This window comes from Rhodamnia argentea, chromosome 8 (genome assembly GCF_020921035.1).
Source record: "Rhodamnia argentea isolate NSW1041297 chromosome 8, ASM2092103v1, whole genome shotgun sequence".
NCBI lineage: Eukaryota > Viridiplantae > Streptophyta > Magnoliopsida > Myrtales > Myrtaceae > Rhodamnia > Rhodamnia argentea.
This window is the reverse complement of record NC_063157.1, coordinates 2,306,726-2,357,616: the sequence shown is the minus strand read 5'-3', so window position 1 is coordinate 2,357,616 and position 50,891 is coordinate 2,306,726. Positions and strand designations below refer to the sequence as shown.

At 39.1% G+C, this 50,891-nt stretch overlaps 4 protein-coding genes across 5 annotated transcripts; 2 read left to right on the top strand and 2 right to left on the bottom strand.

Moving 5' to 3' along the window:
• Positions 1-11,447: 11,447 nt before the first annotated feature.
• LOC115737941 (beta-galactosidase 17) lies at positions 11,448-24,264 on the top strand. The gene is made up of 19 exons (XM_030670380.2): positions 11,448-11,693; positions 12,414-12,518; positions 12,979-13,174; positions 15,095-15,183; positions 17,138-17,218; positions 17,965-18,059; positions 18,301-18,371; positions 18,590-18,680; positions 18,776-18,893; positions 18,976-19,071; positions 19,165-19,213; positions 19,809-19,996; positions 20,096-20,167; positions 20,633-20,776; positions 21,551-21,601; positions 22,445-22,610; positions 22,774-22,919; positions 23,023-23,088; positions 23,635-24,264. The coding sequence occupies exons 1-19, from the start codon at positions 11,481-11,483 to the stop codon at positions 23,737-23,739; spliced, it is 2,142 nt and encodes a 713-aa protein (XP_030526240.1). The 5' UTR covers positions 11,448-11,480; the 3' UTR covers positions 23,740-24,264.
• A 494-nt stretch (positions 24,265-24,758) lies between these two features.
• LOC115737943 lies at positions 24,759-27,267 on the bottom strand. 2 transcript variants are annotated; one of them, XM_030670381.1, is made up of 2 exons: positions 27,163-27,267; positions 24,759-25,204 (listed from the first exon to the last, which is right to left on the bottom strand). In XM_030670381.1, the coding sequence occupies exon 2, from the start codon at positions 25,190-25,192 to the stop codon at positions 25,001-25,003; it is 192 nt and encodes a 63-aa protein (XP_030526241.1). In that variant the 5' UTR covers positions 25,193-25,204; positions 27,163-27,267; the 3' UTR covers positions 24,759-25,000. The 2 variants fall into 2 exon arrangements, with proteins under 2 accessions (XP_030526241.1, XP_030526242.1); XM_030670382.2 differs by lacking the exon at positions 27,163-27,267 and adding an exon at positions 26,993-27,143.
• Positions 27,268-31,072: 3,805 nt separating this feature from the next.
• Positions 31,073-32,797, top strand: LOC115738000 (LOB domain-containing protein 22-like). The gene is made up of 2 exons (XM_030670479.2): positions 31,073-31,993; positions 32,577-32,797. The coding sequence occupies exons 1-2, from the start codon at positions 31,152-31,154 to the stop codon at positions 32,707-32,709; spliced, it is 975 nt and encodes a 324-aa protein (XP_030526339.2). The 5' UTR covers positions 31,073-31,151; the 3' UTR covers positions 32,710-32,797.
• Positions 32,798-33,644: 847 nt separating this feature from the next.
• Positions 33,645-35,158, bottom strand: LOC125316228 (putative pentatricopeptide repeat-containing protein At1g17630). The gene is made up of 2 exons (XM_048283958.1): positions 34,820-35,158; positions 33,645-34,569 (listed from the first exon to the last, which is right to left on the bottom strand). Exon 2 carries the CDS (start codon positions 34,263-34,265, stop codon positions 33,693-33,695), a length of 573 nt encoding a protein of 190 aa, XP_048139915.1. The 5' UTR covers positions 34,266-34,569; positions 34,820-35,158; the 3' UTR covers positions 33,645-33,692.
• Between the last annotated feature and the right edge of the window lie 15,733 nt (positions 35,159-50,891).

Here is a 50,891-nt window from a genome sequence, read left to right as displayed (position 1 = left end):
ACCCGTATCACACTTGGAAGACAACGAACAAATGCCATTGGTGATTCTTCTTTCATTGTAAATTACTGGGAAAAGTGTCAAAAAAGCTCTAAACCTATTGCATTGCTGTCAATTCAGTCCTAAACCTTTTTTTTTTTTATGTCAATTTAATCCTAAACCTTTTATATCGATACCAATTTAGCCCTAAACCTTTTATTAGTGTCAATTGAATCTAAACCTTTTGGATTGATGTCAATTCAATCATAAACTTTTTGCATTTGTACAAATTGAGTCAACTTGATCGATTTGATCTAAAATCACTAACATGGACATTGATTGTCCTACATGAAATGGCCGGCGCCGACGTGAATTTTTTTTAATATTTTTAAATACCGTATATAATTTTTTTTTTTTTTTAAATGTTCACATCAACGCCGGCCGTTCCATGTAGGACAGTTGACGTCTACATTAGCGATTTTGGATCAAAATTGACCGGATTGACTATATTTGTATAAATGAAAAAAGTTTTAGGACTGAATTGGCACAAATCCAAAAGGTTTATGACTCAATTGGCACCAATAAAAGATTTAGGATTGGATTGGCACCAATGTAAAATGTTTAGGACTTAATTGGCATAAAAAAAAAGGTTTATGAGTGAATTGACACAAATACAATAGGTTTATGAGCTTTTTGACACTTTTCCCATAAATTACTGATTTGACTGTATAAAGGATTAAAGTAGCTGTTAGGGGAAGGTTAGGCTCTATTTAGCGGTGATTCTCTTCCCAAAAAATGATTCCGATCAAAATCATTTTTTTTAATTCTATTCCCTGGATGATTTTTTGAGAATCAGAATGCGTTTGGTAACTGTTTAAAATTTTTGTTCCCGGAACAGAAACGCTTTTGGTAGTTGCACAAAATTTTCGTTCCCAATTTGTCATTTAAATCAAATAATTATATAATCACATTTAATGGCAAAGAATAGGGAAAATAATCAAATAGTGAAAAAAAAAGCAACAAAATTTCCATTGCCAATTCGTTTGTCGATTTGTCATGAGTATGCGATCGTTTATATTGTTTGAAAAGTAATTCGTATTACATTTACAGAATTTGTCTAAATAATTTGTTTGTCATTATTTCTTGTGACTTTTAGATTGATTACCAAAAAAAAAAAATGAAAGAAAAGCTCCTCATTATGCAACCGCCTATAGTTGTGCACTCTTGTAATTACATATTGTACAAGCTTACAAGACCCGCAACTCAACTACATTGATTTTTTTTTTCACCCGACTCAACAAATTTTTTGTGCTGCTTGAAAAATGGAGAAAAAATGGAGATTTAGTTCGCGACGCGGAGGGTTGGGTCCAGTTTTTAATAATAATAAAAAAGATAAAATTTGAAAAAACATAATAGGAAATAAAAAAATACAAACTTAATTAGAATAAAAAATAAAATAGCTAAAAATTCAAAAAAAAACATGCGTATTAGAGGTTCCTTAATATAAAAAAGTAAATTAGATTTAAATTTTTTCTAAAAACTAATTTTTTAAATATAAATTTAAATTTAAATTGAATGATCAAAATAGGCTTAAAATTCTACAAAAAAAAATTTTAAAAAAGGGGGAGGGGAAGAATCTAGTGACGAGAATTTTTTTTCAAAATTTTAGCTTTTTTCAATCTTAATTTTTTTAATTTTTTTAAAATATTAAATTAAAAATATAAATATTTTTTACTTCCCACATTTCTTAAATTTTTAAGTTTTTATTAAATTTACCTTAAATACAATTTTTAATTTAAGAAAATTAGTTTTAGCAATTTTTAAAATTGAATTTTAATTTATGTAAAGTTGAAAATCCACGTGGACTTTTTTTTTTTTTAAATAATACCATTTTATATTAAAAATTTAATTATAAGTATGAGGGATAAGTCATAAGTTTATTGTGCAAAAAAGTGATCTGCAAAAGTGTTCCAAAACATTAGAATCATCTTTTTTTTGCTTTTGAAAAGTGGTCCAAAAGTGTTCCTGGGACCAGAATCAAAATCATTTTTTTTCATTACCAAACATGTTTCTGATCCTTTTTTGTTTACGGGAATAGAAACAGAGGATCAGAATCATTGTCAAATAGAGCCTTACATAACTCTTGAGCTTAGGAAGAAAGTGAAGACAATACGAATGGTTAATGCCCTGCGAGTGCTAGTGGACCCATGCAACCGATATACGAATGAAATTAAATTGTTGAGAAGAAACGGATGGTCATGGCCATTGGTCTTGAAAATAAAAAGAACAAAGAGGTAGGCTTTCTCTGTTTGAGGCCGTCCAAGGAGAGGCAAATTCTGCAATCCCGTGGGCTCATCATGGATATCCATACTTGCAGTGTCACACCCCGACTCGTGCAAGAATAATGACAATGACATGGCCGTTTCATCGAAGGACGCAACTTCAAACAAAAAAATATATATCTATCTACAACTGATGAAACAGGGAGTTAGCTATAGAATCGGAGTTCTAAAATTCATAGAATAAACATCATCAACTGAAGTAAACCCAAAAGATAGCATTTCAGATATATGTATGTTTGATCAAAGAGGAGGAGGAGCACGATGCTTAAGAACTGAGAGGGAGAGAGAGAAGAGACCAGCAAAGAAGAAAGAAGAAGACGGGCCAGACCTGTTAACTTTACTGTTTTGATTGTATGGGCTGAAAGTGGGTTTCATGACAACCCCATTTGGGCCCATTTATTTTAGACTTCTCTTTTCAAAATCCATTTTGGTCTATATGACAAATTTGAACTGACCCATTAATGATCTACTTTAATAAATGAATTAAAATATGGATTAGTTATCCATTTTAACAGCTCTATAATTTTCTGACTCGTGGATATAGGTTTAGAAAGAAACCATTGACCCATAGACATTATGAAGGCTGCCGAGTCTGAAGGAGCTAGGCAAGTTTCTTAGCTCATAACAAAGAATTTGATCGAATAACAGGAATGCTCATGGCAAGTATGAGGAGTGCAAGTGAAATAGGTATGGTAGGATTAAATATCATTGTTATGTAATAATATGGGTTGGGTGTGAGTTACTAAATTTGGATTACATATAAATGGGTCAAAACGAGTTAAATTGTTCAATTTGGGTCGGACCATTCAATCTACCCATTAGAAAGCCTAGGGTGTCATCTAGGCCAAAAAGTTTACTGCCTAGTTTTAAAAAATTTATCACTCAAAATTAAAAAGGGAAACCCAAGTGGAAATATTATTTTTCATATGCAGGTACACCGAGATATTCGTAGGGTACTAACTAATTTGAAAAGATGTAAGTGACTTTTAAGTCATAATTTTTTAAAAAGTACAGAAAAATTACTTAATTTTATATAGGAGGACCTAAGTTATTTTTCTTATACATCGAAGTGACTTCTAATATGTTCAATAACTTTTAGGGTTAATAATACCACGCAAAACTCTAAAGTGATATATTTATGACAAATTTACACCTATCAAATTTTGTGGGTTGCCTAAAATCTAAATTGGTATAAGCGCAAATAATTACCCTCCGCTAGCTTCCATCAAATTAGTCCATGAAATTACTTAGCTGGATTGACATATTATAATAACTCACGTGGCGAGTGAGCATGGAAATCCATAACTCTCTCTCTCTCTCTCTCTCTCTCTCTCTCAAAGCATGAAAAACCTAGATTGTCTTCTTCTTCATCGTGGCCTTCCTCTTTGTGATTAGGCATTGAAGCTCGTTGGAGCACACTTTTATCTATGATAATATTTTTGCCTTCAATTTTTTTCCAAATTGGTTTGGAAAACTCATCCAAATCACCAAATTAGGGTGCTCAATGGCTTCAATTGGAAAGTAGTTCGAAGAGACGCGAAATCCCAAAAAAAGTTGGAGGCGTTAAGATTATCAAAGATAAAAGTGTGCTTGAACGAGTTCTTATGCCTAATCACGAAAATAAATGTGATAATGAAAAGATAGACTTAGGGTTTTTCGTACTCAGAGAGAGAGAGAGAGAGAGCCCTAGTTGTTTTCAAAGTAGGGCAAATTGAAAAAACAAAGAGAAGTTATAGATTTCTATAAGCACTTATCACGCCATTTAAGTCATTGCTATGTATCATTCAGCTTAGCAATTTTATGGTAAATTTTGACGAAAGAAATGAGTCATGTGTGTCCTTTGTGATTTTTAGTGACCCATATATTAGATTAGGCTAAATTAAATACTAAACCACGCTTTCATTTATCGCCTTAAGTTTTTAGAATGGTTGATAGTGGCCTGTTAACATGTGTCTTGATGGGCCAGTGAAATTCATAAAATGTGTGATTAAGATGACACGTCATTAAACAGGGAAAGATATAGTTTAGCTGGAGCTAGGTAGTCAAGACATTTGATTCCCATTATCACTATTCAGGACAAACCATGCAATAGGGGAAGATATGATTTAGATAGAGCTAGGTTAGTCCTAAATATGGGAAGATATGGTTTAGCTAAAGCTAAGTTGGTCCTAAATAGGGGAAGACAAAGTTTAGCATATCGTTGGGGTGTGTGAGCGTTGACCATGTTTCGGTCGTGTGTTAGAATGAGTCGATAATGACACGAGGCCCCTAGAGAGTGACTGTGTTTCCTAGAATGCCATATCAATCAATCGAGCTTAGCTAATTTCACTAGGATTTGAAACCAAAACTAAGTCGTCCCCTATTTTTACTGAAGAAATGTGTTATGTGTGTGTTTTGAGATTTTTAGTGACCCATAATTAGTCTAGGCTAAATTAAAAACTAAACCACCCTTTCATTTATTAGCTTAAGTTTTTAGAATAGTTGGCGGTGGTATGTCAACATGTGTCTCAATGGGCCAGTAAAATTCATGAAATGTGTGACTAAGGTGTTACGTCATTAAATAGGGGAAGATATGGTTTAGTTAGAGTTGGGTAGTTAACACCTTTGATTTTCATTAATTACTATTCAGGATAAACCATCTAATAGGGGAAGATATGGTTTAGCTAGAGCTAAGTCGATCCAAAATAGGGGAAAATATGGTTTAGCATGTCGTTGGGACTGTCCGAAGCGTTAACCACGTGTCGATTATGTGTCAGAACGCATCAATAATGACATGAGGCCCCCGAAGAGTAACCTAGCTTCCTAGATTGTCATATCAATTGAGCTCAACTAACTTCACTAGGGTTTGAAATTCAAGCCATATCGTTCCTTTTTTTCGGAAGAAATGTGTCATGTCTGTACTTTGGAATTTTTAGTTACCTATAAATTAGTTTAGGCTAAATTGAATACTAAATCACGCTTTCATTTATCGGTTTAAGTTTTTAGAACAGTTGACGGTTGTATGTCAACATGTGCCTCGATAAGCCAGTGAAATTCATGAAATGTGTGACTAAGGTAACGCGTCATTAAATAGGGAAAGATATGATTTAGCTAAAGCTAGGTACTTAAGGCCTTTGATTCTCATTAATCACTATTTAGGACAAACCATGCAATAGGGGAAGATATAGTTTAGTTAGAGGTAGGTCGATCCTAAAAAGGGGAAGATATGGTTTAGTGCGTTGTTGGGGTATTAGGAGCGTCGGCCACATTTCGGTCGTGTGTTATAACGCATCCATAACGACACGAGGCCCCTAGAGAGTGACCGTACTTCCTAGATTGCCACATCAATCAAGCTCAGCTAAATTCACTAGGGTTTGAAATTAAAGTCATGTCGTCCCTTTTGTTATGGAAGAAATGTGTCATGCATATACTTTGGGATTTTTAGTGACCCACAAATCAATTTATGCTAAATTAAATGTTAGACCACATTTTCATTTATTAGCTTAAATTTTTAGAAATGTTAACAGTTACATGTCAACATGTACCTCGATGGGCTCGTGAAATTCATGAAATATGTGATTTAAGTGACACATCATTAAATAGGAGAAGATATGGTTTAGTTAGAGTTAGGTAGTTAAGACCTTTGATTCTCATTAATTACTATTTAGGACAAACCATGCAATAGGAGAAGACATGGTTCGGCTAGAGCTATGTAAGTCCTAAATTGGGGAAGATATGATTTATTGTGTTGTTGGGGTGTCCGAAGTGTTGACTACATTTCAGTAGTATGTCAAAATCCGTCGATAACGACACAAAGTCCTTAGAGAGTGACTGTGCTTCTTAGATTGCCAAATCAATCGATCTCAGCTAACTTCACTAGGGTTTGAAATTAAAGCCATATTGTCCCTTTCTAGACAGAAAAAATGCGTTAAGCATGTACTTTGGGATTTTAGTGACTCATAAATTAGTTTAGGCTAAATTAAATACTAAACCACACTTTCATTTACCAGCTTAAGTTTTTAGAATATTTACAATGACATGTCAACATATGCCTCGATGGGATAGTGAAATTCCTGAAATGTGTGACTAAGGCGACACGTCATTAAATAGGGGAAGACATGGTTTAGCTAGCGTTAGTTAGTAAAGACCTTTGATTATCATTAAAAAAATTATAATCGAGAAGCTTTCTCCTCTAGCTAGCAAATGTCAAATGAGTGAGCGCACACGCAACAATAACTCTTTTTTGCAACAAGGTTTCAAGAAAATATATTGACTTGCAAATTCAGTGCAGTTACTAGTTGGAGACAGAAGTTCTTAAAGAAGAAGAAGACAAAGGGGGAGACAGAGAGATGGGAAACGAAGGACAGTGGAATATATTTTGCACATAATTGCTCGAGAAATCAAACAAATCCCGGGCTATTACTGCACGGATATTCACTAAGAAGGGCCGACAATTTTTTTTTTTTCAAATTGGAATCAGCAAAAATGAATCAGATTGGGAGAAAAATGTGCTGGTATATCTCTCTCTCAAAAATTGATTTATTGTTCTTGCATCTTCTGTTCAAGAGGACACATTCGTTTGTGGCTTCTTCTGCATGCTCTTCGGCCTAATCTCTTTTCTTCATATATCATTAGTGTATACAACATTTTCCTCTTCCATACCAATATCAGATATTCGGACTTTATTTACTGATCCTTAGCATTATCGTGTTTCTCTCCCTTTTGCATCTTCTAGTGGAGAGGACACATTTATTTGTAGCTGCTTCTGCTTGCTCTTTGACCTTACATCTTTTCTTCACATAGCTGTAGTGTATGCAACCTTTTCCTCTTTTATGCTAATATCAGATATTCAAACTTTATTCAAACCGACCGCCTATGCTATAAATGTCTACATGACACAGAGAGCATAAATAATAAATCACCTATAAGCAAGTTCACTGCATGCTCAACTCTTCTTTTTTAAGGGTACAAAAAGCAACCCTCAAGATGATTTTTTGGTTTGTTATGAGTTTTAAGATGTTGGCAATTCAATGAAATTACTTGTAGTGATTATTTCTGTGGACATTTATAGCACATGCTGATCAGTTTTGAATGTTGATGGTGCAGGTGCATGAGCAGAGGTATCCGGAGAGATGTTTATGGAGACTGTAGTATTAAAGACATCTAACACTGTCTAAATGCATCCATCATCACCAATGGTATTTGTAGGGCACTTTCAACTGAAGCTTGGTCACATCCTTTCAAAGTAGAAGGGATATTCGGTGTTGTGGCAACTCTACAGAGAATAAATCCTTCATTGCAAGCAGTTTCTAATATCAGAAAAATGAAAAAGTTGGAGATGCCCGAAAATAGCCCAAGTATACTAATCTCTCCGGTGTTGACCCTACACCGAACATAATCCTTTATTTGTCAATTCATTTTGCCCGGTCAAATCTTCACTTATTATAATGTTATGCTTTTCACTAGATGCATGTTAAGTATTGCAACTTGGTTATCCTATGAAGGTGGAGCTTATACATTAGCATAGGATCTGTCAGTACAAGTATGTTGATTGTTGAGCACTGATTTCAGGTTCATTATTTAAGACAAACCAAGCAATAGGGAAAGATATGATTTAGCTAGAGTTAGGTTGATCCTAACTAGGGGAAGATATGGTTTAGCGTATCGTTGAAGTGTCCGGAACGTTGACCATGTTTCGATCGTGTGTCAAAACGTGTCGACAACGCCACGAGGCCCCTAGAGAGTGAACATGCTTCCTAGATTGCCATATCAATCGAGCTTAGCTAACTTCACTAGGGTATGAAATTAAGCTATGTCGTCCCTTTTTTATGGAAGAAATGTGTCGCGCATATATTTTAGGATTTTTAGTGACCCATAAATTAGTTTAGGCTAAATTAAATACTAAATAACGCTTTCATTTATCAGTTTAATTTTTTAAACAACTGATAGTGGTATGTTAACATATGCCTTAATGGGCCAGTGAAATTCATGAGATGTGTGACTAAGTTGACACGTCATTAAATAGGAAAAGAGTTGGTTTAGCTAGAGCAATGTAGTTAAGACATTTGATCCTCATTAAAAAATGAAAAATTAAAATCGGGAAGCTTTCTTCTCTAGATGGCAAATGGCAAATGAGTGAGTACACGCAACAATAACTCTATTTTGCAATAAGCCTTCAAGAAAAGAGATCAACTTGCAAACTCGGTGCAATTACTAATTGAGACGGAAGCCCTTGAAGAAGAAGAAGACAAATGAGGGTGACAGAGAGAGATGGAAGATGAAGGAGAGTGAAATATATTTTGCACATAATTGCTCAAGAAATCAAACAAATCATGGGTTATCATTGTGCGGATATTCACGAAGAAGGGCCGACAATTTTCAAATTGGGATCAGCAGAAATGAATCGGATTGGGAAAAAATTTTTGCAAGTAACTCCCTCTCAAAAATTGATTTATAGCTCTTGCATCTTCTGGTCGAGAGGACACATTCGTTTATGGCTGCTTCTGCTTGCTCTTCGGCCTCGACTATCTTCTTCACATATCCATAGTGAATGCAACCCTTTGCTCTTCCATGTCAATATCAGATATTTGGACTTTATTCAAACTAATCCTCAGCGTTGTCATGTTTCTCTCCCTCTCGCATCTTCTGGTGGAAAGGACACATTCGTTTGTTAGCTGCTTCTGCTTGCTCTTTGGCCTCACCTCTTTTCTTCACATATCCTTAGTGCATGCAACCTCTTCCTCTTCCATGCCAATATCAGATATCCGGACTTTATTCAAACTGATTCACCTATGCTATAAATGTCTACATGAACAGATAGCATAAATCATAAATCACCTATAAGCAAATTCATTGCTTAATCAATTCTTCTTTTTAAAGGGAACAAAAAGCAGCTCTCAAGATGATTTTTTGATTTGTTTTGAGTTTTGAGATGCTGACCATGCAATGAAATTACTTGTAATAATTGGTTCTGTGGACATTTATAGCACAAGCACTTCGGTTTTGAATACCCGATGGTGCAGGTGCATGAGGAGGGTATCCCGAGAGATGTTTATGGAGACCGTAGTATTAAAGACATCTCACACTATCTATATGCATCCATCGTCACCAAAGGTCTTTGTAGGGCATTTTCAACTGGATCTTGCTTGCATCCTTTCAAAGTAGAAAGGATATCCGGTGCTGTGGCAACTCTACGGCGAACAAATCCTCCATTGCAAGCAGTTTCTAATATTAGAAAAACGGGAAAGTTGGAGATGCCCGTAATTAGCCCAAGTATAGTAATCTCTACGGTGTTGACCTACACCGAATATACTCCTTTATTTGTCATTTCATTTTTCCCAATAAAATCATCACCTACTATAATATTATGCTTTCCACTATATGCATGTTAAGTACTGCAACTTGCTTGGAGCTTATACATTAGCATAGGATCTATCAGTAAAAATATGTTGATTGTTGAATACTGATTTCAAGTTCACTATTCAAGATAAACCACGCAATGGGGAAAGATATGATTTAACTAGAGCTAGGTTGATCATAAATAGGGAAATACATGGTTTAGAGTGTCTTTGGAATGTTTGGGATGTTGATCACGTTTCGATTGTGTGTCAAAACGCGTTGATAATGATACGAGGCTCCTAAAGAGTGACCGTACTTCCTAGATTGCTATATTAATCGAGCTCAACTTACTTTACTAGGGTTTGAAATTAAAGCCATGTCGTCCCTTTTGTTAAAGAAGAAATGTGTCATATGTGTACTTTGGGATTTTTAGGCATCCATAAATTAGTTTAGGCTAAATTAAATACTAAATGACTTTATCGCTTATTAGCTTAAGTTTTTAGAATAGTTGACAGTGGTATGTTAACATGTGCCTCGACGGCCTAGTGAAATTCATGAAATGTGTGACTAAGGTGGTGCGTCATTAAATACGAAAAGATATGGTTTAGCTAGAGCTAGGTAGTTAAGACCTTTGATTCTCATTAATTACTATTCAGGACAAACCATGCAATATTGGAAGATATGATTTATTTAGAGCTAGGTCGGTCATAAATAGGGGAAGATATGGTTTAGCGTGTCATTGGGATGTCTAGAGCATTGACCACGTTCCGGTCGTGTGTCAAAATGTGTCGATAAGGACATGAAACCCCTAGAGAGTGACCATGCTTTCTAGATTGCCACATCAATCGAGCTTAGCTCACTTCGCTAAGGTTTGAAATTAAAGCCATATCATTCCCTTTTTTTACGAAAGAAATGTGTTTTGCGTGTACTTTGGGATGTTTAGTGACCCATAAATTAGTTTAGGCTAAATTAAAGACTAAATTATGCTTTCATTTATCAACTTAAGTTTTTAGAACAGTTAACAATGGTATGTCAACATGTGCCTCTATGGGCCAGCGAAATTCATGAAATGTGTTACTAAGGTGACATGTCATTAAATAGAGGAAGATATGTTAGCTAGAGCTAGGTAGTTAAGACCTTGATTCTCATTAATCACTATTTAGGATAAACTATGTAATAGGGAAAGATATGGTTTAGCTAAAGCTAGGTCGATCCTAAATAGAAGAAGATATGGTTTAGCATGTTGTTAGGGTGTCCGGAATGTCGACCATGTTTTGGTCGTGTATCACCCAGGACCAACCCTCTCTTGGTTCTAGCAAGGACCTACCCGCCCTCGCTAAGGCGCTCGCGAACCCGCTGGCTTTCGCCGACGCCCCCATCGGCAGTGGGGCGGCAGCCAGCCCTCCGAGTGTGTTTGTTCCTTTATTTTTTCAAATTTTCAATTTCTTTTTTAATTTTAAAAAACTGAAAAAGGAAAAAACATAGAAAAAAAATCAAAAAGGGAAGTGATGAAAATACCCTTTAGGCCAGGTCCTTTTTTAGACTCCATGATCACTTCAAGCCTTTATTTAAAACTTTAATCTCGAATGAGAGCCATAATTTGAAATTTTCCCACTGTTTTATTTCAAATTAATATAATGTGGTCGACAGGCAAGTAAACGAATAAAACAAATAAGCAAACAAAATATTCGCTGTTCATCTACACCGTTGAATGCGGCGGACCAAACTCTCGAGCTTCAACGGTGCAAATGGGCTGAAAGTAACGGCGTTGACCGAAGGACAACCAACCAGCGCGCAGCCACGCCAGCTATAATTACGATCGGACCACAATCTGTCGGAACCACCATGAGTTCGACAGCTCGCACTCCTGCTTCCAACACTCTTCCTCTTCACACCGTAGAGTCAGCCTCCAGGGCCACCGCAATGGCGAGGAAGCGAAGCCTCCGCCGCACCACTGTCTTCGTCACTCTCCTCTCCCTCGCCGCCTTCGGAGCCTTCGTCCCCGCCTTCGCTCCGCTCCCTTCCCTCTCCTCTCCCCGCTCTTCTCTCCCCAGGACGGTGCGATTGCGCTGCGCTTCGAAAATGCATAGTTTTTCCGCAAGCGATAGCGACTTAGTCGTCGTATTTTGATCTGTTTGAGCTGCCTTCGTTGGAATTGATCGGTTTGAGCTGCCTTCTATGGATTTTGATTGGTTTGAACTGCCTTGAATTGGTCACGTTTTGAGTGTCGCGTGTTCAACGTTCGGCGAAAGATCGACTGTCTGGAATGATTTAACGGTCGGTTCTTGTCGCTTCGTTGTGTCTAGCCTGTCTGATTCTGTTTTGTCCGTTCGTCATTCAAGGCAATACTGACTTTAAACGCTGCTGATCACTATGTCGGCTGTAGAAATTTAGTTGTCACACTGCTGTTTTTCATCAATGCTAGCATAAATTGTTAGTTTCTGCATTATCGTTCAAAGTTCAATCCGAGATTGACCTGAGCTCCTTTCAAGTGTTGACTTCGTTTTAAGAGGACTTTCCCTAATGAGAGCTGCCTTAAGCTGCAAGGTTCCTGCTTCTTTGTGTCCACTTTTCCGGATTATGTCCAGCGATTGAAAAGTGATTTTTTAATGTTATTGTAGTTTAAGTTTTGATTTATTCTGCTCCTTCAAAATGTGCATCTCACTTTATGGAGACTAGTTACCTTTGATTGTGAATCTGCATAGTTGTGGGTTTGAAGTTCAGTTGTTTCTCGTGTTACTTCTATACCTGAGTCTGATTGCTATTTACTTTTGTCAGTCCAATGGTCAGAAGTTTGAGATCACCAGTGACAAGTTCTGGAAAGATGGGAATCCCTTTCAGATAATTGGTGGTGATGTTCACTATTTCCGGGTGGTTCCGGAGGTAATTTTTCTTCTTTCCACTTGCTTTTCTTCTTACTGATGTGATTTCATTGCAATGGTCTTTTCTGACAATTGTTATGTATAATTTTTCCCAAATTCTACTGACAAATAGCTGTTTCTTTCTATTTGGAGATGCATTATTTTAGAAGAGAAACTATGTTATATTGATCATGTTTGAAGCAGTATTACTGGATGTGGTAATGCGTCTTATTTAGGCTAGAAAGGGAACTTTGAACTTGAGATTGTTTTAGAAGATCACTTTGTGCTCCATCAGGAACCAATAGACTCTAGAGCTCCATGACCTGACAAATTCATGGAGCCGCTCACAGAAGGACTTGTTACTTCTTAATATAACTCAGCATCTTCTTTAATGTTGACTAGAACCACTCTTTGCTTGAAGTTACAATGCCCATTTTCCTTTAGTAAATTGATTTACACTTGGGCATTTATGGTACATTCAGTATTGGGAAGACAGATTGTTGAGAGCAAAAGCCTTGGGTTTGAACACTATCCAGACATATGTTCCATGGAATCTGCATGAACCAAAACCAGGCGAAGCAGTCTTTGAGGGAATTGCAGATATTATATCTTTTCTCAACTTGTGCAAGAAGCTTGATCTCCTGGTTATGCTTCGAGTGGGCCCTTATATATGTGCAGGTAAGGGCCAGACTCTTCTTGTAGGTGCTTTAAAACCTGTTAATCCACATGCAAGTGTTTGCTGCCCTTATCTTGACTCTGGAGTGGACATTGGACTGACATGGCCTCATTAAGCCCCTTCGGCATATTTAAACTGTCATTCCGTTTGGACCTAGGTTATTGGTGTCTCTTCCATTACAAGAGTGGGTCGTCAGTCACGCTTCTTTGATTTCGTGCACAAGTAAGTGGGGGTAGCATTTTGGCGCAAAATGGTGGAAGTAGGACACTTCTTCTCATGTCCTTTTCTTCTTTTGGTGGAGCTGTGAAAAGTTTGAATTGCTAACCTTAGACCGTTTGTTTGGACATAACTGAATTTTGTATTTTCTAAGTCTAGTGAGATATAAAATGTGAAATTGCTAATTCATGGTGAACTTGAAGACCTTCATTGTTCATTTGATTTTCCAAAGACATGATTTCGGAGAGTCACGTGAATTCTCAATTGTTTCCTTTTACAGATGAGATGAAGTTTATGCCTCCACGTAGGACTGACTTGCATCTGTGTTTTCTATTTTGTTGCAGCCAAATATATTTGGTGTATATTTCCTTGAATAATTTATAATCTGTTCCACTATTTAGGACTGTTAAGGATTAAACATCATTTGCATGATTGAGGCTGTGAAGTGCACTATCCATTATGTAACAACATCAGCCTCATTTCCATGTCATGTTTCTTTTATCCTCTCCACTTCTATTTTCTGTTCTCTTTGATAGGACATCTATGCAAATAGCAGATCTAGTTATTCTTTCGTGTCCGTGCTATTCCTTTATTTCTGTGTTGTCTGGAGCCATTGAATAGTTTGTTTCTCATGTCTTTCCACTTAATTAAAGCAATACTCTTAGTTGCTGTTCTCATTCTCACAAAGAAGTATTACTTGACTTCTAGCCCTTAATTAAGCATGCCTTGTAGGCTAATAGGTTGTCGTGTGCAATTTCACTTTTTAAGTGTTGGAAATGCTTTAAGACCATGACTTCATACATTTTGTTAGCCCGACACTGTTGGAATAAATAAATATTAAACCACGCTTTCATCTAATAACTTAAGCTTTTAGAACAGTTGGCCGTGGTACCATAAAATCTGTCATGGTATCAGAGTAGGAGGTCCCGAGTTCAAATCTTTCCAGGCCCCTATTTGCCTCCCCAATGAATATTTCCACGCTTAGTAATAGGCAAAAAGACTAGACTAAGCGTGAGGGGGAGTGTTGGAATATATAAATATTAAAACACGCTTTCATCTAATAGCTTAAACTTTTAGAACAGTTGGTTGTGGTCCCATAAAATCTTTCAGACACAATAAATTCAGGTAGCATTTGTGCTTTAATTTCCTTTTCTTTGTGAAGAGCCAATTCTAGAGAGCATAGTTGGTTCCACAGAGCAAAGTTAGTTTCTGACTCATTCATTTAATTTTAATGTGTGTGTAGTTAGATAGGTGTGATTACCAAGAAGGACATGCACTGGACTCCAAATGCTCTTGTTTTCTGCCTTCCTTACCAAAGCTTCTTTGCATGTTAAGTTTGTAATGGAGATTGCTAAATCTTGTCCTTTGTAATTCAATAAATGGCTCATCTTCAGATATGTTGTCATGTTTCAAGTTTTTATTTATGCAAGAACAACAAGTATGGTCCTCTTTTTACTGGCAATAGGATATGATTACATTCATTCAGTGTTGGACTTACCATTGGAGTGGAGACGTACAATTCTTCGAAATAAATATGATAAATATTGACACTGCTCGCTGTTTAAATTCTATAAGTTTGTGATAGGGACGCTAGTGTTTCTTTTGGTGCATCAATTCGCAATATCTGTGATATGATGCCATTCCAATTTTCCTTGTTTCCCCATTTATATGTTGAAAATGTTCCTGATGGGTACATATTGATGCAGAGTGGGATTTTGGGGGCTTCCCTTACTGGCTACTTGCCATAGAACCAGCACTTACGTTAAGATCATCTGACCCTGCATTTGTCAAGTTGGTATGTGTTCCTACTCTATCTGTCAGTAATCAAGAATTGCTGCGCCTCGTGATGCTGGAACATTGTGGGATTGAATAATTGTTCTAGAAAAGCTCTTTGATGTGTTTTGGATTCCTAAAGAGATTAGGGTCATTTTCAGGCTCCATTTGACTGATAGATATATGGATTCCTAAAGAGATTAGGGTCATCTTCAGAGATGTAAGAAAGGTGGCTAGCTTAACTTCCACTTTTATAGACACAAGAAAGGTGGATTTGATTTCTTTGCTTACCTCTTTATGTATGTTAACGCTCTCACATTTTTCTTTCTATCTCTCTAGAAATTTTGGTTATCTCCGTATTTTGATGTTACCGGTCCTTTTCAGCGCATCCATCTTTGTCCAGTGAAGTCCTGAATTTTTCTCATCTATACGGTTGCTCGCTTTAAATATGGACAAATTGTCTCATCTTAGTGGTCAGCCTATGTAAGTCAAGATTCTCTCCAAAGGAGCTAATAATTTGTGCTGTTGATTCATGTTTTGGAATGTTCCCATTTGTTTCTCTAGATGGAAATGTTTAGTTATACTGAAAAATTCAAAGTTTGGGAGTAGTTCTCAAATTGTAATGAAATGGAGAGAGGTCTTAATCATGGAAAAGCAAGTTAGTGGGACCCTCTTGCATGCATTTGTAGCCACAAAAAATAAGGACCAAGATCAAGTCCAAGCTTCCAAGGTGCTAAATCACTACTATTATAGGTATGGAATGGCGCTGCATGCAATAAGAATGTCAATTGAAGGATACTAGATGGAATGTTCCCATTTGTTTCTCTAGATGGAAATGTTTAGTTATACTGAAAAATTCAAAGTTTGGGAGTAGTTCTCAAATTGTAATGAAATGGAGAGAGGTCTTAATCATGGAAAAGCAAGTTAGTGGGACCCTCTTGCATGCATTTGTAGCCACAAAAAATAAGGACCATGATCAAGTCCAAGCTTCCAAGGTGCTAAATCACTACTATTATAGGTATGGAATGGCGCTGCATGCAATAAGAATGTCAATTGAAGGATAGTAATCAGATGGAAGCCCCATGAAAATCGAGTAAAATTTCAGCTGATGCCGCGTCAATTTCGGACTAGATTGTTGGAGTTTGAATGCTTTTCGTATCAATGAGGGAAAATTTGTACCTGTCAGTATTATTAAGTAGAAATTTTGTTGTGGACGCAATTATGGGTGAAGCAAGGGTGCTATATATGGCATCAAAGTGGCGGAAGGAAACTGGAATAGGCCGAGACGGGTAATAAGTGGTGTCTAGCAACCAATAAGCAGATTACTTAGCCATGGCAATGTTTCTCCAAAAATGGTCATTTTGGATGAGCTGAGAGGAGAGCTGCTGACCCAGGGGTTGGCTGAGGGGTTGGTTGACTGGTTTGGATGTGATAGATTTCATTTGCGTTCAACTCACAATGTTTCCGCTCAGAGTAACTAGGGGTCATGTTGCTGCGCTTTGGGTGATCTTATCTGAATAAATGTGGATATGGCGGTTTGCGTGCCTCCTTAAGAGTTAGTCAAGCTGCAAGGTTCGGATATCCCATGTATTTAAGAGAAAAAAAGGGAGTGGAGAGCTACAGAATGAATCGACCGATATAATAATGTAGTTACCCATTAGAATGTAGACTTGGTGGTGGTATTGGAGGGAGCTAGGGAACAAGGTGGGCATGTGGAATTTAATGAATTGAAGTTCTAACAGTTTCCTAGGTCCTACTTGTGGTGAAGAAATGACATCGAAATTAGAGGGTGATATTAATTATTTGTTTGGTTTGGCTATATGAACTCTGTAATGGTAAGGAGTTTTTGGTGTAAACATATTGTCATTGGCTTTCTTGAATATTGTACCATATCTCAGTCAAAATGCACTGCAGACCACATGTTTAACAGCATGGCAATGCTCAAGTGATAGTCGATAAATTTCTAACTCTAACAGGTTGAAAGGTGGTGGAGCATCCTACTTCCGAAGGTTTCTTCTCTTCTTTATGCAAATGGTGGCCCTATAATAATGGTTCAGGTATAAAATCAAATATTGTTCTTGTTTATCTTTGCTAGCTGCTCTTTTATGTTTCTTCTAATATTGTTCTTGTTTATTTTTGCTAACTACTATGTTATGTTTCTTCTTAGGAAATAGGAGATTGCCAATGTAGGAGAGAGACTAGCATTGCTTCTTGTTATTTATTCTAAAAAGAAGTAGAAGGGGTCTTATTATTTACTTTTAACAGAGGAGAACTTTTTCTGTTTGTTTAAAGATTACTCACAATGACTGTCTTAGGGTCACATTGTCCTTCCACCATCAGTGGATTCACTAAGATTTCTAAATTCGCTTCTTTTTTTTTCCTTGCGTATGCCTGTCTGCATGACTGTAAGTGCACATGCAAAGGGCGACAGTAGTTCTGATGCATTTCAAAATTCCTTTGAACTTGAAGGGCTGTACTACATGTTTTCACTGTTCAGTTTATTTGAGTATGAATATTGTGCTGGATCTTGCAAGCATGATATTTCTCCAATTTTCCAATGTACTTTTGACGCTTCAGAGCATTTTATGGTTAGTGAGAAAAATTTGTGTCGTATTTGTTGTCAAGAATATCTGGTCTGAGATTTTAGACCCACGTAGTCTCAGGGCTATACTTACTTTCGAAGCATTTTGGCTTGTCAGATATAATCGCACCTGTTCTTTTAGGTGGGGTATTTTTATTTTTATTTTTGACTGAATGTGGGTGGGTGGGGTACTGACTTGGTGGTAAATGATTGTTTTGACAGATTGAAAATGAATATGGCTCATATGGAGACGATAAAACTTATCTTCATCACCTTGCGAAATTGGCTCGAGGATACCTAGGCGATGAAGTAATCCTGTAAGAAGTTCTCTGTTTGGCAAATTCAATTTCACCGTAGGATTAGATGTATGCTCGATCTCCTTATTTTGGCAAAATGATACAAATTGCGCATGCATCCGTTAAGGAGACTATTTTTTTTCCCCTTATTGCCTAATACTCATGTCTTGCATTTGTGGAACATGGAAGCACTTAAGAATGACACTAGGCATGACATCCTTTTATTCTCTGATCTTCTGAAATTGTTATTCTAATGCTGCAGCTACACTACAGATGGAGGTTCTAAGGAAGCTCTTCAGAAAGGAACAGTTGGAGACGAAGATGTTTTCTCAGGTTAACTCATTGTTCATGTGTGTTTTATGGATTTAGAGAGTCATTGTACTTCTCAGTTTTGGATTGTTTCCTCATGTTCTAAGAGACGTTTATCAATAGTTGTTCCTATTGATGCTCTCTAGAATTAAGCTACTATTCAGTTTCCATGGCACATCTTTTCGAGCAACTTTTAGATCTAAGTCCCATACAATCTCCTCACTTCAATTTTCTGATATTAGCTGTGGATTTTGAAACTGGTGCCGAGCCTTGGCCTATATTCAAATTGCAGAAGCAGTTCAATGCCCCAGGAAAATCGCCACCACTTGTTGCGTGGGTCTCTAAGCATATTTAAGTACAAATCTTCAATTTAGGCTAAGCGATCGTTCTTGATCACTGGTTCAGTTGTTGAAAATTTATTGTTTCAGGGAGTTTTACACTGGTTGGCTCACACACTGGGGTGAGAATATTGCTCAGACAGATGCTGAATTTACTGCGGCTGCACTGGAAAAGATTTTATCAAGAAATGGGTCTGCTGTGCTCTATGTATGCCAATATTATTTTTTGTTGTCCTTCATATTTGAAGATCGGAATTAACTGTCTTCATTTCATCTCTTTGAGCTTCTAGATGGCACATGGTGGGACAAATTTTGGGTTCTACAATGGAGCAAATACTGGCGGGAGTGAGTCCGAGTATAAACCTGACCTTACTTCTTATGACTATGTGAGGAAGAATTGATCTTCTTTTTTTTCCCTTTTTTCATCTGTCACAGCCGATGGTTAATGTTGTAAATATAAAATTGATTTTCTTTTCCAGGATGCCCCTATTAAAGAATCCGGTGATGTGGAGAATCCAAAATATAAAGGTAACATAATTGGGCTACCTCTCTTGAAGCTTTTGCCTATCATATTATCCTAGGAACTGCTTCCTGTTTTTTGAGCCAATGTGTTTCAATGCTTCAAAAGTGACTGTAGAAGGTTTGACTTTTGAGATGCTGCTCATGTAGTGTTATCCTGCTAATTTGAAGTCATGATATTCGGCCAAAAAACAGTAGTGGTGGTGTGAATTTGCATTGAGAAATAGTTCTGCTATAGTTGTGGCGTTTGTCATGATCTTTGGCACCTTGATACAGCTACTACGATTTCGGTGTTAAGTGGTGCATGCAGGTGGTTTTAAGAATTATGTGAAGAGATTAACTTGTTGTCTCTGGCCTTTTCGGTCTAGAGCCCTTCAATCATTTCTCTCCCTTTTTTTGGCAATGAACTGCAGTCAAACTACAATTGGGAATTTGGATGGCTTCTACTTGTTACTCTCTTTTTTTTTTTATATCTTGTGGCTCACCTCAACTTTTATTAACCGAAAAAAGTACTTTTTGCCTCTAAAATGTTTAAAAAACGTGTGGTTCTGTACTTGTGATTGTAAAACATCGTGTGCAAAATTTCATTCTGGATTTGTTTCAGCTATTAGGAAAATTGTCAAGCAGTATTCTACAGTGCCTCTTCCTTCGGTACCTTACAACAATGCAAAGACAGGCTATGGAAGGATTCAGCTACAAAGAACCTCTTTTCTTTTTGATTTACTAAATGTTCTAGGTCCTCATGATGTTGTGGAGTCTGAAAACCCCTTGTCAATGGAGTTAGTTGGCCAGGTTCGTATATATTGCGTAGTCTTGGAGGTTAATATGAGCAGTTGAAATACAGAAGTTTGCTTAATAATGAAAGTAGCTAAATATGCCTTTTCTGTTCAGATGTTTGGATTCTTATTATATGCATCTGAATTTGCTGCAATGGACGATGGGAGTATGCTTACCATACCCAAGGTAACCTTTTACATTATACTTTGAAAGCATGGGGAAAACTATTTCATTGGTTCTAATGCATTATTAGACACTGAAGAACATTTGTCTTGTGAATAATCTCTTTTTGGGCTCTGAGCTTCTGTATATATGATTGCCCTTCTCTTTATCTTATATTTATATCTAATGGTTCACCGATGGAAGAGAAGATGTTTGATAGATGTCCATTGACAATATCTGATGTTCTCTCACTACAGCAGTTTTAATGTGCAATATTGCAATGTCAACCCTGTTCCAATTTTGTGGGCTCCCCTTAATATCTGATGTTCTCTCAGTACCCCAGCTTTAATTTGCAATATTGCAATGTCAACCCGTTCCAATTTTGTAGGCTCCCCTTAATCATGGGGTTTAAGAAAGAGTCTAAATAAATATTGTGCTAAGTGATATAGATTCATTGAGATAAAACAAACACATAAGTTCTGATTGCAGGTGCACGATAGAGGCCAGGTGTTTGTGTCATGCACTTCGCTAGAGGACAGACCACTATATGCTGGTGCTATTGAAAGATGGTCAAATAAACCACTTCGTCTTCCAGTTACCAAATGTGCGTCAAGAATCACCTTATATGTCTTGGTATGTGATCCTAGCTCCTCTTTGGTATGCCATAACTTCTGGGATAGCTCATCAAATTCCTCAAGCAAACACAATCTAATTTTGTTGAATAGTGCTTTGTCTTCTTTGAGGTGAAATTTTCGCAGTAGCTCGTAAGTTGCGTGCTTTGCTTGTCAAAGTGATCATTGATTTGAGCGCAAAAAATCTTTTGCAGTAGTTGGCAGCGTACTTGAATTTTTACATGACACTGTACTGGTTTCTGGTTATTCCAAGTCCCCTCGTGGTTTGTTCTCTCATTACTTTGTTTGAATTGACTGTGGAGATAGAATTAATATGGGGCTAAATGGTTGAAATGCATTTTAAAATGCAGACAAAGTTTACCATAGCTGTTTGAGAAAATAGGTCATCCAACATTGTATACATATGCAAATATGCTTGTTTTAGGCAGATTACCTCATACATGTATCCAAAGGAACGTCACTTAGTTGTTCAGGGATGCCATTTTAGCTGCACGTAACATTTGTATTTGATTCTACTTGCTTCACTTTGAAATTTCAACGTCATCCCTGCACTTAACATCTGCTGGGTATCCCCTTGTTTAGAGTGGTAGTTGAGAGTGATGGTTTTAATGAACGTGGTAACCGAACTTATTGAAACAAGACAATTGTGACGTGAAGTTCTCAAGTATTTTGTTTGTTTCACTTTTCAATTGAGTTCTGCCGTAATAGGTGCAATGTGTTGGAAATATTCTTGTTCACCTCCATTCCAAAACTAATGCAGTTGTTCTTCCTATAGGTTGAGAACATGGGTCGAGTAAATTATGGATCCTACATGTTTGACATGAAGGTAAGTATTTTTGAAAATTGAGACGGTTGTTTGTTATGTTTTCCCTTTTTTGGCATAGTTGAACATGATTTGAAACAAAGTCAGTGTGTTTTAATGCTCAAGTGTAAATCTAGAATTAGTCAAGATACAAAAATACTTACCTTGAGTATACTTGAATTCCAAAGTGATTAAATTGTTGCTGAAGGTTGTTAATTCGATCTTTGCTATAATCCCTCAATTATGTATGAAACTTTGAAAAGCTATAGTACTCAAATTGAATATCCAACTTGGTAATAGGAGGAACATTGTTCAGTGTGCTGAAACACTCTTGTAGAATCTCAGTCAGTTTTGCTGATGCTAGTTGGTAGTTATTGCTTAAAGTTTTGAGATAGAACCACCTTCTTTGCAGGCTTTTGCAATTTCAGTAAAATTCCTGCATTTCCTAAAATCATGCATTTTTCTACTACATTCTATATAGGGCATCTGTGGAGTGTGCCGACAATTGCAATAATTGTTGGAGATACTTTAAGGGTAAATTCTCAAAATCTACACTTTTGCGAAACCTCTCAAACTCTTGACAGCACCTGGATTTTGCCTTCCTGGTCTCTTTTTCTGGTGTTTGTGGTTACAAGATTCTTAACAAGGATGATAATTATGTTCTAACATTTGTCTTAAGGCTTGCACGATTATCTCCGATGATCCTCACCAAAGCTTCCTTGTGACAGCTAACTGCACAATTGCTTTTAATGGAAAGTACTTGATTTCATAGAATGTGTTACTTCATTCACACATGGAAGACTTAATTGCCCTTTCCCCCATGCTTTTATGAAAGGTTCATCTCTCTGTCCGTCTTTACCTTGACAGGGTATTCTGACTTCTGTTTACCTAAATGGAAGAGTTCTGCTTGGGTGGAAAATGTTCTCAATTCCTTTGCACAACCTGAATGAGGCAACAAAACTCAATCCTATTGTTCAGGTCGGACATTCAGGAGTCACGAAAGTTCTATCTAACAAAAGTATCAATAGATCTGGTACGTTCTCGTAAAATCTTCCAAGTAATGTCATGCCTGTTACTATCGATTTTATGGTTTTTGCACCTGTTATTTGTGGTTTTAGACCATGTTTCCCCGCATTGTACATCATTCTACTGATGTAATATAAGAGAACATTTTTGGTTCTGTTTCTTTTCAGTAGATGGTGCAACAAGAGAACCTGCCTTTTATGCTGGCAGTTTCCGTGTCAATAAAGTCGCCCAAATTAAGGACACATTTGTTTCTTTCCGAGGATGGGGTAAAGGAGTTGCATATGTTAATGACTTCAATATAGGAAGATTTTGGCCGGTAAAGAAATCTTTTATTTTTGTTCTCAGTTCGATTGAACCTTGTCAAACATGTTCATCCCCCTCTACTATAGTACTGATATTTGCATGGATTCTTCCTGCAGTCTTTTGGTCCGCAATGTAACCTTTATGTTCCTGCACCTGTCCTTCGAGTTGGGGTAAATTCACTGGTATGACATCCTTCTCGATTTCATGGCACCTTGGGTAGTGCCATTTCTATTTAATTTTAATGTTTCAGGGAAATTACAAGTCATTGCTGCTGAAACACGCGTAACGAGATACTTCTCTTATGGGAAACCCTAACAACTGAACCCCCATAGGTCCTTTTTATTTCCTTTTTTTTAATCACTCCACTTGAAGCTTTGATGAAGATTTTGAAAAGTGAACATGCATTAAATTGTCCAAGCCATTTTTACGAGAATATTTTCCAAATCGTTGTTAATGAAAACATTTCTCGTCGGCTAGTTATTTTAAGTGATATAAGCGATCATTTTTAGGAAAATATTTTCCAAATCATTTATCTTACACGAAATAAATGGAGCCTAAATTTGAATGAGATGAAAAACATTGTCCGCTTTAGGTCTTTGATCCATATAAGCTTGGGCTTTCACAAAAATCAAATCTTCTTTTCTGTTGAATGCTATGATTATTGTTAGCAGTTAATGCTGTCTCTCTCTCTCTCACATATGAAGAACTGTTTTGCTACCTCTGGGCAGGTGGTTCTGGAATTAGAATCCCCAAAGCCCGATCTTGTCTTGCACTCAGTTGATGAGCCAGATTTCTCTTGTGGTAAATCCAAATCGAGCGTGCATCAGCTTTGATCCGCAACTGCATTGACTGGAGTTGACCTTTCTGGAGACATGGCAATATCAGAAGCTTAGAGCTTCATAGTTGAAACGTATGACGGTGTGCCAAAATTGGCAAAATGCTCTCATTGTCAACCATTAACAATTCGCCAAAACCCTGCAAGTGATGTTTATGATGGAGACGTCTTGGGCTTGGAATAGAGGGGAAGCACTTTCCAGAGGCGGGAAAAGTAGCTGCAGCTAATTGGCTTATAACTTAGATTGAAAGCAGAGAAGTTCGATTGCTCTAACAGGTCGCATCTGCAAGGTTCACATCAACTGCTCTATCCACATCTGAACGAAATTCGGCAACACATTCAGCAGTTTCGTTAAGCAGAAGCAGAGGATGGAGACTTTGCCATCCCAGTTCCGATGGTCGCTTAAATAAAGACCATTCATGTGTTTTTATGGGCTGTAAACCATCTGAATATATAGTGCCCAACTTTTGTGAGAGTCTTGAGGTTGGGGATTCACCTTAAAAAATGTACTCAAGTTTGCTTTTGCTTTTGACTCGTTCATGCTCACCATTCGCTCTTTTGTCAGGCCATGTCTATTGTACTTACACATGCTCAACACAGCTAGTCGGAGTTGCAGGAAAGTTGATCTTGGACTTAGAAATGGTATTTTGCCATGGTCTGGTGATCCATATACTCCCTGTTCGAAGATATATATACTTGAGATGGTGACTGTGGTACAGGCTTCAACGACTTGATTAGGAGCTTCAGTTTTTTTTTTTTTTTAAAAACACACAGCGGGATTGTTGAAATAAGACATAGAGAGTATTGTCGACTGATCTTTTCCTGCAGAACGGGACCAACTTTTACCTCAAAAAATGAAAACCGATCAACCTTTGGCAATTAAGTCTTTGCATAGGCACATTTAACCGTTAGATTATCCAAACGGCATTAGACCCAAAAGGACCAGAAGATGCTAGATCGGCCACCCTTCTGAAATTACATTCACATGACCTTGATGCCATGAACGTTCCTCCAACATCAAAGAAGAAAAATAATTGCTTTCTATTTCAATGACCTACCTGGAGTACAAGTCAGAGCAAATCTTATTTCAAGACCTTTCTCACCATCTAAGTACAAATTTGGCTTGATCCTGGACAAGAACAGCTTTTCTAACAGCTCACAGGAGCAACCTCAAAAACAGAACAAAAAGAAAAAACCTCTATGCCAAGGACAATTATGCTACAAAGATCTCCTCCCGGCTGCAGAAGCAAAAGAAGGCTTCAGGATTGACGGGGAGCATCTTTCTGATCCGGCTTAGAGCTCACGGCAGCAGTTGCAGCAGCCGTCACTGCAGCTGCGGCTGCCCCCAACTTGACACCACCTGCTGCCTTCATAGCGCCACCTATTTTTGCAAATGCAGCTATACCCCCAACAAGGATAGCCCTCAATGCAACTGTGGGTTTAACTGCCATGTCTTGGTGCACCTGTCATTCCAACGTTGTTGCACACAGGCAAGAAGTACAAGTACAAATTAAAGAACAATTTCATTTTCAAAAAAGACCGGTGTGGATGATAACACTAGTAAAAGAACTGCAATTTCAAAAGATAATGAGTCTATGATAACAATAGTAAATAGTGCATTTCCAAAACTGAGAAGAGAACAAGTCTCTGATAACAGTGGTACACTTGCAAGAATAAATATGCAATTACTCCTACAGTCGAAGCTTAGAAGTTGCAGGGCCTGAAATACACATAAGTTAAGAGCAATCTTTCATGGTCTTCAATCCTCGACCGCCTATTTAATCAATTTTGAAATCACACGATCCAAATCACTGCCCTATGTAATATGAGACACCTTAAGATACTAACGCTGCAATGCACAGAAGAGTGCAAATCCCTCTTAATTTTGGCTACCAACTGCTTTATGACTGCTTGTCAGTAGGCAAAAAAAAGTACTTTGATCTTGTCGGTTATTTCTTTCTAGAGCATCCAACCTGACCACCAGCACCTCCTACTCTGCTAATCCCAGGGTCGCTCTCCATTTCTTTTGCATAGTCAGGTATAGAGGAGCTTCGGTTAAGTTCTATGCAATACAGAATAGATAGTGCTGTATAAAATGCCAACAATGTAATGTACTACAGATCACATTAAAGAAGAAGGGGCAATGCTAGTAAGTTTGGATGTTGGCTTGAGGTGAAAAGCACTAGGCATAGCTTATGATCTCAAGAGAACGGATTTAGGGCAAGTACTATTTCATTCCAAGTTCCCTGTAGCATGGGCTGACATTGAAATGGTTGAACTAGAAGAGGATCTATGGTGAATCAGTTGCGGTAGTGTAATCGCTACCGCTATCATAGGATACATAAAGAGGTTTTTATAAGGATCTAGATGGTTTGCCAGAGAGCAGATGGAAGATGTGGTCAGCCAGTAATCGAAAATAGAGTGGTCCAAGGATCTTAAAAGGCTTGAGACAAAGAAAATCATGATGCAGCAGAAATGCAGATGCCTCCAGAAACTTTGCTTGGGAACTTGCAACATGAAAGGTAAATAAGAATCGATCATGCCAGCAAGGGCAATACTTTTTTATGTGTATCGCAACCTTTAGAACTATGATAGCAGTACAACGAAAAGCTGCAGTACCTCAGCATTTTGAGATTGAGGCAACTCAAGTCACTAATACAGAGCTACCCAACATATTCTAGGAAGTCTCTCCAACCACTACTTTAAAGGTGGAAGCGAAGGAACAGCGACATGAGAACTTTCTCCATCGAATGAACGCGAAACGAAGAGCACGACCACGAACCTTCCAAATTTATAATAACTAGAATCATCAAAGGCAACCCGAGATAAGGATTATTAAGATTAACTTCGCCTGCACCTTCATAAACCCATCCCCGAAAACTATGAAAATAACAAGCATTGTCTTTTTCATGTTTTTTTCCAAAGTAGCCTCGCCCCATTTACCATATAGAAACAAAGAGTACCGGGTTCCTCCGTTTTTTAATTCCCTCAACATGATTTCATTCATTATAACAACGAATTCCATCTTCAAATGCAGTGCCAATCACCCCTTTCCTCAACAAATGTCGCAAATAAAAAGGACAAAAAATCAAAAAAAGCTCGCTTCTTTTACTTATCTCCTACCCTAATCCACAGCCCAAACATATGCAACAATAATAATAACCCAACTAAAGCAAAGACAAAACCATGCGCACAGTTTTATCCATTTGAATAAAAATCCAGATTCTGATCTCCGGAATGAACCATTTCATCTCTAATCAACGGAAACATGAAAGAACGACAAATGTCAGAGCCATCAATCCCGCGAACTGATTATCATCGTCGAACCGAAGATTCTTCAGCTGGCCAACATACCGCGCAGAACAATCCGAAGAAGAAACGAAGCATCGAATAGAAAAAAGTGAAGCGAGCGAGATCAAACCTGAAGTCTCGAGAAGAAGAAGAATAAATCGAAGTCGACACGAAGGAATTCGATGCGGAGTGACAGGAGGCCTGCTTGTGGTTTTTTGCTCTTGATTCTTCCCCAAATTTTTACCTTTTTGGTTTTTTTTACTTTGTTTGCAATGTTTTTTTAGTTGTTTATATTTAATATTTTTTTCTATATTTTTGCTTCTTGGCATATTCGACAAAAGAAAAAAAAAGGGTACATTATCGAAAACTCGCTCCAAAAGCGCCTAACTGAATTATTATTGGAATATAATGTAATCCGATATCTAATGTCATAATTTTAAAAAATGCCATTAATCGCATTTTCAAAACCTTTAAAGAATGATCGTGCCGTGTTCGACCCAAAAAAAAAAAGTGACCCTATTTGATAGTAAAAGAGTAATTACATCGCATCTTTAGTAGCTTGTGAAGAATGGCACTATTCGATAAAAGGAAATTGACTCTGCTTCGTAGCAACAGAGTAATAACTTTAAGGGAAAAAGTCACTAAAAATCCTAAACTATGCCCATTGTGACACATTTACCCCAAACTTTTATTTGTGACATAAAAAATCCTAAACTTATACGCATGTGACACATTTACCTCAAACTTGTGTTTGTGTGACACATTTACCCCAAACTTTTTGTTGTGATACTAAAAACTCCAAATTTATATTCGTGTGACACATTTACCTCAAATTTTTGAAGTAAATGTGTCGCACGAATATAAGTTTAGAATTTTTGATGTCATAAAAAAATATTTTGGGTAAATATGTCACACGGGTATAAGTTTAGGGTTTTCAATGTCACAAGAAAAAGTTTGGGGTAAATGTGTCACATGAATAAAAATTTGAGATTTTTGGTGTCACAAAAAAAAGTTTAGGATAAATGTGTCACAATTGACATAGTTCGGGGTTTTTGGTGGTTTTTTCCCTAACTTTAAAGCACACAAATTTTAGACTTAAAACATGTTAGGTGTGTCTTATTGATCCTCAGGTTAGGCAATTCCACTGATTTCGAGAAAATCAAGACAAGCGTGGAGGATTTGTAACGGTGTCGGGGCGGGCACTTTGGAAAGAGAAATTAATTGCGCACGTGCATAGCGTGGCGTCCCTCCCCCGGTATGGCCCGGGCCAAAGTCAAGCCCAATTGGCCCAAGCCCAACCGTGTGAGTTGGGTTCACCAAGTTCATAAACAGACAAGAAAAGTAAAGGTAAGAAACGTGCATGGGATGGAACGCGCGCGAATGCTGGTGGATTACTTTTTACTTTTGGTCCGTTTGTTTCGCGTATAACTTGACCTTTTTGGGGAAAAAAAAAATCAGAGAAATGACAATGCTTTTCAACTTAAGATTGAAAATGATTTTGAAATTAATTTGCGTCATTTGAAAAGAAAAAAATATGTATGTTTTTGTTTTCCTAAATTGACATCCACAATTCGGGTACGAATGACTTCAGCACGGACAACTAGGAAATGGGTACGGGTTACGGGGTCCCAATCCCGGCCTCAATGGATCTGGTATCAGCCGCCAAGGAGCCGGGTACGAGCACCGGTCCCAGATCTGGCCTCTATGAACCTCGACCCCGCCTTGATGGACTCGATACCGAGCACCGATCCCCAAGCCCACAAAAGCCGAGCCCAAGAACCTAGCGATGTGCCCGGCTTCCTAGCGCCTCGGCCCGGGACCCTAGCAGATGTGCTCGAATTCCCGGCACTCGAGGCCCGGTCCATGGTGGCCAGGCTTAGGAATGCATGTGCTTAGATCCCGGTGCTCGAGCTCAGATCCACCAATTACAAGCTCGAGACGCTCTTGTCGTGCTCGAATCCCCGGGCGCCGGCTGTTGGCAACAAGCTAGAGGAAGAAAAAGATAGGAAAAAATTAAAAATTTTAAAAAAAATCTAAAAAATAAAATACTATTAAAAATTGCCACATCGGCGCCATCGGTGCCACGTCAAGAATTTTGGCCAAAAGTCAATGGATGAACCAAATTGACACAAATGCAAAACGTTTAAGACTGAATTTGCACGGTTATAATATATTTAAGACTTTTTTAGTAATTCTCCTATTAGATAACATAAGAGTCGGGGCATTGTTTGGGTTTGTCATCCTCTTCAACTTTGGGTATTTCATGGCTATTGCTCTTCTCAACGGCAAGCGGCTCATGCTCTATCTTCTTGATGATGCAACCTTTGGCTAATCCAGGCAGTAAAATCAAGAGTTAACACCACAAAAATCCCTAAACTATTACACTTGCGATAAATTTACTTTAAATTATTTTTTTGACTATAAAAAATCCTAAACTAGTACGTTTGTGACAAATTTATTCTAAACCGATACACTTGTGACAAATTTACCCTTCGTTAATTTTTATTAAATTTAACCGTCAAATTGTTGAGTTAGATAGCACATAGCAATTCATGGGTATATCGGTTTGGGGTTTTTACCTTCTGTTTGTTACATGTGTGTTAATTTGAGATTTTTTATGATATCAATCTAATTTAACGAAAAGTAAATTTGTCACGGGTGTACTAGTTTAGGATTTTTCGTGGTCAAAAAAATAATTTTAGATAAATTTGTCACAAGTGTATCACTTTTGGATTTTTCGTGGTATTAATCCTAAAATCAAATGCTTCTAAAAGCAAGGAGGATGTTAATAGAATGGGTGGATCAATTCAGCTGCAATCCCAAGGCTCTAGTCACAAAAAGGGTTTAGGAATAAAGTTTGTACAGTTAGTTTCTTTTCATTGTCTAGCATTGAGCAGTAGTTAAGACCTCAAAGGGGTGAATAAAAGAGGAATGTTGCTCCCATTTGAGCGGCACTCAAATTACTTTCGACAGAATGAGTCGTTCAGTTGACATGCCACAGGTCGCTATCTCAAGCTATAGAAACTTTAAAACTAATACTTTCATAAGAATTGTCGAAAATATCATAAACCTATTATAATTATGTCAATTTAGTCTTTAAATCTTTTTTTGATAGAGTCATAAATCTTTTGTATTTGTGTCAATTCAGTCCATCCAACCAACTTTAACTTGAAATTACTGATTGGATGCTGGCCATCCTATGTAGCATGGTCGGCGTTGACGTAGATAATTTTTAATAATATTTTTTCGAGTTTTTTTAATTGTTTATGTATTTTTCTTTTCTTTATCTTTCTCTATCTTTTCCCCCATTCCTTCTTCCTCCAACCGGTCATCGATCCTCGACGACTGGCCAATGGCGAGGGTGAGCCTTGCCCGCAAGCTCGCCTCGCTACTGCAAGCCTCGCCCTCATTTGCCCCTAGCGAGGTCAACCTTAGTGGACACAGGCAAGGGTACCAAGGTCTTAGGCTTGGGTTAGCTCGACCTCCGTGGACCAGTGCTGGGGCGCACACGAAGTATTTTCATTAGCGTACTTATGCAAAGAAGTTTCACTAGATTTAACCTCCCGAACTACGTCTCAAGCTTCAATTGCATATTATGAGCAAGCTAAATGGACTGACAAAATGCTTGGCATCCAACGAAATCATCCCCCTACGATTACCATATATAATTCCAAGAAGTGGGCGTTCGATCATCGGTTACACTTTCTACTTTCCTAAGTATAAAAAAAAGGAAAGGAAAGAACCACCCCCCCCAAAAAAAAAAAAAAAAAACAGAAAAGTGGTTATAAGAGACAATGACCAACTCACCCAAATTTAGGAATTTTTACGTATTCAATTCCAAATTGATTATCCAAGAATGTCGTGTGCCAACCTTTTCAATCCCCCACCACCTTGACAGATTCATCTTCCTTAAAACCCCCCCCAAAAATAGGGGTCTCTCTCTCTCTCTCTTCTTTCTCTCTCTTCTGTGTTAAAAGTGTTTTGTCTTTCTTGTCTCTCCTCCCATATATTTCTCTCCATCTCCCGTTCCTTCCACACACGCCGGGCGCGCAGAATCCTCGGCAATCAAGAGAAGAGCCCAACGCAACGATCGTAAACAGAAAGCAAGGATAACTGCACATGCATTCCCGCCGGAGACGCGCCCGATCTCTCTCTAACCCTACAATAACCATGAACTTCTCCAACCCACGACCCACCTCAGCATTAACAACAGCACCATCCACTTCCACCATTACCACCACCACCACCACCACCTCCTCCTCCTCCTCCAAGACCAGCTCCACCACCCCCGCCTGCGCTGCCTGCAAGTACCAGCGCCGCAAATGCGAGCCCAACTGCCTCCTCGCCCCTTACTTCCCCTATGACCGCCAGCACCAGTTCCTCAACGCCCACAAGCTCTTCGGCGTCAGCAACATCACCAAGGTCATCAAGAACCTCACCCCCCACGAGAAGGACGAGGCCATGCGCACCATCATCTACCAGTCTGACGCCCGCGCCCACGACCCCGTCCTTGGCTGCTACCGTATCATTCGCGACCTCCACCGCCAGATCGAGTTCTGCCAGGCCGAGCTCGAGTTTGTCCTCCGCCAGCTCGAGATCTGCCGTGCCCAGGCTCAGGCCCAGGCCCATCAGGAGGCCGCCATGCAGCAGAGCATCGATCCCGCGGCGGTTGGCTGTGACCGCGGGGATCTGCTGGGGCCGGGTTATGGCTATGTTCAGCCGACCGGTGGCCATCCGGGCCAAGAAGTGGAAGGTTATATGGGTAATGGCCAGGAGGGGCATGAGCAGGCATCTTTGCATGATTTTGGTGCATGGGCCATGCAGGACTCCACGTTCCCGTCAGACTTTCAGATCAAGCAAGGGTTTGAGGGTGGATGTGACGATATGAGGCCCATTCTGGACATTGCAGACGATAGGAATGATGGGATCAATTTGGAAAGCGAAATTATCGACGAAAGAAGGTAGGTATCATTTAAATTCTCCGTCGTGTCTTGATAAGATATACTTTCATTACGCCGATAGACATACGATCTACCAATTCGATGGAATTACGAACTTCGCAAGCAATATTGCCTCGACGAATTCCAATAGATTACACATCAAATCGGATCCATATTAAACCATTTCGTGAGAGTAGTCGCACATCTTTCTGCAAATAATCATATTGGTAGGATGAACATAGAAAATGAGCATATACCTACACAAAATAAAATTTATGAGCAAATGGATCACCAAATAAACACGAAATAGTCTCGTCATAAAGATGAGAGTGAATTTCTTTATTTAGTCATTTAAAATATGTTGCTATCTGTTGATATTTCCATAAGCCAAGAGGAGGAAAGGAGCATACATGACTGTTGGCCGAGAAAGACGATGAATGGAAGAACGAAATTAAGTTATGGCGATGAATTCGTCAATACTGTCAACACTGTCTAGACTTTCATTGATAGATCTTTAAATTCCTTCCACGTGACATTTTAATAATGGATTTGAACTTACTTTGGTTTGATTCTAACGGTATATTCTGCATGAAATACTGTGCAGTGATCATCAAGTCATCTTGGAAGATCACAAAGCGGAGATGACAGAAGAAGAAGATGATACCGGCCAACAGGTCCTCGATCATGATCTGAAAGGCGCAGCTACTTTATTCACCCTCACAAATTGTACAAGCTAGACTTTTGCTAAGAACACGACCTACCCTGCTCATCCCACGCAACGTGTATCGGCGATCCAGCCTTCCCGTCGTTTTAGTTTCGGTTAAGTGAAACTGAGAAGAACATCTTTCTTTTCCATCTTCAACTGTCAATGGGCGCAAAGAAAGCATCTTTGTTAGTGTCTTACTGTCGAAACATCGGACAAAAATGGAATTATGAAAGATGCGTGAGCAATTGCTCGGCCTTTAGCATATAACTCTCATGCAATGGCTGAACTGATTCACAGGACATATGGCAAAGACAGGTAATTTATGATTGCTACCATCCATGTATCAACCCAACCTAGATGACGATCCCACATGCTATTCAGATGTATCCAGCATGCATGATCCACAAGAGAGTTTCAAAGGGAGAACAGCAACAAATTGGGACAAATTGCAGAGCACGAAGAAGATAAACACGAGAAAACAAGAACACCCAGACAAGCATGGCTGGCCAAAATGTGAGGCAGCAATATGGATGAAACTTTCAATTGGATTTGAAGGGTCAATAACAGTGATATCCCACCTGATTAAAACACTATGTACAGCTAGCTCGGTACAGAGAAACCTTTTCCACAGACCAATTACTGCTAGTCATGAGAAGCATCTAAATGATGAGTAGAATTCTGAGTTTTGTTACTGCAACCTTTCTTGTCATCTTCAAGCTAAATCTGTTAAGACTCCAGAGAATTCCAATAATCTATTGGCCATATGGGTGAAGAACTTAGCAATTCCATGAACAGAGGCTAATTAAGCACGATCAGCTTTGTACCACTGCATGTCTCTTTAATGCAGGTATAACGTCTTCAGTTCCCATTTGAAGAGTCAATCCTTCGAGAATGCCATAAACATCCTCCATACCCAACTGCGAGGCGCTCCTGGACAAAGCATAGAGACCGCTCATGGACAAAACATAGAGACCTTCTTATTCAACTCAATCCAACTCTGGCCTGGGACTTTCTTCAAACCCTTCTACTTGGCAGAAATCCCCGCACTTGCAGAATCATCTCACCGGCCATTTGCAGCAAGAGTGATAGGGAGAAGCATATAGCTTGCCATAGTTTCCGAATTCTGGCTGAAAATGTGGGAGGCTGTTGCCTCCACAAAACCGGTAGTTTATACACCCTACAAGCATTAAGAAGAGCTCCCAAAACACATGCATTAGGTGTCAATGGCATGGGTTTTGCTATCTCTCTAGCTTCCTGCAAGGAGCCAGATCGGCTCAACAGATTAACAACACAAGCATAGTGTTCCATCCGCGGCTCAATTGCACACTCTTCAGTCATTTGATCATAAATCTTACGACCCTTGACAACAAGCCCTGCACGACTACAAGCAGAAAGAACAGCAACGAAAGTTACCTTATCTGGCTTAAATCCAGTTTCAACCATTCCATAAAAATATCTCCCTGCATCTTTTCCTAAACTGTGCATTCCACACCCTGCAATCATTGGGTCCTGCGAGATTAAGTTCTTGACATCAAGTTTCTCACACACCAGGCTCCCCTCATTAAGGCTTCCACATTTCATGTACATTGTGATCAAGCTGCTCGACACTAGGAGGTTATGATTCAATGAATCATCAAAGCCCGAACCACAAGGTTTAGTGCCGCCAACTCTTCACAAACTGATAGGGCACTAGAGATGGTCACAGCATTCCCCGCTATGTTGGCAGGCTGCATTTGTTTGTAGAGTTCCAAAGGCTTGCTCCCTCTCCGCGCAGAAGCAAATGCATCGATGATGGTGCTCCAACTAATCACAGTAGGCCTCACCAATGAACAGCCTTCTGATTACTTGAGCTAGGAGAATGATTCACAAGCCTCGTTGCATAATCCAGACTCTGCATAAAATGTAATTAGAGCTCCAACTGACTATGTTCTCGTATTCCATTTCTAAGAACAATTGACTAGCATCTTTCAATTGTCTTTGCTTCCCATGTACAAATGCTAATGAATTCTTCAAAATCAAATAAGCTAAAAACCAACTTTTAGAACAAGACATCATCATGTTCCATGAAATACAGCTACTTGCACCAATTCTATCTAACAGCTGAAGCGCAATGCCTATTTGCCCAATCTTCGCTTACATACCCGTCAATACATTCAGCACATGCAAATTATGGTGCAAGCCCATTTGCAAAGCGTGACGATGAACGCTCCGGCACCAGTTTGAGCTACCCATTTCGAACCAACCTTTCATCACCAAAGGGAAAGCGAACACATCACCCAAAACCCCGAGTTTTCTCAGCTCAACATGTATCTTCCAAAGCTTCTACGTGATACCCACTAGAGATATAAGCTCTCAAGATCGAGTTCCACACAGGAAAATTTGACTTACCCTTGGCAGGCGTTTCATCAAACCCATTGCGGAGTCCGAAGCGCCAGCGACGATGATGCGTGCGTGGACGTGTCCTCGTTGTTCAACTAAGCAGCATTTGTTCGCGACGGGGGGCAGAGTAAACCACGAAGCACGATGATGGTGCTTACTCCACGCACGAAAAAGGGTCACTTTCTCGGGCTTTTTTCCAAAGCAGAAGTAAAACAAAAGTAATTATCAAACCAGGTACAAAAAAAAATATTTACCGGACCAGGTGTCACTCGGCAGTCTTACCGCCGGGCACCTGCCTCGGCAGTCTTATCGCAGGGGTGCGCGGGTGGCCCGCCCGAGCAACTGCTGAGCAACGAACTAAATTTTTTTATTGTTGCTCGGCACTTTGAGTGCTGAGCAAAAACCTTCTTTTTTTTTTTTGGGGTAATTCTTTTATTATTTTATTTTAATCATTTTAATTTCTTTTTCTTGTTTTATTTTAATCTTTTTTTTATTATTCAATTTGTTTTCATTTAATTATTTTTTTAATTTCTTTTTCTCGTCGCTCCATGTAGAGGGGGCCGTTTGGGCCCGTGGGCCCGGAACCGGCCCGTTGACCGGGCCCACGGTTCCCGAATCGTGGGAACCGGCCCGGAACCGGCGGTTCCGAGCCGGTTCGGAACCGCGAAAATTTTAAAAAAAAATTTTATAAAAAAATAAAGGGCTCGGGGGTAGAGAGCCGTTGGGCTCTCTGCCCCCGGGTCCGCCAGTACCCCCCCTCTCTCTTCTTTGGGCCGTTGGCAACGGCCCAAAGAGCCGTTGCCAAATAATTAAAAAATATATATATATAATTCTTGTCTATAAATACATATGCTTCCCCTTTCATTTTTGTCACAAATTCTCCGAACAATCTCTCCAATTCTCTCCGAAATCCTCTCAAATCGCTCAAATTCTCACAATTCTCACAATCCCGACTCAATTCTCTCAATCGGATTTCCGATCAATTCTCTCAAAAATGGCAAATGGAAGCAGAAATGCCGACAAGGGCAAGATGACTATGGGAGATTCCGAGTATCCCATTCCCGAATATGATCCTCGTGAGTATGCAAGTTGGGAAGACGACGACGATAATATCAACTATGTCCCGATTCCGAACGTCGAGCACATCCCAACACAAGAAAGTCTTCATCCTCCCACTGGTGTCGAAGAAACGTCAACGGCAAATGAGCCGGAACGGAAGGGCCGAGATAATACATCGGACTTGTGGCTACACTTCGACAAGGTACGTGATGAAGTCGAAGGTAAGTATAATGTAAAATGTAAATATTGTTCGCAAACATATAAATTTACGAAATGAGACGGCTACGGAACATTCCGTCGGCATTTGACGAAAAAACATCCAACGCAAGCGGGGATCGACAATACGCAACAAGAAATTTCCGGGTACGCCACTTCTAATCCTCATCCTTTATTTCGTTTCACCGAAGCACTTTATAAACAAACATTAGGTGAATATGTTGCCCTTGATCATGCTCCGTTTAATACTGGTGAAAATTTTAATGTGAAATATTTGATAAATACTGCGTTGGTTCCGCAAGCGCCAACTATTCCAAAAATACTCTTAAACGCAAGTTTTTCATCTTTATAAAAAAGGAAAAAAATCTTTAGCAAAATTTTTTGCGGAATTCAATGGACGTGTGCATATAGGTAGCGATATTTGGAGTGATCCTTGGCAAATTCATTCTTATATGGGTGTCACGTGTCATTGGATAGATGACAATTGGATGATTCAAAAAAGACTTATTGCATTCCGAGTTTTTGATGAAAGCCATTCGGCTCATAATATTTATAGAATAATTAGGTAAGTTTTAGAAGAATATAATTTAATAAATAAAGTATTTTCAATTGGTTTTGATAATGCCGCCGCAAATACCACTTCTATTCCCGAATTAGAAAATATTTGCAAACCCACTTTTGGCGGACAATTTTTTCACATTAGATGTGCTTGTCATGTTTTAAATTTATGTGTACAAGATGGTTTACGAACTCTTGACACTTCTCTCGCCCCAATAAAAAGTGCAATTAAATTTTTATGGAGTCGTCCCCAATGTATGAAATCATGGGGAAAATTTTGTAAACAAAATGGGAGAAGGGCAAGAAAATTTCCAAAAGATATTCCGACTCGTTGGAATTCTACGTGCGAGTTGCTTCGGCAAACTTTTGAATATAAAGATTTATTATGTATGTTTATTTCACAAAATATTCCCGAAATTACTTTACTTCCTCAACATTGGGACGTTTGCAAGAAAATTTTAGATATTTTGAAAATTTTTAATGATGCTACTAAGACTTTATCTGGTATTTATTATCCTACAACGCATTTATTTTTAATAGAGTGTGTTAATATTGGTAGTGTTTTTAGTGAATATGAAAATGATACCGAATTAGGTCGAACTATTTTAGTAATGCGAGAAAAATGGTTGCATTATTATTTGCAAATTCCTCTTGTCTATTTAGTTGGTATTGTTTTTGATCCATGTATTAAATTAGAAGGTTTACAAGATTATTTGAATGTGTATTATCATGATTGTTTACATTTGGAAGATTCAATAGATATTTTAAATATATTAGGACATGTTAAAGAATCTATAGTAGCATTATATGGAGAATTTTGTAGTAGATATGGTTTAAGTGATTCCGGATCTTTACAATCTACTGCCTCACGTAGCGAAGGTGGTAGTTCACTTAGTAGAGGGTATAATATGCTTAAGAGTAGGCAAAAAAAACAAAAAAGGGGCAACGGGTAGTATTTCTGAATTAGAAAAATATTTAACCACTCAATTTGAGTTTCGTGATGCAGAACATAGTACAGATTTCGAAATCCCGAAGTGGTGGAAGAGTCACCAAATCGAGTATCCAGTTCTCGCCCTCATCGCTCGTCAAATATTAGCAACCCATTCTTCAACGGTTGCGGTTGAACAAGCATTTAGTGCTGGAGGATTAATTTTAGACGCTCGCCGTTCAAGATTAAGTCCGGACTCTGTGGAAGCTCAAGCTTGTGTCGGCGATTGGACGAGGGCGAAATATCGACACCAAGAGTTACATCGTGAACACGAATTTTTTAGCGATGATGTTGGAGATACCACCGCCACGGGTACCACAACGGGTAGCGACGATTGACGATGAGGTAAGTTGGGGTTCTCAAAGGTAAAAGAACTACATGGGCTTTGATTCTTCTATCCCCAAGAAGATATGTTGGCGCTTAATGATAATTCATTAAGTTCAAGCCCATTCCTTTTTTTTTTTTTTGCCCATATTTTATTACAATGTACAATTTAATTGTATTTTATAATTTATAATTTATTATATTTATTTTATTATTTATTATTTTAAAAATTATTATTAAAAAGGATCGGAATGAACCGGCGGTTCCGAAGCGGAACCGGAACCGGCCCGGAACCGCCAGTTTTGGTTCGGAACCGGAACCGGGATTATACACGGCCGGTTCCGGTTCCACCTTTTCGTGGAACCGGAACCGGCGGTTCCACCGAATCGGCCGTGTCCGGCTCCATGGTCCCGTCGTCTCGCTCGCTAGTGCACCACGATGACGCGCCTCGACTCTGCGGCCCTGTCGCCTTGCTCGTTCTTCTTTTTCTCGTTTTCTTTTAATCATTTTTTATTATTCAATTTGCTTTCATTTAATCATTTTTTTACTTTCTTTTTCTCATCGCTTCGTCCACAGCCCCATCGCCTCGCTTGTTCGTTCGATCGATGACGCGCCTTGACTCCGCGGCCCCATCACCTCGCTTGCTTGTGCACCACGAACAAGCGAGGCGACAGGGCCGCAAAGTCAAGGCGTCTTCGAGCAAATGAACAAGCGGAGGCGACGGAGCCATGGAGTCGAGGCGCGTCATCGAGCGAACGAACATCCGAGGCGACGGGGCCGCGGAGTGACAAGAAAAAGAAATTGAAAAATGATTAAATAAAAAAATTGAATAATAAAAAAATGATTAAAAGAAAACAAGAAAAAGAAGAACGAGCAAGCAAACAAACAAGCGAGGCGACGGGGCCACGGAGTCGAGGCGCATAATCGTGGTGCACGAGCGAGCAAGACGATGGGGCCGCGGACGGAGCGACAAGAAAAAGAAATTAAAAAATGATTAAATGAAAACAAATTGAATAATAAAAAAAGATTAAAAGAAAACAAGAAAAAGAAATTAAAAAATGATTAAAAGAAAAAAATAAAAAATTTACAAAAAAAAAGTGCCGAGCAACAATAAAAAAATTAAAAAAAAAGGGTGCTAGTTGCTCGGCAGTTTAATTGCCGAGCAACCCACGTTGCTCGGCAATTTAAGTGCCGAGCAGGCCTCCCAAGCCTCGTTCGGCCATCCAACTGCAGAGCCAGGTGCCGCTCGGTAGCAAGAATGCCGAGTGGCACCTGATCTGGTAAATTTTTTTTTTTTACATTTAATTTGATAATTACTTTAATTTTTACTCCTGCTTTGGAAAAAACCCCACTTTCTCCCCCCTGCTCTGCTCTTCACACCGACCACCGCGAGCAACAAGATGGGTGGCCCCAGCAGAATGCGGTTCGCTTCCAAATCAGCATTTGCATTCTCCCTTGACTCTTCCAGAACGATGATGTTGCACTCACCCCCCCCCAAAAAAATCATTCTCACCAATCTGATCTTTTCCGATCTGAAATCTTGCGTTCCAACGCGAGGGACTCTGAGCTAAAATTAAGACACGATCTCGGCCACAAATTTTAAAAAAATGGATCCACAATAATTTGTATTTTATTTTATTTTTTTGTGTAGAATAGGGATAGGCTAACAATTTCCCAGTGGAATTATTGCATAATCGTTGCTCTTAAAAATTAATATTCACTAGAGTAGAAGTCGTCTTCTCTTCCTTTTCGTGCGTGCTAACACTAATTGGGTCTTTCTGCTTTAACCTTAATTCTCGTCTAAAAATTATAGATAAACAAAACTAGTAAGAACTTTTAACAAGGCCTTGTTAATTTTTTTTCAGGAAAGAAAACAAATTGCAGAATATTATCCGATTTTCAAAATGAAAGGAAAAACTATATTGAATTTACACGCCGCTATTAATAAGTTGCCAATGTTTTTGGTTTAAATTTATGTGAAAAATACTTCATCTAAACACATTTCAAAGAGTAAATGCTTTAAATGCGCAAGTGGATTGGAAAGTTCTGAGCACACTTTCAGAAAGACTAGATGCATTTAAATACTGGGTCGGGCTTCTTCTGTCGTAGTTTATACTCTTCTTTACTGACTCGCACAACCTACAAGAACCCCACCAGCATCCTCTGACTTCTCCATCTGGGCGACGGGGAAGCAACAATGCCTGAAGCTTCAATCCGAAAGGTATTTCACCGTTTGGACCAACATACTCATAACTTGCATCGTTCGACATTAAGGCTACGTTTTGGAAAAGTCTTGGAGGAAATGCAACGACTTTAGGTTAAACGATTTCTTTGAAATAGAAATAGTGTTTGGTATAGTGTAATTTTTTTTTTATCAAATGGTATAGTGTAATTGAAAAGTGCATTAGTAATCAATTTTATTGTAAATGATTTTTGAAAAAAAAAATATAGACTTGTAAAAGATTTTGGATATATATTTTGAATAAACAAATAAGAAAATTTACTTGTAACCACGAGACTTTGGAAAGTCAGATGCAGCGGTGCTGGCTGTCGCTGAGGTAGCACACCTCAGCCTAGGCGATGCTCACAGCGGCAGCATGAGAGGATAAACTGAAATTTTGAAAATTTAGCGTGGGTGAGATAGCATTTCAAACGGAGGACAAAATCGAAGGTTGCACGTTTGAAAGCGACGATCCATTCTGAAAAAAAAATTCTTCAATCATGCTTATGATTAGTGGGTTTGTAATATACTTAATCCACGTGCAAACTCAACTGAATTTAGAGGCGGGTGATGGCCGCATTGATGACTTGCCAATTAGGCGCATGAAAAATTGGAGGACACCACGTCTAGGAAGATCGAGAGAAAAAGATATCCATTGATTTATGAAAAGAGAGAGAATCGAGAAAGAGATGAACGAAAAATCAAGGAAAACTGTGAAGAACTAGAACAGAAATAATTAAGAATATATTGCGAGTCAAATATCAAATTTAGAAGAGAATTTACATATAGCATTATCTGTTTTGTCAACCATTTGAAACGTGCTAGATTGAAAGCGAAATCAACATTTTCCATTAGCTTGAATTAATGGGAGGATGATGTTGATACTTATATTTTGGCGGCTCGATTAGTTATACATCGCAAGGAAAATTAGGAGCGACCGTAGCCCCTGGCAAAAATAATTTTCATTAATATGCATAAAGTTTTAGGAATGTTGTTTAAATTCATTTGGATTTTAATAAGACCGGGGACGGAGGGTTCTGAACTTAAATTTGATTGGGTTGAGCCTAGAGGTGGCCAAATGGACCCGTGGGCCCGGAACCGGCCCGTTGACCGGGCCCACGGTTCCAACCCGGTTTTATAAAATAAAATAAAAAAGGAAGTAAGTTGAGTGAAAAGAGCAATTGGGCCTTGGAACCGGCGATTCCGAACCGGAACCGGCGGTTCCGAACCGGAACCGGCGGTTCCAAACCGGAACCGGAACCGGCCCGAAACCGGCGGTTCCAAACCTGGAACCGGAACCGGCTCTTCAAGGGCCGGTTCCGGTTCCACCTTTTTTTGGAACCGGAACCGCCGGTTCCTGAACCGGAACCGGCGGTTCCGTCGAACCGGCCACCAATAGTTGAGCCCATAAGGACAAAGGAAATTCGATTGAACCCACAGGGCTTGCACCTTGAGCTTTAATTGAACTAATGTAGCCCATGAGAGCTGAAATTGATGAAAGGCCTTGAAGCTAAATAAGTCCAAAATCAAGCCCGTAGAATCTAGATTTCAGGATTTTTTCGAAAATGGGCTAAAAGAATTACCAAATTAGGATTATATGTTTTTCATTTATGGATTTGGAGAAATTATTCAGTGGTTAGAGATGACCAGGTCAGCATCTCATGTGGTATGCGTGACTCCATTAAAATATCGACACGTGTCTAGGGAGTGACATGGAAGCGCGTTTTCTCTCTCTCTCTCTTTCATTTGGACACTGCACATTAATGAAAGGACACCGACACAAGCAACATTAAATGCCCCTCTTCCCTCTCTCCTCTTTTACGTTTGAAAGATGAACTTGGAGCCATCTTTTCCCTTCCATCTTCTCTTCCGTTTCTCCATACCTGCTCACCTCAAACACGCTTTTCCTCCTCCTTCTTCGCCCTCGTCGCCTTCATTCCCACCTCCTATTGGCCTCCCGCTTTCTGGTTCTTGAGTTTTTTTTTTCTCCCAAATAGCTCGTTTTGGAACCGGAGCTCTGGGTCCAACCATGTCTTCGTCGCCTCCCATGATTTCGGAGCTTGCTTCCGCACCATGGAGATGATCGCCCCAAACAAACCAATATACTGAGCTATTAGCCAATGTGCGCAAGAACCCAGCATGGATTGAGGTTGGTGACCACTAAAGTTTTGATTTTTTTTCCTTTCCCTGTTTTTGCCTCGGGAGTCGTTAATGTTGATGCAACCTATATTTTTGTTTCCTGCAGAGTTGAGGGGCTTGAAGATATACGCACAAAAGCTTTGAGGTTTGGGTGAGAACCCATCGGTTCGTCCCCACCGCCTCCCCTCTCCCAAGAGCCACGCCGGTTGCTCCGACCTCGAATTTGTCTCTGGCACGTTGTCTCCCTCTAGAGTCCCGCCGGTCGCAGCAACCTCCGAGTCCAGTCCTCTCCTCTTCTCTTCGTGGCGCATCCTTCTCCTCTCTTTCCTCAGAGGATCCCTTAGCTTGCGATTTCGTGCTCGATCTGTTGCTTCATTGCTGATTCCGTTGGAGCTCGTCGAGTCTTGAACTGTTTCTACTAAAGTGTTTACGCATTGACGTTGTTTTGCATTCACCGTATGCGTGCTTTGGACTGTTGGGTGTTAGTTTCATCTCAACCATTCCGTAGCATAAGTTGTTTATGCTAAAGTAGCGAATTTTTTCCAGTTAAATGGCATTTTCTATCAGATTCTTGTCTTCTTTTTTTTTTTTTTTTTCAGCTGGGTGTGTTGATTTTGGTGTTTTGGATATGGTTAGGCATTGTTCCGGTTCGGACTATAGCGACTTTAAGATATGGTTCTTTGAAAGTATGAATCAATTTGTTTAGCTATTTCACTTCATACAAAGCTTCCTAGCCCTATTGTTTTGTTAAGTGGATCTATTCAAGTTCTCTTTTTGCAAAAGGTCTTATTTCAATTATCTTGAGGTGTTGATTGGCCAAGATGATTTTAAAGTTGAAAGGTCCGATTGATTGTGAAAGAGCAGCTACTTCGCAAGTAGATCTATTTTCAAAGCGGTGCAGGAAAGAATTTATCAATTTCAGCTTATGATCCCCATTTGAGAAGGTTAAAAGGTGCACCAAATACTCGGTTGAAGGACGCATGAGAAGCAAAAGAAACGAAGACAGCAACAGGCCTTAATGGTGTTATATGACATCAACAAAAAGAAGAATTCTTAGTTCTTCTCTTTGCATGATGGGTCCGTGCTCAATTTTGCCCATTAAAAAGCAGATTTGTAACAACTATTTATCTTTGGAAAAGCTCAATTCTGTAATACGTGCCCTCTTGTAACCAAGTAGCTTGCTAATTGCTAGCAACTTGACAATGTCAATTTTTGTGAATACTGAACTTATATATTGCTTTCTTTTTGGATAGTGTGTTGTTTCCACTCCATTTTGAGTGTTCTACATTTCATTATCCTTTGATAGAAACAATTACAACCGGATAGAAGTGGTACGGATGCACTGTCCCCATTCTTATGAGCATAGTCATGTTTTGATGGCCTGTGAACTTATCTCGTCAAGCGTTTCTTCGCCTAGCTCTCTTTTATTTCAAATCCTCTTATTGTTGTGCATTTCAAATGAGGACAACAAATATGGACTACCATCTCTCCTGCAGCTCGGTCAAATTGGTCAGAAAGAGAGGTAATTGGAGTAATTTTAGTTAGCCAAACAAAAGAACTTATTTTTCCTTGACCCGAGCTCAACTCCAATTCCACTTCTTCGGAGAGTGGGAGAGAGTAGGTTCATTGAGGCACATTTAAACACACAATATACAATTGTAATAGAGAAATGAATATGGTAACATATTTTCATAAATCAAAATGGACGGCATCTTAGGCAAAAATTCTCTAAAACATATACAAAAGAAGAGAGAACTTAAAACCTGAAGTACCTTTCCAAGCAAAAAAAAAAAAAAAAAGGCTTAACAGAAATAATTTCCTCCATGGCTTAGCAGCGCAAACTTCCAATTCCAATTCGACCACAAAAGAAAAAAAACTACTAGTTACAGCATCCAAAACCCTATTCTTGAAGTCCTTGCTGCTTGAGACTTCACTTTGATCAACCCCAATAGCAAGATAATAATTTTCTGAATCTTTCGTGTTTCCATTGGACTTCTCTTCATGTAGAACCTTTTGGGGAGATGAAGGAAGCATATTTAAAGGGCAACTATATATGCCAAAAGTTCCTTGCGAAAACTAAATCCTTCAAAATTACATCATTATGTCTCAAAACAATCATAACAATGAAGCATAAGCTGGTGCTGCGTGCTGCCTTGGTGCAACTTCAATACCTACATCACCATCAACTCCATAAATCAGCAAATAATTTAGCAACCTCATCACTCACTCATAACATCAATGGTGCAAAGAGAAGGCAAAGGCAGGGGCATAGAGCAAACAACAAAACATAATCCCACATTGAAGTATTTGTACACAACGCATTTCTATATTCATAAGCTAAATAAACTGAAAAAAAAGATGGAATCACTCTATTAAATTAAACAACCTATCATATCTTGGGTGAGATACTCCTGCACATTAAGAGGCATTTCTCTTTCGTTTCTCCTCGATGCTCTTCATTCTAGTATTTGGTACACCTTTAGGTCTTCTTTGAAGGGGATCACGTACTCGAATTCCAGAATTCTTTGCATCTTCAGATTCGTCACTTTCCACCAATAAATCAACATAGTCATTACATGTTAAACATTGCATTTTCTTTGTAATTTGGGAGCGAAGACGCAACAAAGTTGTAGTTGCAAGCTCCTCTGTAACATCATGATTCGCACTAGAGTTCATTACACTAAAAGCCAACCGCATCAACCTCTTCAAACGCAACGTCTTTGATTTAACTACACCATGAGAGCTTTGTCCTACCTCATCACAAGGAGTCTCTTGCTTTGCGGCTTTTATCCACCTCTTCAAAATGTATTGTGATGGAATACTTGTGACATTCACAACATGAGTCAAGATGCACAAAATATGCCTACACAGCTATCCTTGCATTTCAAATAACTTGCAACTACATGTAATGATAGAATCGCTTGGATTAAAATGAACAATATGCTTCCTTTCGCTACTTTCAGTTCCCAAGATATAACTATGCAATAGCCCATCAACTTCCGAACTAAGAACATGTTCAAACAAAGCTTGCAAGAACTCAGCCTGGAAATTCTTGTATATGACATGAGTGTATACATTTGCAGCATGTTTCAAAATTCCACTACTCTCAACCATAATACGTGGCTTTCCTCGAGCACACTCAAAATCATCAACAACTTCGGTGTTGCGCATTTTTTCTGCTTGCTTTTCATAATGATGGACAAACTTCGACTAAGTCATAGTCTTACATGCAATATACTGAAAAACATTGTTTGTGCTCTCACTTCTTTGTGTGGATCTAATTCCTGCAGAAAAAATATCGCGCCCAAATGCGGGACACCACTTATGCTTTAAGCGATATACATTATCCAACCACTTGTTATCCCCCAAACTCCATTCTTCACACATGGCTTTCCATGTGTTCTCCATTTCAAGTACAGATTCACAATAATATAGAAGCTTTCGCCAATATTTATTGCGAAAATCCTTCTTTCCAAGAATATGTGCGATATGATGCGTCGCATTTTTTCCAATATGCCATATACACAAACGATGATCGGTATTAGGAAGGACACTTTTAATGGCATTTGCCATGGCATGATCTTGATCGGTGAAAATAGTCTTTAGTGCTTTATTGCCCATTACCTTTAAAAAGGATCGAAATGCCCAAACAAATGAACCAATAGTCTCATCCAATAAAAATGCACAACCAAAGAGAACATTCTTCCAATGATGATTCAAACCAACAAAAGGTGAGCATATCATATTGTACTTGTTTGTACGGTAAGTGGTATCAAACACCACCACATCTCCAAAACTTTCATAATCCAACTTGGACACACCATCGGACCAAAAAAAAATTGGCCAATCTCTGTTCATTATCCAGCTGAAATGTATACAAAAAATTGCTTCCATTTGATTGTAAGCAATTAAAATGGTCAATGAGACTTTGACAATCACCAGCACTAATCATGTTCCTTTTGTTTGCTTGCGCAAAATTATGACAATCAAGTAAAGTAAACCCAACATTATCCGGTCTTCCCGCTTCATCACTAAGGTAGGAATATGCTTTCGTAACCCTTATACCCGCCCCGGTCATAGAAGCCAAAATACTTTTACTAGTATCCGGAATGTGCCGATACGATCGTATCAAGTGTTTTTGTCTATCATCAATGAAAGGATGATTGTGATGGTGACGGGAGATTAATGTCAAGTAATCTCTGCCTACGAGAATTCACAATCAAAACCAAAAAGACTAGTTTGGCCGTCATGGTGACGGGAGATTAATGTAAAAAATGTTCGTTCCATCTTTTCTGTTTTGCCTTTTTGGATTAGCTTAAACACTGCAAATTCATGATCTCATGTGGTGCCGAATTATCACGACCTAGCCTTCTGGGTTATTTGGTCATGTATTGAATCCTCCTTGCGGAACCATTGGTAATATTGTTCCACCACCGAACCGGGTCCCTTTGGATCGGGTCCGAGTCGATCGACTCCCATAATTACGGGATATGTGCAAGAAATATGGTGCTTGTGCTCATGGTCTTTACCACCCTTCATAAAACTTTTAGGATTGCGGTTCTCAAATGAGGTAAAACTAGAAGGTAAGAGATTAATCCAATTGAGGCTTAACTAATCTATGCTGCTTTTGCTTCAACTTGTTATTTTCTTACGGTTCTAAACAACATGCAAAAATGAACGTGAAGTCGTCTATATGATTCAGAGCCATATTGACTCTATCTAGTACTCTTAATTTTATGCAAATGTGGAGTGCTCTCAATCAAATAGCAGAGGTGGTATTTCCTCAACCGCAAAGAGTTCTTAAATTACTCGATTTCGTGTTTACTGGTGTGAATTGAATCTCCGGAGCGGTAATATGTTTTTGGTGGTCATTTTTTGCCATGTTCCATTCAGTACCACTACAAAGTCTTATCTATTGCATCCCAAGTTAGCAATGTGAATCAGAATTCTTCCGGCTTACGTTAGGTCTCTCACTAAATTAATTACGTCGACTTGAGACCTTCCGTGCACCAAAACTTTACCGGCTTGAAAGGTAATCGTTCTTTATTCTTTTGGTGTTGGAGGGGTTCTCAATTTTTAGGAAGAATAAAGCTAGACAACGGAGAAATGCCGGACTAATAGATCTAGTGGATTGAGTGAAGACCAATTGTAGACATACAATTCCATCAATGAAGAATCGCGTTTTTATGCCATGCCACTGTCTTAATATTCTCGAAAGATTACATCAAGCCACAAACTTTCGTGCACGATTGCCGACAACTTCAGATATGGACCACAACTAAGGGGGAAGAAGCTGAGTGATGATGAAGTGTACAAGTTGCTGAACCTCGCCGACCTTGATTCCTCTCTTCGGCAGAGGCAGCTCGGTGCTCTCTGTCGGCCAAGCCCCGAGTGTGGCACTCGCCAGGACACTAGCCGACAAACCAGAGGTGAACCAGCATTTCCCATCTTTCCCATCGCAAGATCATACATACCTCATAGTCAATACCTAAAGGGTGATCTCTTCTCAAAAAGGTTCTTTTGCTGGATGAGCCGACGAGCTCGATGGACCCAATTTCGACCCAAAACAGCGTGGACGTGATAGCGAAGCCCAAGAAGACTCGAGGCTCGACAACCATCATAGTTTCACACAGCAGCAAATAGATTCAGAGATTGCTGACATAGTTTGTCTCCTCGTGAGCGGTGAGCTAGTTGAAGTTTTGACTCTCGATCAACTCTCGGAAGCCAAGCATCCCATGGCACAAAGATTCCTTCAACTCAGCAACTGAAGCCCAAGTCATCGTATTCTCGGTCTCGATTCTCTTTAATGCTGCAAATGTCGTTGAATGAAAGGACGATCGCATGAAGGTCCATTGTCGTTGATTCATGGCAAATGACGGATATGTTTCTCGTCCTCCCGGTTCAGGGAGCCGCTGATGTTGTTCTTGCCAGACACAGTCCTTATGAGCACACAGTGGAAGTGCATCCCGATATGATGTAGCATGCCAATTCACAATGATCCATGGGCCCCGAACTTGGGCTTGGAACCAAGCCTCCGAGTTCATTCGACATCGGTTGTTCTTAAAGGTCCATTTCAGCTCGTTTCAAAACAGCCTTTTCTCTATATCAAATCTTCCTTGAGAAACAATAGGGTCCTTAATGATTGAAGAGAGATTTTCAAATAAGAGCCTGAAGTAAATTCAAATTTTTTTTTATTAAAGACAGTCCAAAGTGGACGTAATCTCAAATAAGACTAGACATTGTATCAAATAAACTTCCAAAATGATAAATTTAATCTCAAATAAAGGCTTGGAGTGATAAAGCATAGTCTCAAATAAGGACTCGAACTTCCTTTGACTTCTTTATCCGGGGGACGGCGAAGCAACAATGCCTAAGGCTTCAATCCAAAGCCATCGGCTACCGAGATAGTGTGTAGGGTTTCGTCAAGGCAGCCACGGCAAATGCGAGTGATGAGCGCATCAAAACTGCTCTTGTGGGGAAGCCAAGATTGAGGAGGTTGTCCAAGGCTGCAGGGGAGGTCTCGGCGTGAGGTTGAAGAAGGAAGAAGAAAGAAAAGGCAAAGAAAAGAAGGGAAACATAGAGAGAAAGGTGAGGTTGAAGAAGGAAGAAGGAAGAAAAGGCAAAGAAAAGAAGGGAAACATAGAGGGAAAGGTGAGGTTGAAGAAGGAAGAAGGAAGAAAAGGCAAAGAAAAGAAGGGAAACATAGAGAGAAAGGAAGAAAGAAAAGGACACAAAAACGGTTTTGGACGAAAATGCTCGCGACCATATTAAGATTTAACAAGTAATCTTCGGGTTTTGGATCTTGAGTACGATTGCCCAGTTTTTATGTTGGCTTTGCTGTTGTGTTTGGACAAGATTTTTAAATGGGCGCCCTTTCTTTCGTCTAAATCACGTATTTGAGTATTGTTTATTTATAGTTTTGGATTTTGCAGAATACGTGCGTTTAATTGACCTTTATGCCAATCAGAGGCGACGTCGAAGGCGGTGCCCAAGGAGGAGGCGACCGAGAATGTCCACGATCGATGGGTGAAGATCCCGATGTCCATGGTGGTCCTTAATTTAGTCTTTTCAAATGAGAATATATTTGTAATAACTTTAGGCCTTAACTAGCTTAGGTCCTACTTACTAAAAAGGTAAATAGACTTAAAATCATCCTCTAAAAATGGTTAGATTAGCTCTACTTGGCTTTGGCATCATAATTAGTGGGTTTAGAATTGCTTCCGAGGTTCATGTCTCAAGGCTTGTAACGAGGCCTTGTGTTTTATCTGCCCCATGTTGTATCACATTTCTAGTTATTCGTATTTAGGTAGCTTGGGGGTGTACATATCGCACTGCTTTTCAATAAATTGTGTGTTAATTTCTATTCTAAATTAGGTTAGAACTAGTTTAGATTTTAAATGAAAATGAGCTCATAAAAATATTTGCATGATCACCTAACTTTGGTAATACCTTTAATGTCAATTAGTAATCAAGATTGCATAGCCACTTACGTAAACAACAAACAAATTAGGCATCAAAAGGGCGATATTTAGACTATTAGCGAAAATAAATTCCCGACCCTTGAATCCAAGTCCATAACCAGAGTACACAGTTCAATGCCGGCAGCTTTGGCCATCCACACACCCGTGGTGGTCCGGGACCTGGAAAAATTACGAAACTAGTTTTAGACTTTGGTAACCCCAAACGAGGGAGCTAACCGATGGTTTATAGACATGCCTTCCTTCGGAGGCATCCATCTCCCTAAACTTGGTTCCGAAAAGATGATTCAGAAGCGTGCTCTTTCTCGTCAAACATGATACACAAGTGACACGGGCCGAGGTTTTCGTGCCCCAACCGGTCGTGTAGATGGCCAAGAGATGCCTCAAGACTTGTTGTGTCTTGGTCCCTTAGGGTTTGTCTAGGGTTTTCTACTAGTTTAAATAATATTCTAGAAGGTTTCTAGGGACGGGCAAGTCGGTAATTTGGCAAAGTTCTGGAACCTTCCTATTTATTGTCGGTAGTTGGGGAGTCGGTAGATGAAGTCTAGGTCGTTAGATGAAGTCTAGGTCGTTAGATGAGATCTAGATTTACGGTTGTAATCCGAGGCCCCCTCCTATATAAAGGGGAGTCCTCCTTCTCATTTGATCATCCACAAAAGAAATAAAAAGCATTCCTCCCCAAAGTCTCTCCCTCTTGGCGACGAATATAAAGAAAGGCTTAGCTCGGGTGCTCCAACGATCCAAGGTCGATCACAATCTCCCAGCTCGTGACACAAGCTTACAAGAACTTTTGATGTAATCCATATCCGACGTCGAAGGTGCCGACCAATTATGGACACTATGCGGTAGCA

Coding starts and splice junctions, on each gene's coding strand:
- LOC115737943 (XM_030670381.1), bottom strand. CDS start 25,192: ATGGCAGTTAAACCCACAGTTGCATTGAGGGCTATCCTTGTTGGGGGT.
- LOC125316228 (XM_048283958.1), bottom strand. CDS start 34,265: ATGTACATGAAATGTGGAAGCCTTAATGAGGGGAGCCTGGTGTGTGAG.
- LOC115738000 (XM_030670479.2), top strand. CDS start 31,152: ATGCATTCCCGCCGGAGACGCGCCCGATCTCTCTCTAACCCTACAATA. Junction 31,994..32,576: donor GAAATTATCGACGAAAGAAG/GTAGGTATCATT, acceptor AATACTGTGCAG/TGATCATCAAGTCATCTTGG.
- LOC115737941 (XM_030670380.2), top strand. CDS start 11,481: ATGAGTTCGACAGCTCGCACTCCTGCTTCCAACACTCTTCCTCTTCAC. Junction 17,219..17,964: donor GCCCTATAATAATGGTTCAG/GTATAAAATCAA, acceptor TTGTTTTGACAG/ATTGAAAATGAATATGGCTC. Junction 20,168..20,632: donor GTATGCTTACCATACCCAAG/GTAACCTTTTAC, acceptor TTCTGATTGCAG/GTGCACGATAGAGGCCAGGT.